Source organism: Aptenodytes forsteri, unplaced genomic scaffold (assembly GCF_000699145.1).
Source record: "Aptenodytes forsteri isolate BGI_AS27 unplaced genomic scaffold, ASM69914v1 Scaffold193, whole genome shotgun sequence".
Taxonomy (NCBI): domain Eukaryota; kingdom Metazoa; phylum Chordata; class Aves; order Sphenisciformes; family Spheniscidae; genus Aptenodytes; species Aptenodytes forsteri.
In genome coordinates, this window is record NW_008795405.1 from 17969657 (window position 1) to 18041745 (window position 72089).

A 72089-nucleotide genomic window follows, 5' to 3' on the forward strand; every position below is an offset into this window, starting at 1 on the left:
GTGCATTTAAGGCGAATGCCCCACAGCTAGAGAAGTGTCATTACAATTGTTTTTAAAGGAAATAGCTAAAAAGCAAAGACTATAACATATGATTGTGATGTGCTGTTTTAAGGCATGCAGGCAGTTGCTAAATAGAATAATCCAAGTTTGTAATAACATTACCAATTCTCTGGTGATTGCTGATATGTTAGAGAGATTCTCTGTCTTGTTCTGATGGGGGCCAAAGCCCATTTTTTGCAATGCTTGTAGGACTGTGGCTGTTCCAGGCATGGAAGTAAGGGCAGGTTATCGGTTTAGCTGGTTGGTACATAGCACTATAAGAAAAAAATGAACAACAGCTGAAGGCAAAAAATTCACAGGACCTTTTTAATCTTGTTTTGTGATAAAACTCAGTCTGAAAGGGAGTGTTCTTGTGGCTTTGCTTAATAAGGTTCGTGAGATGATATTTATCTGTCTGGTCATGTACATACTATACTCTTTGGAAGGTGTGCCAAGAAAGACTTAAGGTAATATATTGGCGGCATGATACAAACATACGGAGCAATACCTCTGAAGCATCATCCAGAATGATAGGCTGTTTCTCAGGTGTTAGCTGAGCAGTTTTATTAGTTGCTTTCATATGTTGTTATTCTGAAGCTGAATATGGATTCAGTTATTATTAATTGTAGTGTTCCCCGGTTGCTGATTTGACTTCTCTGCTGTGTCACCCATTAATAGTGGAACCTACTTGTACTGGGATAACTGAGTCATGACTAAGAAATATGTACAGGTGTAACAAGCCTTAAGTCAAACGTAATCTTGCAGAACACTTAAGACTATTCCAAATGTCATTGTGAAATACGTGAGCTAGAGAGCAGAGGCATTAAGCCAGATTAGATAGTGATGTCCGGATAAATTTAAGTGATCTCTAGCAGTTAAAAATGAAATGTGCCCACTGAAACTTCTGAAAAGATATTCCTAAATATGTTCTTATATTCTGTAACACAGCACTATACCAGGTACTAGGAAGAAAATTAACTCTCTCCCAGCTGAAACCAGGACAACAATAAATCCAACAAAATTATTCAAAATTCAGGGTTGCCAGATCCCTTTTTTTTTTCTATCTGTAAGGAGTTACATGTTAACTGATTGAACTCCTCTTTTCTGTTCATGAACAAGTGCCACAGGAGCCATAATTATTCAAGTATGATTTGACAGTACGTTTGTGTAAAACTGTTGCATATTTTTTTTCTGGAGTGTACTGCATTATTCCTTCTTTGGGTAGCAGAAAATGAATTCTTTTGATTAGGCAGATCAAATGTCTGCTGAGACCATGTGAACATAATGCTGACTGCAGGCAGGATTTACCTTGGGAGCTAAGAGGATGAAACACCCCTACTACTACTAATTGGCATAGCCTACTCACTCTGGGCTATACGAAATGATATTCACCACATGGCTCTGTAGTCCTTGTCCTTCAGATTGGGGCTGTTCCCAGCCTTGCGTACAGGAGGCTCTTGGGGCAAATGTGTGCATTTATAATTCTTGTTCTATGACTGCTCTGCAATAACCTGTGCTTTGGAGAACAGTCTTGTCAGTTAAGGTTGTAGAGGCAGAACACCTTAAGAAAGTGGACAAAGAAGCACTATGAGAATGGTCAAGCAAAATTAGCTGAGAAACACTAAAATCTCATCAGAAATGATTGGAGTTTGAAAGGCAGTGTGGAACATACATAGCAAAACCCTCTCCAAATGCTCGTTTTTTGTATCTTCAGTCTGCTGCTTCAGCATCAGGATATCTAATGACGAGGGTTGATTTCATATCAATCACCACAGCTTTCTCACAGTGGGGATAGTATGTGTCATTGTAGCTATAAGAAATTATTTCTAGCAGGACAGAACTAATGGTTTACAGTACATCAACTTGGTTTCAGGATCACACAAGACATAATTTACATGAGCTCTCATGACAGATAGAAAATGAACTGTAGGTGCTGCTGTACTCATGGAAGCTGAGACCAGACTGGAATAATTCTAGTGTGAAAAGGCTCTGTTAAAGGGTTTCCATGATTTCTAGGGTTTCTTTGGAGCTTAGAGCTGGCATTGTTTACTTCAAGAAGCATTTTATAACTGGCCCACTTGATTAATAAAAAAGGTGTCTCAGATCCTCCTGTAAAGATTTAACCTTTGGCCAGCTCCAAGGGTGATTATAGTACACAGTAAGTTAGAAAGGTCTTGGGCTGCCCCAGCACCTCAGCTACCATGCACCGAGATGCAATGGAATTAGATGCATGTACAAGTGTGAACTGACTTTTTATTTCTGGTTGTTTCAGGAAAAGCTATAGATCTGGTTGAGAAGTTTTCAGCAAGACTCTGTAACAAGTTAATGCTGGTTTTTAACTGAAAGTTATTACAAATTAACCTAGCCATGAAAGGAGATGGCAGTGAGAGACAAGCTTTTTATGAAAAATTTCTTCAAAAGGATCTATACAGTCCAGGGTTACATATGTTCAAAAGCACTGGATCTTAGAGTAAAGACAGAATTGGTAGTTGCACACCACGGGCCTCAACAGAAGCTTGTTGAAGTCAGTATTTTGTAAAATTCAGCTGGTTTTGACTAGGGATCTAGAATCACAGGAAACTGCACTTTTGGTGCTTCCTTCTGAAAATGGTGTGGAGAAACTGGGCTTAAAGAGCGCACAAGAAAGATTCTGGGATAGTCACTTAGGAGAGAAGATCTAAAGACCCAATATATTGATGTCTGATCAGGGGGGTTTGAGGTGCGAGGATCGTGTGGGGAAACATATACCTCTGTATGGAGACTTGAGTGTTTTCAGGAGGAAGAACCACCCTTCACCGCAGCACAGGAAAGTTTCCTGTAACTTGGAGTAATGGAAGAAAAAGAAAACTGGAGCAAGTAGCAAGAGAAAGGCTTCACAGTGAAAGAGATCAGAAACCGTCCCACAGTGTTTCAGGAGAAACACCAGTATCCTCATCCTAGGGGATATTTAAAACCCAGAAGCTGTTGGAATCCACAGTGGAGAAGGTTGCTGCTCTGACGCAGAGCAAGGAGCTGAATAAATCCCTTTTATTTATCCTGTTTGGAAAAAACAAGCTGGATTTCTGCATCCCAAGCTGATGGCACAAAGCCAGCAGACCTAGGAAAACACTGTGAATAAATTTGATTGGCACTTTGAGATTTGCCCAGTGTGAAAACTAAAGATATCACGTTTTAAAAGGAGATGTTTTAGAAAGGAACTGTTCCCATAGAAAAGCTCTTTAGATAAATACATGAATCTGTTTCGTTTTTGAAGAATGTTTCCAGGACTGACAACTTGGACATGTGTTGTGGCTCTGACTGCTGGAAATTTTACCTATTGTTGGAGTACCACAGCGCTGGACATAAGGTCACAGCAAAATCAGATTTGGTCTTAGCACTGTCACTTATTATAAACCTCAGCAACAAATGAGATTCAAATGCTATTTCAGTGAACCTAGAGCTATGGTTTCCAGTAAACTTATTATTTGAAGTCTATTAGCAGTTCAATGAGAGTGGAAGCGTAGCACAAAATGTGATATTTGAAAACCTTATTAGAGAACGAGTTTTGTAATTCATGGTGAGAAATGCATTTGTTCAAAAAGCGAGGAACTATTTTTAGCACCTGCACAAAATTCATAAGGAAGAGAGACTGATACAGCGTGTGCAATTAAACAATCAAATCTAATGCTTAATTAAATTGTTCAGTTATAAGATGCCACACTTACTAAAATCTCAGAAATAATTATTGATCATCAAATACTCTGCCACTTCTGGGTTTGTCATCAGCTGAAACTGGTGAATTATTCATGGATTTCAATTTAATACAGTAAATGCTCTTTCTGGTGATCAGTATCTGTGTCAAACGTCTAAATGTAAGTTGTTTTATTTCTTGTTGTCTCAGTACAAGCTCTTGCTTGCTCATGCTGCATGCTTGTCACTCCAGAGTAGGACAAGTCTTGCAGTCTTTTCCCAGACAAAATGCACAATAGCTTCTCTGGAAGGTGGTGCATGAGAAAAGATGGTTTTAGGGTATAGAAATTATGGGATAAAGGGTTTTTTTTGCTTTAATAAGCTCAACAAAAGGGAAAAATCCTTCACAATCAAGTTTCCTTGGAAGAGAAAAGCCAACAACAACTGCTTTAATTTACCACAATATTTGCACATTTTGCATTATAGTTGTGCAAACAGGAGAGATTTAATCCTGCCTGTAAGCTTATCTTCATAAATGCATTATAAAGCCTTCAGATAGAATAAAATCAGCTGAACGTATACAGCCCTTAGTAGGCATATCACATTTATTACTTCTACTCCATTCAGTGAATATTTATAATCAGCACACATTTGCACTTCTTGGTAAGAGTATTTTAGCAAATTTTACATTTAAAGACCTTTTTTCTTCCTTGTGTCAATTGGGAGTTTTATGTCTGAGCCAATACATGTGAGTATATTTGTGTCTATATACACAAGGAATGACCCACCAGTCAGAGAAAGAGCAAACAAAGAGCAGGTTATTGGGTCAAAAACTAACTTTATCAACTATTTTAAAATTTACTTGGAGGAGTTTCCTCTCAGTGCTTGGAATCGATGTTAAGGTGGGACCTGCTCATGTGCAATGACTGCAACAATAGTTTCCGCTGTGGTGTAAAGCACAGTATATTTTAGCTATATGATACTACTCCTTGTATTAAAAATGGCAAAGCAACTATGCTGAGACAGAGAAGGGTGTGTTTTTTTTTTCCTTTCACTGTTTTCCCTAGTGCTGCAATACCTCTGTGAATGATGTAACTCCTATAAAACTAAACTTCAGGGATAATATTCTTGTTAAGCAAGCCCTTTGATTTCTGGGAAGACAGATGAGGGTTTTGGCACATCCATGCAGCCTGCAGATACTTTACATGAATGTTGAATTTGCGAAATTCCATCCACCGAGGGACTGTAATTATCTCTGTTAGAAGCTCTTTCTCTTCTCCCTGTGAGGTTTGAATGGGTTCAGACATAGGTGGGATATGTGAACCTCTCTACAACTGTTGATTTTGAAGTGAAAGAGGGCTGTCAGGAAAACATGAAAGATGTTGTTATCTTCCCTGACTCCTCTGGGTCTGTATGGACTATTAGAGAACTGAAGTAAGGAGATGAAATGTAGGCATGAGGCTTACATCTCGGACTCCAGAACAAAGAATTAGGGTCTGGGCTGAGTGACAGATTGTTGCTTTATTTCTGTCAGGGAGATTTATGAGGAGGTATCTCTTTCCTTTGGTTGTACAGTCAGTATTCATAGTTACTCCCCACTGGCTTCTTCAGACAGTTGCCTGCCTGTTGTGTACCCAGCTGATGTATCTGTTGTCAGTCGAAAGGTTGGACAGAAGATCTGTGAGAGATCAAGTCGAAAACACCACTACTGAGAAACACCTTATTTTTGTCCAAATCTCTGAATGGCAATATTGCCCTTTGCACGATGGAGCCACTCTGATACTGCTGTCACAGACCTCCTGCAGCTGCTAGGATGGGGTACAGATGGCTTTCTTCACTGTAATCTCCACAGAAATTTTACTTGTTTGGTCTGCTGCATACGTGCTTGACGTCTTTCCAGATAAACCACATCTATGAGGGCTGAGGGGACGGGAAACTCACAACACTGTTGTATGAGGAAGCCAGAGCAGAAGGTAACAAAGCCAGCACTTGCTGCTACACCATTAATGTGGAGCATAAAATACAGCTTTGGGAGATCACATGCCTGTCATTATATCCTGGAATTTCTGCAATCTGCTGGCAAAGCAAGGTTTCTATGGGTATACCCTTCCTGCTGTTCTAACCTTCAATTACTATCAAGTTCTTGTGCAAATTTGTGTTTGAAATAGTGAGTGATAGAGCTTAACTCTTCTCAAAATAGAAAAATGTATCTTAAAAAAAAAAAGGCATCCAGTTGCTTTTTTGCTTTGAAAACCCTTGTTTTCTTTCTGTAAGTGGGAAGTGTGTTCACAAGTGAGAATGTGTCTAGGCCAAGTTACAGCACTTGACTTCAAAGTACCATTCCAAAATAGACAGCCACTTATAAGTCTCCCTGTAAACAAATAGGCAGAAAACCAAGATTTTCTAAGGATATTGTCACAAAAGAGAAATGGCTTAGACATTACAGTAATCCAGGGTGCTTTGTCTGCTCTTCCTGTGGAGAACTTTATAGCTTGTTTACTATGCTGAAATCTGTCTCTCACTTTACCAACTGCTTCCCAAGATGTTGACTTTGTCTAACCATGTCCCCTTCATTCTTCTCCATTTTATTTCTTTTCCTGCCAGGATTCCAGAGTTTTGTTTGCATGTTTGCAATATGCCTCCTTTGTAACTTTTTTCAGCACAGTTTTCTATTTCTGCCTTCTAGGCTCAGTGGTCATTGCCAAAGATGGTAGGCTGTGCAAAAATTTTGCCTCCCCTCCTTAAACAAGGAGACAGTAATTACGCCCACACATTGGTTCAGTGGAGAGTGATGGTGCAGATATACAAGTGGCCTCTTCTTTGTTGTAGTGTTTTATATTTAGTACCAAATATTTGAGGCCTAATAGGTGACTTAGGGTTGGTGGATCAGCAGCAGCGAGGAGTATTGTGACCAGTGGAGTCATGAGATAGACATATAAATATGCTGTACCCGAAAGAGAGAAAATAACATACGTTAGGGTTATAAACTGGCAACAAACCTTTGGCAAGGTCAGCAATGGCTTTTGCCATCTCCCAGTCATTGTTTTGCAGTTGTTTGTGGTGATGTTGCCTGGCTGCTCTAGAGAAAGGAGGCTATTCTTATGTTGAATGTATGGCTAGTGAATGGGTCCATGCAAAAACAGACTTTGAACAGATACGTGTTGTTTCTAAATACATCTGCCCTGAGATAATGGAGCTGTGCTGGTTTTCAAAGGGACCCCAGATTATTTTATGAAGTGTAATCTTCTGTTCCTTATGACGCTCAGGAAAGTTAACACATCTCACCTCCCTTATAATCATTCTTGCCAAGGTGAACTTTAAATTCTTGTGAATATTAAACACTAAATTGATTTCATTTTAGAAATTCTTTGCACAATGATTATAGTGAATTTCACTAATCTATTTAAGAATGTATTCAGACTGAGGTCCCAGTGTTGTTGGCTCATCTTCGCTTACAAACCTGGTGTGCAGCAATGACTGAGGTACTAGTTGCTGCTTTCTGGAAATGCAGGCATACTTCGATGTGATGTGTTGTACTGTTGATTAAGGAATGAAGACTGCTGATGACTACAGAAACTACAGATAACACATTTAAAAGATACAAAATACCTGTGGTTGAATGTGACCAATAGATATCCTGTCTCTTGTGAATATTGTCAGGAGTGCTTCATTTTAGGGGATCAAGGTTTGAAAAGTGCGCAACCTCACTGCTAACAGCAGAACAAGTCAGAGTTCAAGGGAGTATTTGAAATAAAATGTATACAGCTGTAAACTGCAGACCTGTGAGCTCAGATAGGTAAGAGGTTTTGTTTCTAAAGTCCGTTTTTCAGAGCAAATGTCATCTATAAAATAAAAAATGGGCTTGTTTCTACAGGAAATTCAGATTCCCTAGTGTTTTTTCATGCAAAACCCCCAGATATTCCAGAAACATGACAAACATAGTTGAGGGATATGAAATTTTCCAAACCAAATTGAGGCAAAAAGCTCTGAATTCAATTACAGGCAATCATAACCCGATGCCTGTCTGATCAAGGTAGCATGGCCAAGCCACGTGGCAGCTGCTGGCCCACATCTGGCTTCTGTTCTCCAGCCTGACAATGCAGATGCTCCTTTACAGCTGCTTCCACGAGAGCTTTCCTCTGGCATGGATCCAGAATGAAGTGCAAATGTGCATCTTTGGCTTTTCAGTGAGATGCCTCAAGTCTTCTGGCCCTGGAATACAAAAATTGCTATTGTGACTTTAGCCCAGTGATGGCTTCAGTTTACTGTTATTTTCTCTGTACGTCTGGGTTTGGGAGTCAACTGCTGTCGCTTCCTCTCCACACCTCAGCCTCCTTAACTACCAGGGATGAGCGTTATGAGCATGGGAATAATAAAGTTATATTTGCGGTACTCCTTTCCAAGTCTAGTGTGCGAGGGAATGGTGGGGGACAGACTGCCCATAACCTGACCCTGTGCATGGGAGCTGGCTGAACCCTCCAGCAGTCCATGCTGTTTTATTAAGGAAAAATCTGCTTCCTTTCCTGGAAAGTGGAGGTTCAGAGGTACTGCGTGCAGCACCCGGTTTTCTCAGTTCACCTCCTAGCATGGCACAAGTGAGTGCCGAGGCAGGGATGTAAGCAGTGCTCAGTCCTTAGCAATAGACTTAAAAAGCAGTGGTGCCAACCCTACCTCTTTTGAATTCTTCCTTCTTCTGAGTTCTTTTCCTGATTTAAACACTGCTAAGTCTAGTAGTGTGGTTTTTCCTTTCCTCCTGAAGCACCAAATCAAAGCAAAACCAAAACACTTTTCAGCAGGAATACTGTAAGATTGAAAGCAGAAAGCTATTGAATTTTCCCAGGTAAAATTGGAAAAAAAAAAAAATTCATTTTGGGTTTAGTAGAATTAAGATATTTTGCTTTTATTAAGATGGTCCCATCAGAATGTGCCATGTCAGTTCACTCTGCATTTGCATCCGCTCAGCTTCCATGGTCCCATGTAGGAGTTTGTTTTTTCACATCTCATTTTGCTGTTCTTTCCTGGGGTCCTTTCCTTAGCTGGATTATCTCTCCTGTGATGTAGCATGAAGAACTTCTGCCAACTGTGTTTTTGTAGGAATCCCATGATTGCTGTACAAGGTTGGAGGTGGAGATGGGCTGGGCACTGTCTTGTCAGAAGGATTAAAGCCTGAGGCTCTGACATTGCAATTCCCAGAAGGCATTTAGGAAGATATGGCTCACCATCCAGATAGACTTCCAAAAAATAAATACGTAGACACATTTAATTTATTTTGGGAGTGGAGGAAGTGTGCTATTTTAATTCTGTAAACTGTTTTATATTTTGGCTTTTTTGTCCCATTTTGGGGAGTCCACAAAATAGAAAAAATCATTTTTTAATCTGCTACCTACTAGTAATCCTGGTTAGCATGTAAAAATCTGAGATCACTACTTCAGGTCACAAGCTTGATTTTAATTAGCATTCCATTTATTAAAATATTTTTCCTAAGGTGTATCTTTCCATTTAGAGATTTTTGCAAGGAATGAGGGAGGGAATTCTCAAGGTACTGATTAGCAAGTAATGTCAAATCATAATTCTGGCACGACTTACTAGAACTTTGGAGTCAGGGGTCTATTTGGATTTTCCCTATGCATTTTTCCCATTTATTTCCTGGTGGTAAAACTTGGCATGTATAGTTGCAGCTTGGGAGCAATGATGTACCAAATATTGTTTAGATTTTTTTGTGATCCTTTACAGTTATATGACTAAACAGCATGACTGCTGCTGTCTTTGTGCTTTTATAAGCTGTCTGCAGTTCTATGGCAAAACATTTGTGGGTAAGTAATATTTATTTTTTTAAATCAGAGTATAGGATAGTGGTGTTACAACCTTGGTAAAGCCCCTGCTGCTGGGTCCAGACCACATTGCTGTATCTGGGCTCCACATACTCACTTCTCCGAGGCTTCCTGAGATGAAGCAGGCTCCAGGCAGCTGCATCTCACCTTTGTGGCTGCCATCCAGAGGTGCAGATCCTCTGTTTAGGACTTTCTCTTATGACTGAGACAGCGTCTTCCACAGCTTGGGTTAGTCTTAGTTCCTCTAGACTCTCCAACAGAGTAAGCACGTTTTCCAGAGGACTATTTGGTTGCACCTAGGACACTAGATATTGAAACAGGTCATCTACAAGCTTTACAAAGGCTCTGATACCAGTCCTTCTGTACAGCATAAGAAATAGCCTGTCTATATTTTGGATACCCAAATTGGCTCTCGCTGTGTTTACTCCCAGAAACACATGAGCAATATACTGGACATAGTTGAGCTGGCTGCCCTGCAGGGCAGGACTGGTCTGAGACGGTAAATCTACACTGTAGTGTGCTGTGATGTGTGGGCTTCAGGTTGGTTACTGGCTTTCAGAGGTCTTCATCCATTATGCAGTACAGATGCACTCGCAGAGAGCAGAGAAACAAGCTTGAGTACATTTTCCTGCCTCAGCTTTTTTTTGTTACTCTTCAGTGTATTGGGGTTTATGTCAGAGACTCTGGAACAGTCTGGGTTTTGACAAGGTTTCTTCAAGTTTTGGAGTCTGTGCCTGAACTGTGAATCTAAATCTACTAGCAGGCTTCCCTGTAACACGTTCGTTTTCCCTTTCTCGGTTTATATGATGAGGCTGATAAGCCATTGAAGATTCCCAGCAGACTTGTATGGTTACCTCTCCGTGGACCGCAGTCCGACAACCTGGTTTGCACTGGATGGTGGCTGCCTTTTTTCCTGTAAGGTTTCCAACTCAGCTCACCATCATCAAGAGCTAACAGACCTCCTTTGTTAGCCTTGCCTCAGATGCAAGAGTCTTGCTAGTCATCTCCTGGGTGTTTTATCTCAATATGGAAGCACAAAATGCATTTGAAATGGAAAAAGAAGTTTCCAAAGCAGTTGGTAGTCTAACACAAGGGGGGGGAGGGGGGGAGAGAGAGACAGTCCCTGTGAACAGCCGTAAGGCTTAGACATACAGACAGACGTAGACAGATTTACCACATTGGCACTAATACTTTCAATCTTTTTACAGAAAGAAAATATTGCCAAGATGCTAATGTATACACATGGTAGCAATATGTTCATGAGGAAGTGTAGTTAAGTTAATTACTGGAGCTGGGCTGTATGGACTGTGTGTTACACAGATGGACTGTACGATACACAGGCACTTTTTAAGTATGCAGATTCCTACTGAAGTGGCACAGCTTAATGACTCACTTGGATTAAAGCTGCTACAACCTATTGTCCCAATAATCCAGGATTTAAGCATGCTGTAATTGTGTGTATCATGCATGAAAGAGCAATTTGTAGCTGTGGAAAGTTTAACACTGCTCCTAGCAACTTGGCTTTCTGTTTTCTTTATGCCCAAGAGCCAAAGTTTGAGTCTCAGCTGTGTTTGTCACTCACAAAGGCTGATTCCTTCCCTTACTCTTACTATTGCTAACTAGAAGTAACTCTGCTGAAGTACGTGAAAGGGGACCCAGCTTGGGACTCTTCAGCAGTAAGATACTGCTTGTCAGTGGGGTCTGCTTAGTGTCTTGCACTGCAGGTTGCCACACATGAGCCTTGCTTGTTTTTATTCTCTGTCATACAATGATTTGGGATAATAGGCAGACCCCATCTGTTCCCATTTCAGGACGCTTTGATTTCTTTTTCAAAATCTGCCCATAAATAAACACACAGAGAAAAATACTGGGGTGTGAACCACACACCATGGGGTTAGCACAGAAGGTCCTGCTTCTTGTCTACCAGCATTGATATGCTCAGCTATTGCAGCATATATTGTACCTGACATCCAGCATCACCTATGTGGCTCCTTCAGGCCTAAATTTGAGTGTTACTGGAAAGGGCTGGGTGAATGGAAAATTAACCTTCCCCAGGAACTGCTCCCTTCCTCTCAGGTTAAGTCAGGGCATCTCCATAGCTGCACTATTTTGCTGTGCCAGGTTCATACTGAGAGTCTGTGTGGGTCGTGCACAGATTATGGAGGTGATGTGTGGGGTGAGAGGGTGTGGTATGTATCTTCTACTTTCACAGCCGTGTGTGTGCCAGAATTGCCTTCACAGCACTCAAGGGAAGACATCACTTCATCCTCATTTTTGGGTGGGGAAGGGACTTTCTGGGGTAAGGGGACAGTCCTCCATAGCGCAGCTGTCATTGAAAAGGGTTTTATCAAGGCAGGGGACAAGGCACAACTCAGGAGTAAGTATTTGCAGCTGCCTGCATGCCTGTAGCATTTCCTTTACTCCACTGTGAATTCTGCCCTGTGGCGTTTTAGAGTTTTCCTTATCCTGAGGTGCAGCTGATTATTGCAAAGAAGCCGCCTGACACCGTTTTGGTCGCGGCCAGACTTCTCCTATCAGATTAGCATTCCCTGTAAGCACCATGGAATGGGAGGCTGTGAACCCAGCCCGGTGTGAGTGATTGTACATCGGTATTACCTAATTCTTATAGTATTAAGGTAATTAGGAAACATGAGACTTCACAAAAATAGACAGCTCGTTGTACTGAGAGTATCAAAGGCATTTCTTCTCCCATGTCAATTTGAACAGTGCTCTTGGCTACTACATTACAGTAATCAGCTTAGCTAAATTTGTTTTGCATGTCTGATGTTAATGAATGACTGGTTGTTATTCTTTTAGGTTGAAATCCACTGCATCTGCATAAAACAGGGAAGTTAGCAGTCGGACTCCAGAAGTTGCAAGGCAGAGGGGGGCAAGAAGTCGAAATCCACACTCACAAGAAGTGTGGGGCTGCAGGAGAGCACCCCAGTGCATGTCACTTTGGGCTAGTGCAGCAGCCACATGTCTATTGCATCCAGGTGTGAAGACCTTTGGGATCTGCACAAACGTGGATTATGGCCCCATTAAACCTTTGAAATGGTTCCTTTCTGGTTATGGCAAACATTGGAGATGTAATGGTTGTATGTTGTGGTGCCTACATGAGTGTGCCATTCGTTCCTCTCCCCTTTCCCTCTGTTCCAGGGTGGGTCTTGCAGTATGTGGGGCTTCTGCTGTCATCACTTATGGGCATTTTCCAAATGTGGTAAAATGAAGAAATGATAGAAAAGTGAAGTCTCTGGTTAGAAACACTTCAGCTGGACTGAGACAGTTCACATAAGATGGAATTGTAGGCAGGCTTTTTTCAAATGCTCTTCTAGTTGATCCAATTTATAATCTGCCCCTGCAAACATGCCATTTCTAAGGGGTTCCATATGCCTCTAAGCCTTCCTGTTATTTCCCACTTTAAGGATTGCTCTGTTCAGCAAGATGTCTGCCACTCTGCAGCTTGTCAAAGGGGTGTTTTTTTTTTTTTAAAACCCAAACAAAAACTGGAAGAAGGCCTTAGATTGGACGCCACTTTTACAGTCATTCTTCACAGCTAACCTCGACCTCCATTCTGATGCTGCTCATGGCAACACAAAGAGTCTGTTTAAAACACGTATGCTAATGTAAACAAGGGAGGTTGAGGTGTTTTGGCAGCTGGATGCAGCCACAGTAATAGAGACTGTATGAGGAGCTCAAGGTGTCCACTTGCTGGTGCTACTATAGTGCTTATTGTTTTCCTCATCCATAATTTTTTTTTTTTTACACTGAGTCTCTAAACTGCTCTCATGCTGAATTATTTCATCCTGGTTCCAGAGAATGGTTCTGTAAATACTCCTCTCAGCCACTTTTTATGGTCTGTGAGTATGGAGGGGTTTTGAAAGCTCATTGCTACTTTTCTGCCCACATATTTCCCCATCTATTCCCTATTTTGCTGCCGTCTCCTCCTCTCTACAGTAATTCTCCATTAACATCGTAAGGCACTGATGAAGGATGCCAAGGTCACTCCTGTGCCAGCAAGCTTTTGCAGCTATGGTCAGTCATGTCTTAACACTGAGTATGCCAGTTTTGGTTTTCCTCAAGAGGAGATTACCAGGAAAAATATCACTGCCAGCTGAGCTCCTGAATCCCTATAATTTTCCTACTGAAATGAGGGAATTCTGCAAAGCCAAATACCCTGGCCAAGACTAAAGTCCTCTTCCTTCTGTGCCATTTTCAGTGTCTAACCAAAGACGGTTCCCTAGTTAATAATTTGCTAAATTCCAAATTAATGTAATTAGTGTTTGAGGTAGCTTGATAAGACTGAAGAAGCGGGGAGCTGAACTGCCTCTGGCAATGTCTTTCCATCTCATGTGACCTCTCTTCCTCAGTTCTCTCATCTGATATCGTTTAAAAGCAACACTTCTACTTAAGGCACCTACATAGGCTTATGATGGGAAAAATCAGTATGTTGACATATGAATTACTATTTTTAATTTGTATTAGACTAGCTGCTACAGCTTGTAAAGTGCCACACCAGGCATTTTACAAACAAATTGTGAGAGGGAGTCCCTGCCAACATAGAGTTTATGATCCAGACAGACAAGATAGACCAAACGCGAGAAAAGGCAAATGTCACCTTTATTTTGTGTCTGCAGAAATTGAAGCCCTGAGAGATAGTTTCTTCAAGGTCGTAGGCAGCCTCAGTGAGAGATGCAAGGATTGAATCCCCACCTCCCAAGTCCTGGGACAAGACCTTATTCATTAGCCAAGCATTTCTCCTAAAATACTCTATAAATTCCTCAAATTCCCCACACAAAGTAGAAATTTGAATAGGAGTTGGCTTTTTTAAGTGTCTTGCAAACTCAGAGCTAAACACTATTAAGGAGCCACTAAAAAAATCAAGTTAGTCTCCTGAGGAGGATAGTTTTTAATTAACATAGAGCAATCTTGATTGGATTCAGTGGGCCCAATTCTGTCTTTGCAGTTTGTATATTCTGAAATAACCAAGTTGTACAAGCTTATTACTGTCTAGAGCTGTGTGGGCTTGCTCTCTGTGAAAATTCAGTGTCTAGCAGCTGGGACATTAATGAGAAATGGAAGAAATGCACTTTTGCCCTTTAAAACCTGTAAACCCAAGAATATTAGCATGAGATGTGGCTTGGTTTGGCTGAAACATGATAAAGGGGAGTCTAAGCTTCCATGTGAAAGTACTCATCCCCAGGTGTGTAGAATACAAGCCTGTCACTTTTCTTTGATTTGTATTCAGAAGGGACAGTAAAGGAACATAATTGTCTATTTTGCCACATTAACAGCAGTTAGCTTGTCCAGACCACAGAACTATCCAACTGTTGTGAATTGGGTGGGAGGGGAATAATTCTTGTAAAAGGTCCCCAGAGATTCATATTTATAAATTCCATCTAATAGGTATTTAATGTCAACAAGAATATGTCAGTATCAACAAGTGACAAATTAGTACTGGAATATAATGTGTTAAATCTTGCATAGCCATCACTGACTAATGAGGACTGACCTTTGCAGCAATACATACAGTCAGTTTATTAAAGCAGGGACAGAGCAATCTCTAGGCCTTTGGTCAATCTAGGTTGCTCGGGGCTGAGGAATTTCCATTTAAAATACCTCTTCAGGTGATAAAGACTGATTCAATAGAGATCGGCTAATAAAGAAAGTGCTGGAAGCTACTATTAAATTCTAGCTTCTGTCAGCTTAACAGCAAAAACTTTTAATGAGGAAACCATTAAAGTTGACCTAATGAATCAGAAATGCTTTTCCTTGCTGGCTAATTATAGAGTGCCTAGAATATCTTTCAACATATGTAATTTAGAAAATACGGATCTATTGAGTCCCCCTGCTCTCGAAGGAAACCTGTTGCATAGCAGAAAACTGGAAGCTGTTTTCCTGGGAGGTGATGGTGTTGGGGTTAAGGCTTAAGATGGGTAAGTTCTTAAGAGCAACCACGTCTTCTGTAGGAGCGAGTGGTATTATACCATGCACTGGTTCCAGTACTCTATTGGTGCTGGAGTTGCCCTGGGGATGGGAGGTTCTGTGGCATGTCCCCCACAGGGGCTCATCATATCCCACAGGTGTCCCAAGGAGGTGGTCTTGCAGGGGAAGTGATGGCTGGAGGTGGAGACCTGAGAACCAGGTTCACTGCAGAGCCCTGGCTTGTAGTGTGGCAGGCTGCTGCCATGGCCAGTGCTGTAAGTGGAAGCAACTTTTGTGTAGGTCTAAAGTCAAATGGTTATACCGTAGGCTGGTTTGGTCATACCATACTGACCATGTTTATGTCAGCTGGGGGCTGTTAATGCCTAGTGCTGGCTGTAGTACAACTGATCTTGCAGCCCTATTGATTTAGCCATTGACATAGGTGCAAGTGTCCAGTCCTCTGCCCCATGATGACAGTGCTGTTGACTATGCTAGTTTCCCTGGGGGCCAGCCAGTTTCCAGGCAGTGAGTATTTGTCCATCTTTAGCCAGGTCTTGGTCTTGTTTGCAGGGCTGGCATTTGAAAACGAGATACTCCTTCATGTGCCCAGCCTGCAAACACTTGGACTTATTGCTGTTGATGCTAAACTGTGGCTGGGGAGCTGATATGCCTCATTAAGACGAAACCTTTTTAAAAGATATGCTTAATGCCTGCAGCACTTCAGCTTCTCTCCTGCTCCAGCAGATACTTAGATCCTAGGATCTCCAGCTGATGTTATTTGTTGATATCTGTGGCTACCAGACTAGGGGGACAGGCTGCTCTTCTGTGCTGGGCATGAATGAAATATGACCCTAGCTGTGGGAGGGATGGGAAGCGGAGCCAACTGTGTGTCTCACATCCCGTACGTGAGACTTGACAGGACAGGCTCCATGCCAGCCTTCGGGAGACCCCCTCGGCAAGTACAGTCAAAGGGAGCCATGATGGAGGGCGAAGAGGCTCCATCTTTACATTACGGTAGGAGACAGTGCCAAGTGACTAAGGTGGCAGTCCTGTGTCTTTTACTCAAGAGACTTGCCATTACAGTGGTAAAGATCCAGGTGGACTTAATTTCTTAATATTTTCTTCATGCTTGCAAATGCCGCATATCCAATACAAATAAATTTCCTTTATCCTCCTCTCTTAAGAATTTGAATGATCCAAACTTGGGGCGCTCTTCCTTTGTTCTCTGCATTTTGAGCCTTGAGGATTGTGTGTCCCAGGCTTCTCTGTCAGGAACTTTCTTTCCTAATTGCATAATTCTCTATTATTAGCTCTAAATGTCACAAGGATTCACAATAGTATCCCAGATTTTTTCATGTGGGGTTCAACTCTGAGACAAATCTGCAGTGCGCTATTTTGGAAGCAACTTCTATCTAGTCTTTCTGTGTGTTATTTGAATTTTGAGTGAATACATAATTGCACGTAGAACTATTAAGAAGATTTATGGTTCTGTGTATTTTCTGTGTATTTAACATCCCAGAATTTTGCACTGGGCCTTCTGGTACTGTTTATTTACTTAGGGTTGGTTTTAGGCTATAGGCATTAATAATTTTATGACTGAATGTTCCTAACAGATGGCTTTATGGGCTGTAACAGCCACCAAAGAGCAGTGCCAGGGAACAAAATGAAACCATATATAATACAAACAGTTGTGTGCAGGCTTGCTGTAGGTCACAGAAATACCTCATTTATTGAATATCTTTCTGTAAAGGAGGGTTAGAAACACCAGCTAAGAATGGAGCCAAAGGGACTCCCTCTGGATAATACTGGTGGTATATTACTGTGACTTGGAGAAGTGCGTAATTGGTACCAGTCAAAGGGACCCTCCTCCCTCACCCTCCTCCCTTTTTGAGTGTCTCACTAGAAAAGGCCTATAGATTCATGGCTTGTTATAAGTTAGCATGTGTGTTTGCAGACAGTATATGGTCTGTTACCCCTGAAAATAGAGTAGCTTATTGACTTTCGGGGGACTGTGCAAAGAAGAATGGAGCACGTGCGATAGAAAGTGGTCTGACCTATTTATTGTGGAAGTCAATGGGGAGAGTGGTACTAGACTGTTCTTCTGTACCCTGTAAATTTGGAGGCAGTACATTGTGGTACCTGGTAGGTAGTTTTTTCTTGTATCGTTCTGTGTTAATCTTCTTCTAGTTCGGGGGAAGAATCCAAGTCTGTAGGCCAGTGAAAGCTGTGTGACACACAGATCCACCAACCTTTTTTGATAATTATTTTAAAAGAAAGCTTATGCATGTTGACATGAAAGAAGTTTATGTATACCAGCATGAAAGAAGCACATTATAGGCTTGTAATCTAGAAACCCTTTTGGGCGTATGCCCAACTCTTCTGGTGGAACTCATAGGTCTTGTGACTCACTGGCTGGCAGCCTCTGATACTCCAAATTGGGGACTTATCATTGAATCCACAGAAGTAGTGCCAAGGCTTACCTTATCTTGACAAGGCTGGATTACATTCAGCTGCATCTCAGTAACTTACAGAAATTACAGATATCTCCTGCATAAACGGAGATGTAACAACTTGTAGCATGATTAGGGGATCTCAGACGATTGCCCACCCTTTTAACGACTGCAGAGACCACAGGAAGCAGGAAAAAAGAAACCACTCGGTCTCCTAGATAACTTGACTGGCTTAGTAATCTTGGTATGAATTTATCATCTGTTTGTGTTTTTCAAAATACCACAGGCAAAGAGAGATGAAGAGAGAGAAGGGGAAGAAATAAAGTGCTATGTGATTTCTTAAGGTTTAATTTTGCTGAGCTGGTCTATAAACAATGCAATGAGGATGACTTGTAGTAAAGATGCTGTGCAGCATGTCTAGGAAAAAAAATGAAGACACATTATGATAATCTTTTAGGAAAAAGGATTCCTGTACTAAAGCCAGTGGTAATCTTTACAGATTTCAAATTGTACAGCCTTTGAAAAATGCATGGTTCTTGTTTAATCATTTGGGAACACCTTGGGCCAAAGGAGCATCAATTCACTGAGTAGTTCTTATTGACCAGAACACCTGTGTAAATTCAGTGTAAGGGAGCAGAACATTAACTTCCTCTTCTTTCATATAAGTGACCTGATGAGAGGGATAGAGAAGTCTGATGGTGTAGTTCAAGTTGCTATACGTTTGAAATAGCCTGAGTTCTGCTTATGCTGTATGAAAAAATATTTGAAGAATAAAGGAAAAATTATTTCTTTTTTCATTTAAGTGGAGTAAAATAAATCTCAGCACTGAGATTAAGCCTTAGTAGTAGATGTTATTATGTATAGGAATGCACGTGTAAGAAAGTGCTTAATAATCTGCCATCAATGCAGGGGCTAAATTTAGCTATTCATATTTCATTGTAAGCTGTACTGTCACCAGGCTCTGGTAGTTCCTCCTTTATCTGATGGCTTGGCCTCTTCTGAACCATTAAAAAAGGTATCTTTTCCCTGCAATAGCCTGGTTTTAAAATGTCACTCATTATGAAGCGGATTCAAATCAGATTCCTGGATAGTGCGTCTTCAGTGCTGTCTCTGAAACTTTAAGTGATGATTATGTCAGAAGACTGGAAGCTGATTTCTATGCAGATGTCAACAGAAGCCTAATCATAGCCCTACAGTAGGATTTGAAAGACTGGTACACTCTACATCATGTGCTTTTATACCTGCTCAGGAGCAGAAGAATTAGTAGTTTCGTTTTGTCTATAATGAAGTCACGCTGTGTCCAAGTGTGCTACTAGAGAAACAAATCCTCAAAATACTTGCCTAGAGATCATGAGTGCAGCAACTGTGTGGAGAAACTGATGATCATGGGTAGGTGCATGCAAACTTGCAATGTGTAGAGTCATTCTGTGGTGGTGAAGACCTGGAGGTGGGAGTGTCATTTAGCAGTTTCGTTTTGTCTATAATGAAGTCACGCTGTGTCCAAGTGTGCTACTAGAGAAACAAATCCTCAAAATACTTGCCTAGAGATCATGAGTGCAGCAACTGTGTGGAGAAACTGATGATCATGGGTAGGTGCATGCAAACTTGCAATGTGTAGAGTCATTCTGTGGTGGTGAAGACCTGGAGGTGGGAGTGTCATTGATCTCTTGAACTGGCAAGAGAAGCTGGTTAGTGGCAATGCTATGGAGCAGTTTCTTCTAAAAACCATTCTCTGATTGTCCTGGTAAACATGACATGACCTTTGTTCAAAGAGGGGTACTGCACAATCTGCTACCAGATGACTCGCTGCATGAAGTAGACAATCCTTTGTCCTTCCTTTAATGTCAAATGAGCTGATGGGAGGACAGCAGACTCAGGTTTGCACTTTACTGTTGCTGGGAGCACTTACTAGGTATTTCTACCTGGTGCCCCCCAGTACTTTGGGGTGTCTTAAAGGTGGCTAGCTATTTCATGAGAGGTTCCAGCTTGCCATGAAAGCAAGCCATGGAAGTTTTAAGCTTTTAGTTGCTTTCCTTAAAAGTTTTTGGTGCCCTTCAGGGAAAACATCCAGCACTTATAAATTAGCTACTCGCTAATTTATAGATGCTAATTTATAGTTGAACGCTACTTGCTTTTGAATCCTCCCTGTTTTTTCTCTTGATAGCAAGCGATAAAAGAGTTGCCAGATAAAGAACATTAGCAATCCTGATGTGTCAGCTCTGGTAGATGTTTCTATCAAATAATGCTGTGATCATTTGGGATAAAATCTAATACGACCGCTTTCTCTGGGGGTCATTTCCACGTTACATGTTAGTTTCTGTAGATTATGATGGACTTTTCTGAGGTATCTAGATGGGTATATTATTTAACCTCCTTCCCCCCACCCCCACTCCCCTCCATCCGCATCCAGCAAGGGCCTTTTCCAGCAGTTATTAGAGGTAGGTAACTTGCTGCGTGCTGTGGGTGTTGGATTATAAGGTCCTGTTTGCCTCCTCCCTAGGTTGGATACCCAGAAGCCACGTTTATCTTTCTTTTTTCAACTTGCTGCTGTGTGGTCCTTTTGCATAACCTTATGTCTGAATTAAAAAGAGAGAGGGAGGGAGGGGGGATGCTTACAAGAAGGAAATGTTTTGCTGATGTTTGCAGGGTAAATGTAAACATGAATAGTAGTGCTATGTGTATGCCTTTCTAGTACAAACAGCTCAACTTGCAGTATGACAGTTAGCACGAATACAAAATATTCATACCCTGTTCCAATATGCAATGATGAGCTCAAAGAACATCGCTCTTTCACAAGCTTGTCAGTTCATGCTCTGTACAGTTGACATCTTCAGACAGTATTTTTAATGTGCACATTATATACTCAGAAATATGTCTTATTTACACTTAATTTTTGTGACACTTGCATGAAAAATGGTGCTGATCCTCACCTTGTATGCTGTGCATGAGAATTAAAAAGTCCAGCCCTCTCTTTTGGGATACTTGTATCTCAATTTAGATTAGGCTTTTTTTAAGCTTATTCCTGCTAGGGTGTTCTTGAGTGACTTTAGTCACTCAACTCTTAATGAGATGGCAACGTTGTAATGTGATGGGCATTACTAATATTGTTTATTGCTTTTGTTACCATTTTCACAAAATTACCTGGGATTTTTCATGTGCAAAGCAGACCATAACCTGAGCTAGGGTAAGTCTGCACAGTTCCAGTGATTCAGTATTGCTCTAACAACTTCCATTTGGCCACTTGGGGCAAGTAAACCAATTTTTATCCAGTTTAACTATGGAAATGAGGTGTCTGAAATCACCCTGTGAATATAAATGTGTATTCCCCAATTCTCCCATAAATGTTTGAACCTGTTGTATAACTTCAACAAAACACAACAGGATAATAGGAGGCTGCAAAATACTGAATTCTTATGAAAATCAAGTACAATTTTTAACCTCCAAAATCATTAGTTCAGCCTGCCACCAACTAAGAGATGGTAAATCATTTGCTCTGTCCAGTCACTAACTGCTGGTGTCCAGCTGACCACTTGGGAGGCACAGGATGCTTAGACTCCTGGTCAGGGAGTGTATGTGTCGTTTGGGGCAGACTGCAGCTCAAACCATCTCTTGCCCAAGGGGGAAGTTAAATAAAAATAAGCTTCTGGTGGTAAAATGGAAGTGATGGGTTCTCAGGCTGTTACCTTAGTTAAATTAATTTTAAAAAAATCAGTCAGCCATGAGGAACAAATGAATTGAAAATAAAGCATCATTCATTTCAGTGCTCACGGGACTGTTGTTGTCACACTTTTTGCCTTTTCCACATTCTGGCTTTATCTTTTAATGACTTCTTACATCGTGGTCAGGAATGAGTGTAATCCTAAAAAGCCTGATCCAGGTCAAATCAAACGCAGGCCCCACAATGAGTTCTAAAACGCCATGATTCCATCACTTGTCTTTCAGTATGTTTGCACAAGGCTTCACTCAATGGGACTCTGATTTTTGACTCAGGCTTGTGCATACATGATTAATGCACGTTATTTTTCACTACTGTCATATGAAAAAGAATTTCAAAGAGGAGGATTTAAAGTTAGTTGCCTCTGTCTAAATAGACATAATTACAAAGAACAGCTTCACTTTCAGAGATGATCAGTACCCTCATGTTCTAGTGGTGTCAGAGCTATAAAAACAGAACACTACTTAGGGGCTGAAATAGAGATTTTTTTTTTTTTCCCCTGAGCTGAGTTTCCTTCAAGATGGGAGTCAAATTTTATCCATGTTTTTTTCTCCAAATACTTACTATTTACATGCCCATTTGAGTTTGCATAATAATCAGACAGAAATCAATGTCTAACTTTCACTGTTTTCCAAGATACATTTTTATGCATAGTCATTCTTTTGTAATCTTTATTCAATGTTAAATCCTCTTTGCAGTTTGGATCCAACAATAAGCAATATTTATTAATGAACTTTCACATATGAACTGGAATAGGATGTTACTGTGATAAAGAAATTGTAATGTGCAACTGTGCAATTTAAACTACTCTCTTGCAGTATTACAGATCAAACTTCTGTGTAAGGCAAGTTTATTTAACAAATTGATTCCTTTGTTTTGGCTGTCAGATGAAAACACTATGTGAAATACTGGATGCCAAAGCAACCTTATGCCCTCAAAAAACCCCCTGATATATCAAATGGCTCTGAAACTAGGTTAGTTGTCTGCTAGTGACATTTCACAACCTTACGCCTGGATTTCTTAGCATTGGAGAAGTACAAGGTCTAGTCTTCAAGGCATCTGGGTAATGAGAAAGGAAGCTATCTACATTTATGGAACAAAACTTCGTGACTTCTGACTCGCAGAGGACACTAAGTGGAGGTAGAGGATTATTCCATCAAGAGAAATCTAGGAGCCTTCTAAACAAAAAAGAATAAGGAAAGGCAGAAGGCTTCTATGCAGTGAGAATGCTAGAGTGAAAAGATTTAGAGATGGCCCTAGAATTAAATGTATACTTGGCATCATTATTTCAGGAAGGATGACAGTACTGACCATGGACTCAAAGGTAAGTGATCAAGAAAGTGGAAATGATATCTGCATTGAAGGCAGTTATAGGGTTTAATATACTCAAGTCCGAGGACCCAGATAATCTCCACCTCAGCCTTTGGGAGAGATGATTGCTTTATAAATTGGAAATTTTGGCAGGAAAGATTTCTACTGAAGTCGTCTGAGAGTGAGAAGATAATACCAAATCTGATACATATACTGAAGTAATGGTGGAAGATTATACTATACTACAAGTTGAAGGCAAAAATATTTGAATACCTGAGGGTAAATAGGAAATGGCATAAAATGTATCATTGCTTTATCAAAGGTAGATTTTTACCAGACTAACATAACGGTGTTTTTTGGCTAAACAGACAATTTCTAGATAAAGACAATGCAATATTTTTCAATGTAACATTCAGTACAATGCCACATGGGGACCACTAGTTAGACTGGAGAAGATAACATTAAGAACAAAAACAAGGGCAAAGGAGATGAATTCAATCTGGAACAGCTGCTAGGAAGGGCCACTAGGTTGTTCAAGGGGGATGAAGCGTTTATTTTACTGGAGGAGCACTGCTTAGCCTACCAGCAGGAATCTGGGTTAGTAGATCTTTGCTATCTATGATAACATCAGGATACAGCACCTGGAAGGGAGAAGAACATTTTAGGGTGGAAAGTAGGTCTCTAACAAGCAATATAGTGTGGTTCTGGATCATTCTGCTGAACAGAGCGGCAAGGGGAAGGAAAGCCTTTTATTCTTTTAAAGCAGAGGAGAATGAGATTATTTCCATATTATAATCTATTTTCCCTCAGTGAAGTTGTACTCTCCTGCTTGCAGCTAGGAAGAAGCTGAGGGTATGTCCCAGGGCACTTGCTCAGTTAGGTAAGCAGCTTCATAAGGCATTTCTTCTGAACTGGGGGAGAACTTGTTGGGTCCTGGGAAGAACCTGAGATCTGCATGAGCTCTGGGTGGACATGTTTGATGGTTGTTATCTTCTTTTGGCAGGTAATGGTACTGTGAAATGTCTTGTTTCTGCAAAACTTTCATTGGGATAGTTTCTTGAGTCTAGACTGGCTCTTAGGTCAAACAGAAATGGAAAAATCTTGCAAGCAAATAACACGCATGAGGATTTTTCATGATCTACGTGACTGTCTTGGTCCTGGGCCGGTGGTTCTACATTTCTTTTTCTCTCATGGCATGCGATATTTTTAAAATAATAAAGCAACGGCAGTTTAATTATTGTTTCTCACTGCATGAAGCTACACTTGCAAATATTAACATTTTTGTGTTTATTTTTTCAACCTTTTATTTTTAAAATAAATATGTAAATGTTAAATGGTGTTATGTTTAGCTCAGTACTTTTACACTTACATTAGTACAGTGTTATATACCATGGTGAATGATACTTCGTAAGCTTATTCTCTTGTTGGCACTTTTATTGACTGGTTTTATGAGATTTTTTCTTTTTTTTTTTTTGTCTTGTGTTCTAAGAACTGTCTATTCCAGTGAAATTTTCAGTTAGTGCTTTTCTTTGTGATCTGGAAATAAATTCAGCAAAAGTTGGTCAAACCACCTCAAATGAAGTACATGATATAGTTGATAGCAACTGAATCACCCTTATTTACTCACCTGCTTAAGTCACTGAAAATGTTCAAACTACTGGAAACTGCCTGTGATTATCCAGCAGGGAATCTCGTGTAGGATGGGACTCCCACAGGTACAGATGTGCTAACTCAATATACTATGTTTGTAATATCTATCTTTCAGCTAAAAATGCATGTATGAGTGGGAGATGATGTCCTGAGAGAAGAGGTGTAGCACAGTAAAGCAGCCTTGGATTCTCAGCTGTGCCATTTCAAAGTTTCCCATCAGTAGCTTTAAAGTAGTTTTGGGGTAGAAGTTGACTTGGGGTGCAGCCATTTTCAGAGGTCCGTGCTTTATCCAGACAGATCTCTAGCGTTATGCCACTTAGCAGACTTCAAAATGGTTGTAAATCCTCTGGTGGAGCTTTCTTTTTGGAGGCAGATACTCGTGTGCATTTTTGACAATGTTTCCTTAGTGTTCGCAAAGCACCTCCATTCATTCCTGCAGAGTCCACCGATTAATTTGACTGACTGTGGTCCAATAATTTCTATCAGTCTGTTCATCTGGAAGAAGTTTGCCAGATGCAGTGCTGTTGGGACGGTCACACGCTGCAGGTACTATCATGTTGGATAGCGGACAGCACAACAGCTGTCCAAAACACTGAGAGAAAAGAAAAAAGGTATTTCCCAGAATAACATGGGATTCATGCAGTATTTGAAAAGTTCTAGACAAAATGATCAGATTTTGGACCACATCTGTGTAGACTATCATTTAAGTAGGCTTGGATGATGGTAGAAACTTCAGTATTAGCTTCATTTCATCTTAAAGACCTCTCATGCTTGTCACCATTCAGGACTTTCCTGTGGGTTTACGTGAGCTTCTCACTGTAATATCCAATATCTTGCTGCATTCCAAGAAATAATCCTGCACTAAATCAAAGTTGAGGAGTTGGTATGCAATACAGATCTCTGTCCAGGTCTGGTAGGATGTATGACAGGTGTGACATATATTCTGCATCTAAGCCTGTTTACCAATAATTAAAATAAGAGAATATACGTTATTGATGCTATACTCTATATGATTTACTCTAATTTACTTAAAAAGCAGTAAATCTTATTTTTCCTCGTAGTCTATGATATATCTCTACAAATGAGATCCTTGACATACACTGAAGTTTGTGGCATTCCCTCAATCAGACGGGAACGTTAGAATTATGATAAATCTGTGAAGCATTGTTATAATTTTGATTTCTCGTTTATGTTACCTGTGAAAGTGGGTAGCAGAATAGAAAAATGAACAGGCAATCCTAAATGAGATCAAAATCTGATTTCAAGTGATTTTCCTTCTTTTATTTTCATATATTAGTTTTCCCATGTCCTCCTAGTTCTTTTGTCCTTGTGCGCTAGTGTGATAGCGCTGGTGTCCCTGTGGAGCTGCCCTTCCATTTCTGGTTATTGCTCCTGTGTTTCGCTGCTTCACCCGCTGAAGAAGGTCATTCCTACTTGCCCCGCAAGGGCTGAGTTAGGAACAGGGAAAACAGGTTTTGTCATTTGCTGCCAGATTTGCTTTTATGGTTCCAAGTTTTTCTGCATCGGATTATTAACCGCAAATGCCAGCCTTTCAAGAGCTTCTTGTCATCCGTTTCACAGTGGTGTTGTGCCTTGTGTCAAACCTGCTTCTCTTTCCCCTTCCTTGAGAGTGCTTATTGCATTCCTCTCTATTTCTGAGGCCTTGGGGAATGACACAAGTGGTGTGCATATGGTATAGACTTGCCAGCGATGTTTCGGTTGTGTGAGGCTGCTGATGAGGGGTTGCTCCTCCTTGCTATGTGGCAGCGGTGCAGCCCTGCCTCCATCTGGGAGCGTGCACACCATGGGAGGTCGATGCAGTCTTCTCCCAGTAAATCCACACATGGATGCTGTGCACCATCAAACCTTCTCACAGCAGATTCGGCAGGAGAGCAGCTGGACTGAAGTAGCTTCAGGAGGTAGCAACTCCACAGCAGCTCACTGGATGTATTTTTTCCCTGGCTCTTGCACACCTCCTTACTTTGTGCTCTGTCACTAAACCAAGTTCTGGGATGACAAGTTTTTGCCCAAAGGGATAAAATCGTTAAAGCTAGCCCCTATGAGAGGGGCACAGAAAATAACTTATCCCCTTTTTCCTTCTGTTAGTGATAAGGATTTAGAAAAAAATTTTTTTTTTGCATCAGGAGTACTAATTCTGCCACTGGCAAGCCAGTGAGAAGATAAAATCCTAGGATTTTAGGGATTGAATGCTGAATCCATGAAGGGGAATTCCGACGACAAACCTTGGGGCTTAATCAGTAATCTCCAAAGTAGATTTGCTGAAGAGCTGGAGTGCTTCCTTCCTCAGCCTGCTCCTCATTAGAGGAAGGCTCCTTGATGATTAGGGCACTGTCTTTGCAAGGCCACTTTTAACTCTGCATCACTGGGTCTTGGGGGACCCTGGGCAAGGCATGAGAAAATAGTGGGAACTCATTGCCTGGTATGACCTAAGGGGGTGGTATGTTTCTCTACCATGTTACAGGAGTCGTGTCCTGATGTGACATGCCTCAATCTTGGCAAGATAGAGCTCTCATTGTGTATCCAGCAGGTCTTTTGGGGAACATCAAACTTCATGTTTAGACAAAATCCGAGTATTCTTCATGTTTCTTTTAATAAAACCGTTAGCATGTTTTCCGTCAATGAAAAGGGTGTATAGCCGCAATTTATGTAGCCTCTTAATATCATCTTTAGAAGGAATTTTACCTCCACTAAATCTTTCATGTTCCAAGATAATTAAATTATTAAGTAGCTTTAGTCATCCTTGAAATATACGTTGGGTTTCAGGAACAAATTCCCCTTTGGGGGAAGATTTGTGCATCAGAGACATTGGAAGGAGCCCATGATTTGCATTTGATTGCTGAGAAATGACTTTCTTAATTTGAGACAATATCTGTGCAGGAGCTGAGGCCAAGAAGCCTACGAAGAATGGAGCACAGAAAAGGTGCAGGAGGACTGCTTAATCTCCTGAGAGCCCTGGAAAGATGCTAGCCTGCATTGCATCCCCCATCTTGCTGATGCCCGGTAAAGCTGTCCAGCTGATGGAGGACGTTTTGATGGGGCTGAGGTGAAGTCTGAGAAGCAGAGGCGCAAGACCCTATGTCCTTAATTTCTGTGCTCCAAGACTGTCGCACAGGGAAATGCTTTGTATTCAGAGGTAAAGAGCACATTTCCTACAGCCAGAACACATAATGCTTTCTCTGTATTGTGCTATTAAAACAATTCTTAATGTTGCTGCTTAAGAGGCAAATCTCCCTTGTACGCACAAAATCCAGATCACTCAGTGAGATATGGCAGCCCTAAATCTCACAGAGCTGGACAGACAGGTCTTTCTGAAGTGCTCCCTCAAAGTGAAATAAATAAGGACAATACAGCATTGAAAACCTCCTACAGTTTCAGAAAATAGATACCCGTATTCTATTTGGTAAAATACTACAGATAAGCATTACAAAGTATAGCAAAGCCAACCTAATTATATTACCTTCCAGTTCTAGTCTGATCTATTTCACTAATATTGATTTCACTTTGTATCCCATTTGAGCTCACAATGGCAACTGAATTAAGCCAATGTACTTAATTTTGATGTCTATCTGTGCGGAGAAAGAAGACTCTATGCCTGGTGGAGATCGTTACAGGGAACAAATCCTCCTGTAGATTTTTCTCGTGCTATGGTGCAGCATTAGTCAACCAATGTATGTGTCTATGCAATTTAGGAAAAGAAAAATCAGAGATGATTCACAATTAAAAAAAAATCTCAAAACAGCCTATTGAAGAGCTCATTAATTTTACAGCAACATCCATGTATTGATTTCACACTCTGTAGGTAGAATTTTGATAAAGATGGCATTTTGAAATTGGTCAGAAATTACACTCTGTTTCTTAGTATTATCTATTACTATTATTATTTTTTTAAACAACAACATGTACATGGGTATAATCCATAAACATCTACTGTAATTTCTTTAACAATCTTGTCTCCTGGCAGCAGTGTTCACTATGTCGTAAGCAGAACAGAATAATGAGAAGTCAATCTGGTAGGCAGACAGAAAAATATTAGTTTAGTAGGTAGTGGGAACTTTAAAAAGGAGATGATTTTGCTGAAACAGCAAAAAAAAAAATTGCTTATACTTACCACATGAACTTGGAAGATTAAATATCATGGAATTGAGAATCTTGTAGGATTAGAGATAGGCAAAAAAACTTTGGAGAGTAAATTCTCTGAGAAGAGCAGTTTGGCAGCTCAAACGGGCCAAATTTAAACAGATTGCTTCAGTTACAAGAAAAAAGCAGGAGAATGAAAATGTTTAGTTTCAACACTTTTAAAAAGAAACATTTTGGGTCTGTTTTGAAGGTGTGCCTACATAGGATTCTTCAGGGCTAATAAGCCAAATTTGGGACTATATAGATTTTTTGGAAATAAACCAGGAGGAAAAAAAATGGTTTAAGGTCACCTTGAAGCATTGGGTTTTTTTCCTTTAAGTTCTTGTGCTGAACAAAAATCCATTATTCACACAGTGGCAGCCAGACTTTCAACTGATTGGATATTTATGGGCAACAAGAACATCCAGTGTTTTAACCCTCGGGCTCCAGGACACCTTCTGTAACTTCTAGCCGTGGAGCCATTAAAGGTAGTTACTCCGGGGAGTAGAGTACGTGACTTCTGACTCCAAAGCTTTGAATCTTGGTCTGAGGTAGAGACTAGATTTTGTACGACAAAGCAGGGGCTGCAGCTCAGTCACACAACTCTGGTTTTCACAGGAATGTTAGGCTCTGGTCTAGAGCCCTAGACATGACTTTGCTGCAGGTAAACTGTGAAGGATGATAATGAAGGCAGGATGCTGACAGGCACAAACTGCACCCCCTTGCAGCCAGATCAGTGCTATGTGGGCATTATTCATCATCCTAAAATACAGAGGCATTGTACCTTTTACTTATGCAGATGCAGGTCTATTAGTGCAGTGCTCAACTGAAAGGGAAGTCAAAGAATCCGCCGCAATGTTTATAATTTACATATTCATGAAACTTAATTAACTAGTCACAGGACAACTAGAGAATGGGTATGCACAGCTTTTGCACGGGCTTTTTTTTTTTGTTTGAAGGGAATGAATGGCAACACCTCAAGGCTTCATATTTCACACTCACTTTTTTATAAAGTAATAAAATTTTGTGCATTGCAGTACAGGTGGGTGACTAATTGATAGGAATCTGTGAGGGGCGGGCAGCCAACCTAGAGACCACACAGAGTTGTTTGAGTTTGCTTCCATTGTTGACAGCCGTAGCTATGACTAATTAGGGTTACTGTCAAATGCTCAGCTTTTGCAGCATAGGTGGAGCCATGAACATCTGTATACATAGAGTATACGTATTGCAACCTCAGTTCTATAGCTTTAATCCTAGCCTTTTTTTCTTTTTTTCTTTTTTTTTTTAAATTTTAAGACAGATCAGGAACACTTTGGATATTATTGTCCTTATTATGAATTGAGTTTGTTCTTCAATCTTAATAGATTTTATTCTCTACCTTATATCTCACAGGCTGTGGATACACAACTTTTTTAATAGGAGCCTTATCCTTTTGTGTTAATTTGATATCTGACATTCAGAAAATGACCCTACTGCAACAAAGATGATGATTGCTTTTTACCAATTAAAATATACCCCGACATGGAGTATTTGGCCAGCTATTTATGTTAGCATTCTAAAAGTATCTGTCAGTCAATGCAAATTGTATGACTGGAAAAGGCAGGAGTTGAATAAACTGGTATGTGAATTCAGGCAATTAATTTTCAATTTTTCAGAGAGAAAATAGGCAGGGAGTCTTTGATCTTTGTCGTTTTCCTAGAGGGAGACCCCAAGCAGTGTGCACTCATTTATTTTATGGTATCCTTAGTCTCTGAAAGTATTAACTTGTGCAAATTAAACAATTCATCTGGATTTCCTGAAAAATCTCTAGATTAAAGTGTTTTCTTCCTCTGCTCATCGAGTTCCTTACTTTCCTAATTTCACACTGCTCGTCCTTCTCTGGAAGTCCTTCTCCTCATGCAACAACTGCCCTGGGTTCTTTACCACTTGTGAGCGGCGGGCTCCGACATGCGCTGCTGGTCATTCTGCGCAGCTGTTGCTTGGGATGTTGAGCGGTACCTCGGGTGATGAATATGTAAGATGAGACACACAGCCTCGCAGTCTGGAGCTGTCAGCTTTCTCTCTGACAGGTTTCCTATGTGGTGGTCTCGAGCTAATTTAGGCCAGTCAAGGATTACCATTTCTGTTCACCCCAACAAGTGATTCGAGGCTGTTATTTAGGAATTTCTGAGCACGGTGATTATATTTGGAGAGGAGCAAGTGCCTCTGCGTTCTTGCCCTTTCTTATCATTACCATGACAGATAGAGACAGACACACACAATATGTTGTCCTAGAATTCACGCTGTTCCAAAGTCTCTCATGTCACCTTGAAACCCAAATCCTTCACATGACATCTGGTATGTAATAAACACTTCAAAATCGTTGAGAGATGGCAATGACAAGACCACATTTATTATAATTTTTATAGGTTTACTGAAGAGGGCAAAGCTTGATAGCTAAGTTTTCATGTGAACCAGTGCTCAGTTTCATGTTCTCAAGTGTCTTACCATGGTCGGTAGGACAAAACTTCTAGCTGGAAGCACTGGGACTGCCCCTTTTCCTTTTTTTCTTTTTTTTAAATGCCTCATCAGAGGATCAAGATGCAAACACAGAAGAAGGTCCAGCTTTGCCTTCTGGCTCAGTGTCACCCACCAGCACTTTTTCTTTTTGGAGAGAATGTGCACTGAGTTTGTGTGTTAGCTGAGCTTCCATGAATCAGCCTCCTCTTCTTCCCATTGCTGGATCTCAGACTATTCCTTCTTTGTGCACAGACACAAGACTCTGTGGGCTTGCTGCCAGAACCAGCTTTGCTTCTTTTTACATACAGTTGTCTGTTTAAGAAGACAAAAGCTTTTGTAATAACTTTCTACTGTGTTATTTTACCCTATGGCTTCTAGGCATAAATGAATTTCAAATGCTTGTTTTCCAGTGTTTCTTTTAATGATATATTTCATGAAAAAAGAATATCTTTATGATCGTCACTGTGAGTAAACACAGACAGCGCGATGGGTTTAATGTAATACAAAACTGGAGCAGAGTGTGTGATTAGCTGGTAATATAGTCAAAGGATTTTAAATGATGGTGTATTTATCCAAGATGGCAATGTTATTTTGTGGTGCTGGATTGCAATACACGTTTTAAAACCGACAACCTGTTTCCTCGGGACTGCTTTCACTGGATGTTCTTCTTGCACGGACCTGTGAGAGACTCAGCTCAGCCCATTCATAAACAGAATTTGCTGCAGGTTTCGGTGCTGGGTGGCAACATGGTGTTAAAGGCAAAGATCTGGGAAAATACGCATAGGTTTGTGTGCACCATCCTATAAATGCAAAGAAGATAAATATAAACAAGGCTCAGTTAATGGCCTGCCAAACAGTGCCATCAACATGAGAGAATTTGTGCAATGAGAGAAAGATGTGTAGCACTTTGCTGGCTGAATGCTAGAAACACATAACTAAGTGGCATTTTGCAGTGAAATACACATGTGCCACTGAGTTTCCAAAGCAGGTGAGCAGACTTGCGTACTTATTAGCATTACAGGATTTTAACCTTTTTTTTTTTTTTTTTAAAGCAGGGTAGGCTAGACCGTAGGATCTACCATCGTTATTAAAGAAATCTAACCACTCGGTTACTGTCTTTCAGAAGAGAAGGAGAGGGGAAGGACCTTGCTCCCTGAATTTATTAACTCAGCATAACTTGGTTCAAGAGGGAGATTTCCTCACTACAGCAAATGCTTAAATGGGAGATATGCATATTCAAATTCATTCATTGCACAGTCATTATTTTAAAAACAAGTTTATGTCTGTTTTATGCTTAAAACTTTGTTGCCGTTCAGGCATTCTAGCTTTTTTACTTCTCTGCACAAGCCTCCTTGTGTTTATAGCCTGCAGAACCCCCTTCAAAAGAGAAAATATATCTGGGAGAATAATTTTGTAGTAAGTTGTAATCTTTTATCAATTCCTTCAAGAAAGTATAGAGAACAAATGCAAAAGCAGAGAGTCAGAATGGGAACTTACGCACTCTATCAGATTCATATTTTGCTGATGGAAGTTTTTTCTTGGATCAGTCAGCTTATGTGTTCCTCCACCAACAATGTCCTGACTTGTTTTTTTGATAAATGGCAGGGATATTGCTGGAATCATTTTGTGTTATCACCATTTCGTGAGGTGATAATATTTTTAGCCTTGATGATTAATAGTAGATGATTTATCATATTTATATGGGTGGCAGAGGAGAACAGACACCCTAATAGAGTTTTGTCCTTGTTACAGTGGTTACTGTAGAATTATGCAGTGAAAGCCCCCCCCCCCCCCCCCAACACCCCCTGAATTCTGAGTAGATGAATCAGACAAAGGATATGATAAAAATATCATTAATCTCATTTTACATTCAGGGAGCTGAGTCAAAGAGGAAAGAAATGATTTCCCTAAGGTCTGTGGCAGAGGTGTGAACTGAAATCGAAGTTCCCAAGCCCTCGACTCCGTTTATTACTTATTTGTATTGCAGCAAACCAGCATGTCTGTCTCAAGGACCAAGGACGTTCTCTGCTTGATGAACCGTATGCTTGCGCAGTAAAATCTTACCAGGTCCTGTCCAGAGACCCTGTGGTCCAAGTACAGAAAAGTCTCCGCCACAAGGGCATGCCTTTCTTTTATTTGACTGTCTCATCAGGCCTGCCTTGGGAGATGCTGCCATCGCGGTTTTATAATAAGAATGTGTGAACTCTCCTAATCAGAAGGAACGCTTTTATTTTGTGTATTAGAGCAAATGACAGGATATGTTCTCCTCTAGGTTGAGAAAACCTGCGTTCACAAATCAATGGTTTATGTACATAAAGGCAGGCATCTGCTTCTCTCTAATGGTAAAAGAAAAGGTATCTCCTGAAAAGAGAGTAAGTCAGAGTTTTCTGGGAATTAACTTTTCTTTTGAACACTGCATATTCCATTGAAATAGAGAGGAACAGGGAAGATATTTAACATTCAGCAATAGTGTTGTATTAGAGTCGCTTGCTTAGCAATCACCTTTCTATTTGCAAAAGGTAATGTGCTTCCATACATGGGTGTGTAAATTTGAAAAAGTTGTGAGGCGGCTATTCTATAATTCATTTTCTTCCTCAGGCAATTAGATAATTTTCTTGATATTTACATAGCTCTTTTTGTTCATTATCTTGGCTTTAAAGAGGGTGGACTCCCTAGTATTGGCCATTGGTCAGATAGACCCAATGAATGTTCAAGGTCAAGAGTATATTACATTAAGAATAGCCCTGGTTGGATAGAAACATGCATTCCTCATTAAGGCAGCCATCGTAGAAAATGAAATTATAGTCCTATAAATCTGATTGTGTCTGTGCTTGAGTGAGGTAGTGTCTCACTGTTCAATTTCCCAATGTACAAACTGCCATATGCTGCAGGAATTCAGGAACTTTTTCTGTGGCAAAGAGAAGGGAAAAGCCTAGGGCAGTAGACATGACACTGAATGAGAAAACTGTGAATATGTTGAAGGATGACAGAGGAATTTCTTTTGGTGACAAATCTACTTTTCTAGCCCATTTCTTTAAAAGAAATTGAACAGGGAGCGTCTGCCACCTTTTGCTGTCTATCAGCCTGAGTGTAACATTAATTTAGGAGAAGTCATCTCAGGAGCAGGTTTGGCTAGGAAAGGAAATGAAAGACTAGATCCTCTGAAAAATACCTCTTTATCTGCCCATGGTATCTGAGCAGTTAAAGAATTTCAGTGATGTTTCATCATCTCTCCCTTCGTTAATGCATTTTCCAGAGAGACAAGAAGAAGGATAGTTTAGAAAGATAAATACAATTGATGATGTAATGAAAAAAATCAGGAAACAATTATAAAAGCTTTTTTATGAAATGTTTTATGAGGCTGTATTTGCATCTGGGGAATATTAGAGTAAATATTGTGCAGGGAAATTAGTTTTAATTTCATGCTAACGGAAAAATCAATTCGGTTCTAGTTAGGTTATGATTTTTAAAATACAATCAGGCAGTCATTTCAATGTTTTGATTAGATTGTTCTATCATTTGTTTGGGTTTTGATAAATACTACTTCAGAAAATCCCTTTCAACACAAAAGCCTATCTGCAGCAGAACAGGTTTGATTTGGGAGAACTATTCTAAAAGCAATAGTGTAAAAATGCTTTAAGTGGGTCATTGGCTGCAAGCAATTTGAATGTAGTGAGTAGAGCTATAGTGCTTTAGTCTATAGTACAATGTATTGCAGGTGTAGAGGGGATGAGTGAGAACTGTTATTGCTTCTTTAATTTCTATCCGTTCAATAAGGTTTTGCAACTTCTCTGGCAGAAACAAAAAAAAAATCCCTTTATTAATTAATATTTGAAGAGAAATGAGCTGAGGGCATTATTGCTTCCTGCACTTGCATACTTAAGTGTTTCTTGACCTTGCAACATATGAGCCAGTAAGGCTTTCCACTACTTTTTATATAAAATATACCCTGAGGAGAACCAGAAAGTAAATTACGGCAGCATATTAAGACTGTGATCTTCAAGCTGCCTTTGAAAATCTCAGCCAAGATCATTACGTAAAGCTATCTCAAAACATAAAATTGTCAAATATGTGACTAGTGTGTGAGTGTGTGTGTTCAGTCTATACAGTCTATACTACATAAAATACAGGCTAGACAATGTGAAATGTACTTCATAGAACATTACAGCCTGTTTAAATTGCCATTAGTTGAAAAAAGGGCTGTGTACCATTGTCAGCACTACATTCCTGCATAATTCTCTTCTTGTGTCTTTGGTTTTTATTTGAACAAATAGGCATTGTTGTTCTCTGAGTGGCACTGTGTTTGTTTTGCCGGCTCAGTTCCACAGCTTGGCCTCTGTGGTGATCCGTACTGGGAGATGAAATGTTGGTACCAATGCTTTTCACTTCTCTGTATTCTCGGTATACCTACTCCATCTTTTTTGTGTGTTTTTCTGTCCTTTTGAGTGACAAGTGCCTTTACTGAACAGTATATTATAATCAAAATGTCTTGTGCAAGAGCTAAAACTGCAAATACTGGCATTAAAAATTAATATGGTTGTCAATCAGATGTCCACTTTTGCATGTGGTATTGCTTGAGGTAAAGTATGGCATTACTCTTAAGAGCTCTGTGATTTAGATTATTTCTTGGGATATGCCCAGACTTTTTTCTAGGTTAGTTGTAAGGAACATTATATGAACTTGATAAGAGGGGGAAAAAAAAAAAGAAAAAAAAAAGGCAATGTACCCTTATATCATCAATAAGGAATATAAATCCATTTAAAAATTCACTATGAAGAAAAACAGAAATAGGGAAAGCGTGAGGTTATGCTGTTTCCTCAGAAAATTTCTTGGTAGGAAATCTGTGCAAACTTTAATGTAAAAATTAGAAATCGTGCACCGATTAAGGTTTGATATTTAGTAGAAAACCAGGAGTGATTTGCAAGAGTTTTATTTGCACAATAAACTATCTCCTGAGGCTTTTTCTGAGGGATTATTATTTTTTTTATATTTGAATCTTTTAAAGCTATTTATGATGTATTTTTCATGTTATATGATTTATACTACGGCCAGTGATGGGAATGAGTGCTTGAATAATATATTCAGTTTGTATCATATGCTCAGAATTTTTAATTGTACTTCCTGCAACTTCTGGATTAATGGGCATAAATTCATCATGGGTTATTAATAAGATTATTAAAATCATGGCAGTTAAATCCTTCTGAGACTTGAAGTTTGTGGACTTAGGCAGATCAGAATTTGTAGCCCCATTTCAGATTGCTTGGAGGGCTTCCAAACAGGGTGGTAAGTTAATTAATAATGGCACACCAAGCCAATGCACTAAAAATGTGTGTTGGACAACAGGTTGAGAAAATGTTTTTTGGACATATTTCTAAAGCTATATGGGCACTAATGGGAATTTCAAAAGTCCTGTCTCCATGGAATTGGTAATGTATTCATAAAAGACAATGTTGTCCGGGAGAACTTTCTGTCTTAGGCTCCCTTCTATAGTCAATAGAGAAACAGAAATGCTTTCTGGAGACCCTTCCAAGAGGAAACTGAATCACAGTCTGCAAGAGTCCTCCTTGGCTTGAATTAGCATTTTTGAATATCTGCCTTGAGGTCTAATTTTTCTGGTAACAAAAGGGAATTCTGACTTCAGTATGAATTAGGAACCACTTTCTCTCTTCAATCTCCTGGAAGGTTGCAGTGGATATGGTGGAGTACACCTTCCAATAGAGGAAGCTTAAGATGAAGGCCTGCTCATGAAACTGCTTTATAATACGTGACCTCCCGTTAAAATGCTGAACGTTTTGTGATCAGCATTGTAGTCATGCAACAAAACACAGGAGAGTCCTATTCTTTGACTCCCTTGCAGGAAAAGCTATCTTTTGCGCTAACTGTGGCTATATGGTCCTTGTCTCTCAGTTGTTAAGAAAAAGATGAACTGAACAAACATTTTGTTTTCTAGTCCTATTCTCAAAGTAAAAATAGATATAGATTTAGTCTTTCCACCTTTTAGAAAGAAGTGACAGTTTATAATATATTTTTTGTTAGCTAAGAAACCGGTTAATATTTGTGTGATTGACACACGTACTGGGGTGATTGGCACAGATGAAATGTCTAACATGCTCAGAGTGAGAGGACTATGCCTGTGCGAGAGCGATTAGAGGTGTTTAATGTCATAAGGAGGTTTTTCAACTGGGATTCAAGCTCCACTCGTTTCTCTAACAATAAATTCAGGCTCAAACCTGTTCACAGCTTTCTGACTTGTGTCATGCTGGTCCAAAACGTTGAGAAACAATCCTTTTTTTCCAAGTCTGGCTTACAATTTGGGCTTCGCAAGCCAGTCCAAGGCAGCACATTCAGCAGTTGCATGCTCTGCTCTGGCTGACCTGTGCTTGACTCAGGGCTGGTGATAAGTGGGTTACATAGCCCTCAGACGTCCTAGATCTGAAAATGGCCCCTGGTATGAGTTAGGGTTTACTTCAGGTGCTTGTTTTAGAGCCTATATCTAAAACTTGCAGTGCTGTAGCACTACGTGATTAAACTCTGGAAAAGTTATCCGTCTCAAGTCTTGATGAGAAAGCACATTGCTCTGTGGGCTTGTTTACCCTTCTGCTCATGGCTGCACCCAACGCTGGGTATTTCAGACAGCCTGAACATTTCCAGGACAGAGTGGTGACTGCATTTTATGCTTTGAACACAGTGTATCCTTCTCTCTGCTTGTGCCACTCAGAGGTGAAGCGTTACAAGTCTGTGGGGTCGATATTCTGCTGCCTTGGGATTCCTCTGGTGCAGGGCTTCTTGCTGTTATTTTTGCCACAGAAAGCCTGCAAATGTTTGGGACTTGGAGGAAAACTGGTCAAGAAAGACTTATTTTCTACTCTGTTACAGTGGGGTTACAACTAGTGTTACTGTCTTTAAGGATCAAAAAGTTACAGAGAGTGTAAAATCATGAAGGAGCAAGGAAACTTCCTAGATAGGTTTCCTCAGGCCATTCTGTACAACTGATTTCCTCAATATTTTTGGCAAGAAAACAAAGTAGAAGTGCCATATGAGTCAAGGCACACCTGTATTCCTGCTTCCCCGCAGACTCAGAGCTGCAGAAGAAAAGCTCCAGCATGCCAGATTGGCAGGCCGCTAGAAAGGATGCACCTAGGGGCACGGCAGCAGATGAGAGGGGAGGTGGAGGACCTCCTGAACTTGCTGAGCTTTGCTCTTTCCGAAATAAGCATAGATACTAGAATGTTTTTAGTTCCAAAATACACTTCTTCCCTCCACACACTCAGGAGTATTCTGCGTTGTTTAGATGATGCTACCAGCCAGCTTTAGATAAGATAGAGAATAAACTTTGTGATGTCCCAGCTGATTCGCAGTAACTGAATTCTTGAGCTAAATCTGGCAAATGTTAGTGCATCTGTAGCCTACCCCTTCCAAAACTTTTCTATCCGATGTCACTAAAAAGAAATGGACATATTTCTAGGAAACTTGGCTTTGGACCTGGCCTGAATCAATAGAAGTATAAATTCAGGGATGAATTTTAGCTTTGGTTTCCCATCACTTTAATTTTGTCACTTCTTGATGCAACTCTATGGCAAGTAACAGAGGTGTGAATTGATTTCCGTGGAGTGACTTAGAGCGTAATCTCATGTACATGACTGCATGCTTTGGCTGATAGAATTACCTTGCCTGGAGTTTGCACCCTTCCTCAACCAGTGGCCTGCAGAGCTCTGCTTACAGGGTAAGAAACCATTCAGCAGAAGAAAACGGTGCTTTAAATGGAGTGACAGTACTCACAGCCAGGAGAATGCTGGGAATAAACAAAGAAAATTAGCTGAAGACATAAGATAGGGTTTACTAAAGTTATTGTCTGTGTCATATCACCTGCATAGCAAGACCTGTGTTTAATTGATTTATACTTCCAAATATCGTGGTACCTGCATTAATCTCATATTGGATCTTGCTACAGATGGCAAGGAAGTTTGAGCTGAGAAATGAATGTTAAAAGGGATTGCATGTTAAAAGTAAATGTTAAAAGTAGATGATAACCATAAAGCTCAAAGCGTGGAACAGGAGATTCACGAGCCTTGCAGGAAGCTGCTTTATTATTCTAACCTATAATCCCCGCTGCGAGGAACGCTTCCTTTCAAGCCCACGTATAGGATGTTTCTCTGTGATAAGAGGAAACTTTAACAGGTTGACTGTAAACATTTCCAAAGTACATTAAATAGCAGTCTCTTACATAAATTCTGGAGCAAAGACAGCAGTATGCCTCCCAACCTCGTTTCTAGAGTGTAGGGTTTCCATCTTTTATTATCTTTCAGTGTCTTTATGTTCTGTAATCTGTTGCACAAATTAATGTTGATATGACATTTTGAAAACTGCAGTCAGTGTTTTCAGCCTGAACCAAAGATTTAATGGAAAAAAATCAGTGACCTGTTGAATCCTTAGGTCAAGTAAATTGTTACTTTGCTGGAATGCCAGCAAAGGACATCAGTTTTCTTCATGACAGTCTCTAGCCCTGGATCCAATGGAAGGTACAATGAGTCTAATGAATATCGGTGGTGTGTGACCCATGAAATTACACGTGCATGTAAGTAGAGATCTGTCAAGCGGTGTTGTCTACTGTAGTTTAAAAAAAAAAAAGCAACCTCTGTCTAACTCAGTTAAACCACGTGGGAATTTGAATCTACTTGAACCTGGTGCTCCCTTCTTAGAGGTCTTCTTTCCACCAGCTGTCGTTCTGCATCGTTGTTTTTCTTCACTGTTTCATGAGTGTAGAGGTGTACATTGCTTGTGGTACCACCTGAGAGGCCCTAACCACTTCAGGCACAATTTGGGTGTGCAGTTTCTGCCCTGTGCCTCTGTCTCTATAAAAAAGAAATTGAAGAGCCTTGCATTGTTATAGGGACTAATTTGACATTCTTCTCCTTTACGATGGTACATGTATGCTTGCTTGCCATGATGAGCCATTTTATTCACGTGAGCTAATGGTGTAAGGGAATCCACGTAGGTGCAGAAGTGCTGTGCGGTGTCAGTGGGAGAGGAGGTTTCCCAGTATACTGGGGAGAAGGGGACCAAGATGCGATCCCAGGCCATCTTTTCTTGGACACTCCAGTGATAAAAAGTGTTCATTAGAAAGGTCTGAGATGTTTTTTTGGTTTCTGGTTGAGGGGGGAAATATTTTACATAGCAAAAATAAAGATATACACTACATTCACACCAACTCAGTCATGCTTTCTTTTAAAAAAACCACAAATACATAATTTTGCATGGCTAGTGTTTCACAGTAAAATTGCTCTTTAAATAGATTTTACAGGTTGCTTTTATAGCACAGCTCTGACAGCTGCAAGTCTATGTACAAGGTTGTATACAGATTTAATTTACAATTTTATTTTTTCATGAACTGTGTAATTTTTTTTCATTTGTTCCATCTCTAGCCATCATAGCTGTTGATGGCAAAGTGGAAAATATTCTTCTAGTGTAAGGAGAAACAGAAAAATGAGAAATGTGTTAATTGACTACAGAAAAATGAGAAATGTGTTACTTCACTCAGAAAATTAAGATGTTTGTATTTTTTAGCCTTCTGTTGCCTGTAAAAAACTTTTATTAAATATATTGCAAGAGTCCTTTAAGGATCATTTGTCAATTTAAAAAAAGAATTTTAAAATCCAAACACTCATTACTAAATTATCTTTTATGAGAACAGAAGGATCTCTGGATAATAGACATTTGTTCCAAAACAAAACAGTTATTTGTTCAGGGATATGGAAGTTATTAATTATTTACACCTATTCCTACCTCAGTTCTACCTCTAGTTAAAATTCATGGCCTAGGCACTCATCAAATATTGATTTTTACCAAAGTTGATGCTTTCCCTTTAACATTATTATAATGAGGGATAAAAATCAAATTGCCTTCACTGAAACTCAATCATTCTCACAAGCCATCTGCATTGATCTTTTTTCTAGGTTTTACCATAAATTATTCTATTCAATTAAGTAAACCCCACACATAATGACATTTTGTGAACTAAATAATTTATTGACTATTTTCAGCTAAACTTACCAGGCTCTGATGCACAGTTATTTTCATAACATTAATATATATAACCCCCTTGCAACTGAATGTGTGTCAGATTCTTTGTTTGGAAAGATGAATCACCTGGGAGGTAGAAATCTTCCCATTTACAAAAGAAACAAATTCTGTCATTGTCATATATGGAGTGACTCAGTGCCTTCTCATTAGCAAAACAAGGGGGCTTGCATGCAGCGCTTTCTGGTGATAAAATAATTGCAAAATAATTTTCAGCTGTAAATGGTGCTATTAGCAACAAGGATTGTAATTAAATTGGTAACAATTGCTCTGTTTTACAGTTGACTGGAAAGATCTGATGAGTATAGTAGTTTCTTAGTGGGATTCGGGGAGTTTTCCTCTCTGCAGTGTGATGGCTGCACTTCTGTCTGTGTGACACACGTTCTTGTCACCTCCTGACAGTTCCTCTGGAAATCTACCCATTTCCTAAATGAGTTTTGTTTCACATTTGAAAAGTCATTCAGCTCCTGTAGACTGAGGTTTTCAAGTGGAAAGGACAGTTTGTAACTCGGAACTCTACTCCTTCAAGCAAGGAGAAGGATTGTTCCCCCAACATGATAAGTTTGTGTTTTGTGTGTGGTTACTTTGGGCAGTAACTGGGTCACAAAGTTTAGATACTGATCACAAAACAGGTTGTTTGAAATGCATGGGTTTTAGGAGAACCTTGTCTTAGCTGTGAAGGCATAGTTGGGTTACATTTAATCATATGTGGAAAGTTTCTGTTGGGCGTATCTAGGGAATGCCTGCTGTGTGGTGTACTTAGCAAACAGACTAGATGCAAATAAATTTTCTTTTGAAAACAAAACAACAAAACACACTTAGGCACTGTGGAGTATATATATAGATCCAGGTCTTCACTGAAGACTCCACTGAATACAGACGTGCTTGTAAATAAGTAGTGCCAACACTGTGGCCTAAGGAAAGGTTGGAATATGTGATGTCACTTTGATTTTAGCATTTGTGCATTATAAGTCCTTGTCTCCTTTGCAAACCATGCTGATCATTTTGAGAAGTAAGGTTCTAACCGGTATGTTCTGCTAAAATGAGAGAAATTCAATATATGGTAACAGTATAGCTCAAAAGCTAGAAAAACCCTAAAAAAAAAAGCTGTGCAAAATAGCATGGAACTGTAAGCTCACCTTAGAGAGCTTTAGTAGTTTTATTTTATTTTGGTTTGGGTTTTTTTGTTTTTTTTTGTTTTTTTTTTAAATTTTGGTTTGTTTTTTATTTTATTTTATTTGGGGAAGATCAGTGGTTCCAAAACACAAATCAGACTGTGGACCGGGAATAAGCACCCGGCAAATTGTGTTGTTTTTAAGTATTTGGGTGCCAGCATAGGAAAGGGTAATTGTTCTTCATTCCTTCTTTTAGCATGATCCATTTTATATGATGGAACAAGGAGTCGAGCATTTAATTCCATCTGGGAAGAGAGTTCCTGTTTATTTCTTTCACTGCTTTTCAGCCTCTTAAAAACTAAATGCTTTGGTGTCGTCATTTTGAAGGGTTGCTTCTGCTGCTCACACTGTGTCTTGCGAGGTCTGAGTAAATAATGGATCTGCAGGTAATAGTAAACTTAAAAGTTTAAATGCAAAAGCTTGTATTGATTTAATTCCCCATTAAATCGGGTCATTTTGTGGTTCAGTACCCATGCATTAGAACATGTAGCCCAAACACAAAATATCACTTTGCCTTGCGTGGTGCTTGGAGTTATTCTTAGAAGAAAATAAAGTTCACTGTTGCTCTGATTATGTGCACTTATCTGTGCTATTGTCTTTATGTTTGGATACTGCTTAGGAGTAGAAAGCATCCAAATCTGCTGCCCTGACTACTTGCAAATTCAGGCTTTTCCTGCCGCGTTTTGCTGGTGAGCTGCTGTTCATGAAATCGGACCCTGATTTGTTCTACTCTCTTCAGGCTGCCGGATGAGAATCTTGCTTTTAGTGTCCTGTGTTACTCTGTATTGTGCTTGTTGAGCAATAATGTCACACTTTTCACAAAGAAAAACATGAATACAGTGCAGGACAGGTTCTCTCTCCCACGTCCATCCCATGCTTTCATTTGTGAGAGTAAGAGTCAAAGGTTTTGCAGGAATCCTCCTCTGTCTTTTGAGTAGCATGGTACGCTCTTTGTAGAGACTTGAGCTAAGGGGAATTAACTTGAGCATGAACTGATACATGAAATAAGCATCTGAGATTCTGCTGCTGTCCAGTCCTTATTTAGCTGTGAAGTTAAGCAAACGTCCAGTTTGACACTTGTGAAGAGGAATATATAGCATTTTGATCAAGCCCTTGCTACTTTAACTTTTTTAGCTCCCTGATGGTGGTTGGCCATATAGGTAATGCAGGGTTTGCTTCCTTGTGCTTTGGCTTTATTAGCATCAGTGGGATTTTAGGCTTTTTAGTTTTCATTGCACTTGCGATACTTTCCTCTGAATTAATGGATATTTTGAATAAATCATTGTAAGGCAGGGCAAAGCATGCTGTAGGAAAAAAAAAAATTGCGCCAGCATATCTGAACAGGTTTCATGTCTATTACTCACGTACCTTGTGAGGCCATTACACACGTAACTTAATGAGGATTTTTCTTCTTTGAATCACAGAAGGCATATGCGCCTGACTCACATGCCCAAGTGCTCTATGAAGAGAAAGCAACCCAAGCACACTAAGTTTTTCTTTATAGATATGTTATCCATAAAGCACACAATAGTAGTGCTGCCAGTGTTGCACTGAAATTGTCTGGACCAATGTCCTCTTGTGTTGGGAAAAATTATCAGCAAAGAAAATTGATGTCATTGCTGCCCGTATCCTAGCTAATATGAAGTGTGTTATAGTTAACACTGAACAAGAATTCATGCTGGGACATATTGTGAAATGTTAATTATAAGAAAAAACACTGTTGGATTGGCTCCCACTGCTCCTGATACATGATAAGGAAATTCCTAGAAGGAAAAGAACAAAAATATCAATTGTGCTCTCCCTTTGCAATTTTTCTGGGGAATCACTGCAAAGGTAATGTAGTGTTGGATTTTTCTACATGCTGATACACACTTACCCATCTTACCTAACTGGCAAGATGAAGGCATCACTAGAGGATGTCTTATTCCCTCTGTCTTAGGCCCTGCCTATACTGTCTCATGTGGAAGCATTTCCCAAGTCCTAAGGAACCTCAGCCACATCTTGACCCACACTGGGGTAGGACCTAGGCAAGCACCAGCCCTTTCCTGGTTCCACCTAAGGGATGGCAAGCACATGTACCTGGCAGGAGCCTTTGCGTGCTCTGAGCACACACAGATCTAGATCTGAGTGGATAGATGGGTGAGGAATGAGTGCGCAAGATATCAAAGCCTTAAACTTTTTTCAGGGTGAGATGAATCACTGTAGGAATAGACTCTTACCTCTTACAGAGGCAACTGCCTTTCAGATGTCTAAATTAGAGCAGATGAGTTCTTTCCTTCTAGGTGAATCTTGTTTTGTATTGAGCAGTGACTGAAGAGAGGACATTAAAAGGATTGCCATATGCCAGGTGAGCAGGATAAGTGTAGCTCTGCCCCTTCTATGTCAAGGCATGGGGAGTTGCTGGAAGGGATCTTCCTTTTCACATAACTAGGGTACACTGTTGTGGCCATGGCTAGTCAATTCAAGTGCCTCCGGCACTGTCCTGTTTCCAACCTAACTTGAGAGTACTTGAGACCAGCCTGGGAGGAGACACTGCCTAGGTGTGAACAGCTGTGATGTGGGAAGGCTTCAGCCGTGCTAGTTGTGCAGATTCAAATTTGCATAGGTGCTGACACACCAAAGCATATGTGGCTGGGTCATTTTTATCTTCCCACAGATCATGTACAGATATGACTGATATCCTACAAGCCACATGCTTTGATTTCATTAATCAGTGTTTAGACTCAGCTGACTGTTGTTACTGTAAAGACTAGAATTGAGCGGGAAATGAGAAACAGTCCCTGTGAACTTGCAGCTACTGGAAAGACAGTTGATTATTACAGGAGGACGGCAGCTAATTCTGTAAATAACACAGTGTAGCTGGTTTTGATTTGCTCCATCTTTAGTCACTCATGTTAGTTTGAAGTAGTGTGGATAAAGGCTAAATCCGTAGGCTCATTGGCACTAACGCCAGTAAGTTATTGGTGTATATTCCCTGGAGAAGAAAAACTGATATAATTCATTGCCTAGATTTTCAAGTGGGAAGAGTCTGATGAAAGTCTAGCCATCAGCTGAGAAGTCCTACCTAGTAAATTCCATGTTGGGCTTTAGTAACCAATGTAGTGGCTTGCTTGTTGGGTTTTGATTTTAGAAGTCACACCTATCTTCTGCTTGGACTTACTTTTAAGTTTACTGTGTACATTAGAATTTATCTCTTCCTTTTCAAAGAATGGCATGAATTATTTCTGGTTTAAAAAAAAAGAGAGTTGCCTAATGCCTCTCTATTTAAAAAAGAAGTCTGCTGTGTACTCTAACTGTTCTTTAAATGTCCTCAAGCAGACAGCTGAGCTAAAACTAAAACTATTTAAGTGGAAGACATGTGCCAGGGAGTTAGTGAGAATGGTCTGGAACAAGGCTAGGCTCATTACTTTCTGGTGTTCATAGCAAATCTATGAGCAGTAAACTTGCATTCCCAGCAAATTTCCATTGGTGACAAGACTTGTTGAGAAAGACAGAGTTTGACTGATGTGCCCTACTCCTCTCTTCTTAATTTCCAGAAAAGTCTTCTGATTTTTCATAAGTGGGAAGAAATGTGCAAGGATTCAAATACTGAGCTTGTCTCTGTCCCATGGGGAGAAGGAAGGGAAACGACCTGCGGCTCCAAGCAGAAAACTGAAACTCTCATACACGTGTGGAGGGGACAGTTTTTGTAAAAAAGGGACTTACTCTTTGATGACATTGTTACCCATTAAGTTCTTTGCAGAAAATAAAAGCAGCATGCTTGGTGTGTGTAACTTATTTTACACGTTTTTTTAACTCAGAAATCTCTTGCCTTAACCAAATACTAGTAATAAAAGTGAAGGAGTTCTGACTGATAAAAAGGTGACCTGCTTGCTGCTAGTAACTAAAGATTTAGCACTTGAGCTACACAATTCACTTCAAAGCAGCCATTTCCCATTTACAGCCCTGAGGTCTCAAAAAGTTGTTTATGGGCACCTATATACTTTCACAGAGATATAACAGTATCACACACACATGCTTATATACGTTGCACTGAGATAGGTTACATTACATGACATACTATTTGAGAGCTGTCAAAGAGTCGGATTCTGCTGTCCTTTATAATTTTGTTTACATCTGAGTGTCTGCAGGTGACTGGAGGTGTCAGTCCACTGAAAATCAGACAGCTGAGCCAGGAGTAAAATCTTACTCCTAGAGAATAAGATTGCTGTAACCTTCTAGACAGGGGCATACAGTTGTCTTCAGTCTTTGAAAGCCACCTCGCTGCAGGTTAACCTGCTGGTTGCTACGCTTCAGGTGGCTCTGCACGTACCACTGCTTGGGACTGGCAGTCACACAGCAAAAGAAAAAGTTCTGTCAAACCATTGACCGCAGTGAGAACTATGGGTGAGTCACTCCACGCTGGTGCCGATAGCATCCTTTATTTTTTCCCCCATGCTGTAACGTTATGTGCTGTAGATGTCACAGGAAATGCTAAAATCACATCTTTTCATGTGGGCCTTTCTTCAGTCCTTCCTATATGAAAAGCCATATGTCTCTGTTTGCGGAAGTGTCACATTTCACCCTGCTGATCCAATTTATTCGGTCTGAACATTTGGCCTAATGCTTTTATACAAATACATTTTCTCTGCCCAGATTCTTATTTGTGTCATGGTCTGTTCCTGTTGAAGATGAATGAAGACTTGTCAACAAATAATCTATCCAATAAATTAGAATCTGATCCAAAACCTCATTGACGTCAACAGAAAGACTCTTACTGACTTCAGTGGTCCTACACTGTCCTTTTCATGCTTCCTTAATGCCTGTAAATACATCCATTTTAGAATGAAAATATTTTTCCCCATGGTATTTTTTTTTTAAAGTCTGTGTAATCATGGGGAAATTCTGCGCAAATGAAATTAGAATTGTGCAGTTTAGACGTAATTTGGCAGATGGGTGCTGTCCTGGAAAAGCAACTGTGTGCCTATTATTGTGAATACCTATGGATTTAACTTTAAATATCCTGAAATCAGACCAGTGGCACTTTGAAAACTCCCTTGCTCTTCCTGCACGGTTGTGCTGGTGAGGCTCCAGCGCTGCACTTTGTACTACGTGCCTGGAGCCACGCGCCGCAGAGCTGCGCTCCTTGCCTGCAGGCAGAGAGGTCCACCCAGGATCCCAGCTGGGAACTCCAGAGCTGGAGAGCCAGAGGAGGGCGAGTGTGGGGGCGAATGTTTAAAAACAGTTGAGCCCTTTTTTCTTTCCCAGAACGTAGCTATCTCTGGTGGCTCTTGTGGATCTGTGTTAGCAAAGTGAAGTTTATAGTACTTCCGGAAGAGAAAGTTTATCTTACAGAATATTAAATAACAAAGGGAGCGAAAAAAGGTTACAAGTCATATGGTTCAGCAAAATAAGCAAGCAGGCAGATTCTGGCATGTAATTTCAGGACTTAGTCTGATCACATCTAAACAAATTAAAAATAAGTGCTCTGCCTTGAAATGGAGAGAAAGGCTCGGACAATGAGTGCTCAGCTGATTTCTAATAGGGAAAACGTTTGATTCAGAGCAGAATCTACACAAACCAAGTGATCGAGCAATGGGAGAAGCGCTGCCTCTCCTCCCCTCAGTGCAAGTGTAAAATTAATGCTCTGGGAGGGGATAGCTGCCACAGAAAGAGCTAAGGAAATCTTGCTGCCAGAACTGCACAGATGGTGAGGGGAAAACAAATCTTTTTGAGGAAGGCAGAGAGGGAGTTTTAAAAATCCACACAAACCTGATGAGCCTGGAACTGCTTGGGTTGATGCTCCCTGTCTTTCCTGTATTTTCACGTGGTGAAAGGGAGAAAGGATGAATGAACATCCCCTCTCCTCAGATGATGTATTGCACTTGAAGTAATGTACTTCTTTTTAGAAAGATTCAAGTGGCACAGGGAAACCTTGTGTCCTGAAAGCCTGACGTTATTTAATAAAGGATGGAAGGAGGTTATCATAACAGTTTGAGGCTGTAGGGTTTCAAAACCCAGTACAAAGCAATTCATTCACTGCTCCAAGATCTCTTACATATTTTTGTCAGCCTCCTTTCTGAATGATCATTGCACATTATTGTCTCACAAGATGAGACTCAGTGTAAATATCATGTTTGGGACAGACCTTCAACTGCTGTAGGGAGAGCATGGTTCTTTAGATCTGTATGGAGTTAAGGTCAGTTATAACAGGTAGGGATGAGGCCATGCACTTATTTTTCTGTACATACATATGTTACAAGCAATTAATAGAAATGAGAGCTGTGATTCTGCTAAGCTTTCAGTTTCTTGGTTTTGTGGGTTTTTTTTTTTAGTGCATAACTGCTTCCTCACCCTGGGCTGAAATGCTGAAACCTTTTCTCACACACTGCCCACTGTATTTTTAGAAGGTGAGGTTTTTTATTAATAGGTAGGCAGACAGCCTGCTATGAGACAATGACTTTAAATTAGGAGTGTTAGGAAAGGAATGTGAGGAAAAGCTCAATGAAGGGTCAGGAAAAAAAAAAAAGGAAGAAAGAAGAAATGATCAAATTAGACTTTCCCTCTGGTAGGGAAAGCAATAGATCCATCCCATCAAGCAAATAACAGTTAAGCAAATGATGAGACTGATATTTGCTTTTCCTACCAGTGTTTTAAATGTCACTGTTCTTTATTCTTTTTTTTTCTCTCATATTAACCCAGAAATGCTGATGCATCAGCATGTCTCATTATGACAGTGAAAGATATTTCTCTTTGCTAAAGTGAATTCAGAAAAAAAAAAGTCCTGAGGGCAGCGCACATCGACTATAGAGAAAACATGGTCTGAGGTGGCTGTTGGAGGCTGCCCGTGGCAATTTGTGGGTTTCTGGGCAGACAGGCAGAGCTGATGAGAGCACCTGAGCTGCTGGTAGGAACTTGCAGTGACAGCTAAATCTGGTTGTTCTCAGGGAAGAAAAGAGAAGAAATTAAGGAAGCGAAAATACAAGGAAGCATGCTATTACTATTTGGAACAAATACCCTATGGCCACAGCATGAAGCATGCCACTGCTGACCAGTATATTAATGCAAAATAATAATGACTGAGACTAAAGGTAGAGGTAACCCAGACAAGATGCAACAGTAAATACAAGCTTCAGAAAACTCAGATTTTGTCATTTAGCAAAGGCAGCTTTCCTCCTCTTCCCTGCTTGGAAGAGGGTGGATCAATCCCTTTAATTCAGGAGAAACTATTTCCCTGGCACCCTAGAAGTCAAGTCTCGTTGGCCTCAACTGATAAAACAGGTTTCATTTTAGGTTAAAACATATATTGCACGTCTACTGTATAATACCATTCACTCAGGTGAATTCATACTCTGGCTCATTAATATGCAGTGAAAATACTGGGAGGAGAGGGAGTACGTAGGTAAAGAGAGGTTTGCAAATACTGTCACATTTCTGACACTTCTCTCGGGTCTACTCTTTCTCTAACAGAAGGCAAGATGAACTGGCTAGAAAGATGTCCCTAAAACAACATGAAAATCATCCCTGGAAAAATGTCTGAACTAATTAAAAGGTAGGAATGAAATGAGCTCGAGGCCACAGAGCATCTTCTGTTATGGAGAAGATGCAGAGGTGGCTGCAGCAGCAGCAGTGATATTACTGCACACTCCTTGACGAGGAATTTAATGCGTCCCACACAGCCTCAGTAATTGCCCCGGTGCGGAGCCGTGCCACAAAGGCAGCAGTCGAGAATGAGCAGGAACGGAGCCTGAAATCTCACAGTGCGAGGGGAATTTATTGGCACTGCCAAAACTGAAAACTCAAAGCGAGCTCCTGTCAGGTTGATTGAGGAGTTGAAAGGAAAACAAGTCACAGCCCCCCAAGGTGTCAGGCATTTCGCAAGTCTCCACTGCACAGGTGTCAGCTCGGGGGTGGCATTTTCTCATCACCCGCCTGTGATTTTGCAAGCCACTGAGGGCTCTGCAGTGCTCAGAGGGTTGCTCAAGCATACCGAGGGCTGCAAATCCACCTGTGCGGAGATGGTGCCTCTTGCTTGAGCTGGCACGAGGGGCAGGCTGCTTGGAAATGAGGCATCTTGCAGAGAGAGATGAGCACAGGGGGTGATGACCCCACAGCTTGGTGTATCTGCTTTTGGTAGCCCTGGGATATTCTTGGTTACTATCATTTAAAATGATGCAGCACATAGCTTCACACCTGGGAGTGGAGCCATGTGTACAAATGCAAGGCAAAGGAGGGATTGTCATCCAAAGGTGGTCTCAACCCTGAAAACTTTCTAGTTACAACAGTATCTGTAGGGTAATGAGGAGCTGTGGATTATAAGAATGCCATGGGCTGGCTTGGTTGTGCATTTTGGACAATGGGCTCAACTTTGGTAAAGAATATCAAGGACAGATGTGGAAGCTCTTACTGGGAGACATTTTGTGGGTAGGCATAGAAAGAGTTCATTCTGGTTACAGATGGACAACCTTATTCGGGTCAGGGACATCCAGCTGGTGCTCCAGGGGCTGGATCGAGCTGGAGAACATTTGTCTCTGGTCCCGAAGTACTCTGATGGTGGTATACAGTCTTTATGCACGTGGAGTTGTCTAGATTCACATATGGCTATCAAGCCATACCATATCCAAATGGCTCTAGACAATGCCCAGCAAGTCCATGCATATGGCCTGTTTGACTGATAGGGAGTTATGTGTGCATAGTGACCATGACACTGGGAATTGTCTCTCACCTTGTGTTCTAGGTAGTATTGAAATACCACAAAAAAATAAGAGTTCATGTATAGGTGCTAGTGATGCAGAAACTTTTATTGCTTGTGCTTGAAGTGTAAATGCAGTTGGTGTTTGGTTTTAAAACACTGATATTTTAATAGGTTCTTATCCTTTAAGAAAAATGTTATTTCTGATAGAGACTTCGATTAATATTTATGATTCATTTCCAGAGTTTAGAAGCCAGATTTTTAAATATAAGCCTCGTAAGGTTTCCACGTGATTGTTGCTTGGTCATTGCCAGGGGATTGGGATTTGGGGAAGGAAGCAAAGTCTGATGCCTGTGTGCTGGATTTGCATCATCAAATGAAACCAATACAGTTCATAGTTTGAGTATAAGTGACACACTGTCTGCCCTTCAACAGAGATAAATAACAGGTAAACAAAGAAGGAATCCTAATTCTAAAACAAAATGATACAGCTGGTATTAGAGAGGCAGTCAACAGTCCTTAGCATTTGAATGGTTGTAGCTCACCTCAGGAGGTATAAATTAAGGAGCTCTCTTTGGTGTGAAGTAGCAAGCCTACACAAAGCCTTAAGGATAAGTTAATTTTCTTCACTATGAGCCAAAAAAAAGGGTTGTAAGCACAAGAGCTGGGAGAGTCTGCCTCCAGTAAGCTTTCTGATGCTTGAGATTGCAGAATCTGCAGTTGCTAGAGGGAAGCGGCTGGGAGTTTCATAAATAATCAATTCCTGTAATCCCATGAGGTCATCATAAAAATATGCATAAGAATCATGGAAAGAATATAATGGGTCACAACCTCAATAGATTCTAGAGCTGATAACAAACAGTGAGCTTGATAAAAATGTATTACAGCCAGAAACCTCAGTCAGAGGTATCTTCAAAATTATATTAGACAAAATTATTACTTTGGGAAAGAGACAAATGTTATTACCAAAAAGCCAAAAATAAGTACACGTGGGAAACTGTAATTCATGTGGAAAAGGACTAAATCAACATCAGTTAGCCTTTTCAATTTAGAAAGAGCCAGGGCCTCCAAAATTTGTGTCTCACATGGAAACGTTCTTGTAGACTAAACATTGTTACTGATGTTCTTCAGGCAACAGTGACTAGGTTTAGTTATTATATTTCCCCTTAAAAAAAAAGCTAGATTTGAGTTATAAAAAAATCTGATAGATGCAACACCTAGAGGCAAAGTATGAAGATCCAGAATAACACCTGGCTTGCCAGAAAAATAAGAAGATGGATTATTTTGAGTATTCCATTGATCTAAAGAAGCACCATCAATAATATAAAGATCATTTGAACGCATGATACAGACTAAAGGAAAATGGGTTGACATACACCTGCAGGGGTATATACGGCATCTGAATGCCAAAACCTAATATGAAGCTTGATTGAAATGTACCACGTAAGCTGTAAACTGGAAATATCATATACAGTGTGACAATTTCTTTCCAATTACTTTTGGTAAAAGTGGAAATCGAGGTCTTTAAAAGAACAAAAGTATCTCCACTGTCAGAAAGCTGCTTTGAGAAAAAGAGAAGTTAATGATGCTGTTGATAGCTAGAAGTAGCACACGTTAAGCAGCTTCATAGGCTGGCAGTTTAAGCTCCAATTCAGAAAAATGCCTCTTTCATTTAAGGCTTACAGATATTCCCACTGGAAGTAATGGGGCTGTTCATGCTGGATCAGGGACCTAGCGCATAGCAGGTTTGAAGCAAAGCCACTTGGTGGTTACTAAGGGAAATCTGAGAGACCATCTGACAGTCCAACATACTATGTGGTTGTCAAAACAACATCTTGTAATACAATAGGAATCTCCAATATAGAGGGAATAGTGCAAATATGGTGCTATTACCACATCAGGGTGCAAATGCTTTGCTTTGGAGAGGGACCCTATGGTGCCAGGCTTGATATAAGTATATATGGCTAATTCCTGTTTCTACATCAGCTGAGCTTTAGACAGGCTAGCTGGGATCCCCTGAGCAGTCCAGCTGCCACGGCTTGGAGCACCCAACATGTTAATGGAGCTGAAATTGAGAAGCTTCCCTGTGCTCTGGCTAGAAGGCTGCTGGCCTTGGGTTCAGGTGTGTCTGCTTTGTCCTGGAGCTTGGTGTGTAAATCACCTGGCTTCAGACGACAGGCGAGCCCCTGGTCCGCCTGCTCATGCTTGTCAGACAAATGCTACAGAACAGCAAGAAAAACATGTTGCAAAGAGCTTAACTCCCTTTAGTCTTGCCTCTGAGAGATTTTTGGTTGAACCCCTGCCTCTTTGGGAGCCCTGCTGAAATCAAGGTGGTTTTGCCTCTTCTTGGCTGTTTCTCCTGTGGGATTGAAGGTCAGTTTAAAGGTGATATGAAACTGTGTGGTGGAAGGAGGGAGGTCTAACAAATACATCGTTGTGTAGAGTGCCTAGGTAGTTTTAAGTTGATGGATTTGATCTTTTAAAACAAATTACAGAGAATAAATAAGCAACAAAATACACTTGGTTAACTGCAGTTTCTAGCAGCATGCTACCTAGCTGTTTTCAGCAATACCCCCTAGGCAACATGGTAGAAATGGGTCAGTGTGTAAGTGTTTTCTCTCCTCTATTAGCATTGCAGCAAATTCTGTACTTCATATGCCCCCAATTTCAAGAGCTACTTTGCTGACTACTCCAGCCTTTCTGCTCTGCCTCCAGTAGCTTGGGATCTATTGTTCAGCAAAGATAGCTTGAGGTGAATGGAGACCATCACTGGAGAAAACAAAACTGCAGGCTGGGGAAAAGAGGATGTCAGATGGGAAACATTGGGGGTGGGGAGGGGGGACAGAAGAAAAGGGGAGTTTCTGCTTCTGTTGGCACGTGGCACGCAGCTTGCATGCTTGTGTGATATTAACTTCCTTCTCGTTACAGCATGGAAGCCTCTGGCATCCTGACCCTCGCAAATACAAACAGATGTCCCCAGGCAGACCAGCCCACTGCTGCTCCCTACAGCATCAACATCTTTTACACACAGGGTTCTTTATCACAAATGGCTTTTTTACCATTTACGTGTTTCAATTATCTTAAACTCTCTTTTTTTTTTCTTCCCCCCGCCTCTTCAACTCAGTCTCAGAGGAAGGGACAGAATGCATTTAATGCACTTACCAGTTGAGCTTGGTGCTATAGATAATCACCTAAAGGCCAAGTTTTGCAGGTTTTGTTTACAGCTTTGGAGTAGTTGGAGTGATATGCCAAAGCACTGGGCATCCAGCAGCTGCCTTGGAAAAGAATGGTAGCTGTTCTGGTGCTTCTGGCTTTTGGAAAGCACAGCACTTACTCAGGTAGTCACATATGGATTTAGGAAGTGTAATTGTTGGCTCCAGTTTCCGAAATGGTTGGCCCAAATTCCCCAAACCAATACAAATATGACAGTGTACAGCCATACTAACAGCATTGAGGAAAAATAGTCAATTATAGCATCAGTAGCGGAAAGGGAGTTTAAAAGCCCTGAGCTATTTAGAAGCCTTAGTCAAAAATGAAAATGGAATTTTAGTGCCTAAATCAAATAGGAAACTCATAAGAATCAGGCTCTTTTGAAAATGTTACCCAGTAATCTCTGTGTTAGTAAAAAGTCTTACCACTTTTCCACCACTGTATGTCAAGAAGAATATTAAAATGCTTGTCAAGTTCCTTCAACAAATAGTTTGCTAACCTACAGATGTATTTGACTGAGGGCTACCAGCTCTAACTTGGAAAACAGGAGCCAAATCACAGAGAATTTCTTTTGGCAAGTGGTAGAGTCACCTGAAAATGTTGTTTGAAAGAATCCCAAACGATGATCTAAATTTGGCTCAAATTCACAAACCCTTCTGGCTGTTAGAAAAGATCCTTGTTTTTCTAGAAAAATCTATTTTTTTCTCCAAGAACCATAAATAAATAAAATACACCTAAAACAAATAAAAACCAGGTATCTCTGTTCTACCCTCTTGTCAAGAGAAAGAGGAAGAGAGTAATGAGGAACTGAGTTGCCTTATGAGGTCTCTCGAGGACTGTGAGAGCACACTTCTTCAGGTTCCAGGAACGGTCTTTGGAAGCTGCAATGGTCTGAAAATAAGACATTCCTCTTTCCAAGTATTTGAAGGGAAAAGAGCAGGCATTGACTGAAGGGGAAATGGGAGAGGTGGTAATCCTGTTGAGCAATCCAGCGATACACCCTTTCCTCACAGTTCCTTCCTACTTGGGTGAGATAACTGACATTGGAAGTTAGTGACTAAGACCAACAAAATAGGGTGGTGCCTTTAAGAGAGGTGGGTGTCCCCATCTTGAGATTAATTAATGTTTAATCTATTTGGAACATTTGTATATTTTGTCTCAGCATGTTCCCAAGCATATTCGTGGACCTTTTGGAGCTTAGAAACAAAGTCATTTCCATAGCCAGTTGGCTGGCAGTCTCCTCTGGAGAGGAGCAGACGGACAGGCACCCGTGGCATTCCCATGGGGCTTTTTCTAGTAAGCAGAGAACTGGAGCAGAGAACTGGAGATATTTTAAGTGCCTTCCTAAACAGTAGCATACTGCTTTGTAAATCCTTCTTTTCTATGTGGTATAGTAGCTTTTCTGTTTTGACAGTAGAGATTTCATTTGCATAGACTTTAAACACAATTATGGTGTTTGGTACCTATTGTTTAATACATGCAAAGATCAATTTTCTTGCTGTTGGTGATATCACAGTATTTCTGCTTCCCTTTTGCTTTGGTGGTTAAGTACGAGGAGAAAGGGGAACTGTTCCAGCCTGACTGTGCATCTTTGTACTACGAAAGGTAAAAGTGCCCTTTTCCCCTGATAATCTATTACTTTGGATTGTTTTCCAAGTTGACATAATCAGGTCTTTGTCATTTATTCTCTTCTACACGTATGACCTAGTGGATAATCTAAAAATCTCCATGTAGCACTCGATTTTGCTATGCTGCCTTTTGTTGAGTAATACTTTTAAGCAAATATTTTTTCCAACTGGTTTTGATTTGTGGGTACCTAGCTTTCTTCCAGGGAAGGTTTAGTATTTTCCTGTGTATGGATTATTCTAGCACAAGCTTGAACTCGCTTTCTCTGGGCACCTTTCACAAGACTTCTTAGAAATAGCCCACAGGCTAGTTCCCAAAGGCCCACAGAGGAGAGGTTGAAAATCACTTTATTAACAGTACCTCATTTTGTGTGAAGCACAATGTGAGTGCAGAGAGAAGGGGCTGGTCATTAATATACATTAGTATCCAAGAAAACTAGTATTTTATAGTTTCTGTACACTGGAAAAGACTTAATTCAGCTCATATTGCTTACATAATTAGAATGAATAAAATAGGGGGACCACTCAGGAATAAGAAAAGCTGGTTTTAGTCTAGTCAAGGTTAGTCAGTGTTCTTATATATGGAAATGAAAGGATTTTTACTCTTCTGTTAAACAGCTTTGAAAAATTAAGATTTAACTTGCTGCAGGCTGCAAGGAGGTAACAGTAATAGTGATAGAAAATAGCAGATTTTTAATCTTTCCATTAGTATTTTTCAATAGAAGAGGAAAATTTTGTGCTGGACATAAGTAATTTTCCTAAAAACTTAGTGTCATTCCTGATAAACAGAGATACTCACTGAAAAGTTGTTTTATTATACGTGCTATTAACTCCTGTAAAGAGTCATTAAGAAAATTCTCATTACTACGGCTTGCTCTGCTTTTGCTTCAAGAGAATTGCTGTTAGAGCTGACTGGAAACCAGGAAAAGTGGCTCTCTCATATTGCAAGAACATTCACAAAATATGTATTTCTCTTTTGGCCTAGGTTTGGGAAATTCCCTAGGGACTCTCATGAAATCTGTGAGTAATAAGTAGTCCACCAGTGGTAAATGTGGTAGGGTGAATAATAAAGGGTCAGTTTTCCATCATCTGCCAGATCTTTGAAAGACCAGATTTATTCAGTCACCATGATTATGTTGTGATTGTACATGTCATGAAATCCCACTTAGGACTGTGAAATTTCATGAGAACTAAGCCAGCGCTGAGTCCGGCCTCTTCTTGTAGAACGGCTGTTGCGAAATCGCTCTCTCCCAAGCAGTTTTTGAACTTCAAGTGATAATGCAGTTGATGGTTAATGTTGCATACCTCCATAAGCAGATGGACTGAAAGAATTTTAATAACTCTCTGGATCTAAATGATCATTCCTTCCACATTCTTTGTGGCTTCATAGTGTTTATGATAATTCTTGCTCGGGATCCAATCTACACGGTTTATCCAGCTGTGCCTTTGATGTCTGTACTGTGGTCTCAAGAGAGAGAAGTTGTGAACGAGCGGTTAGTGAGCGACACCCAAGGGGTTATGACATCTTTAACATAAACTCATCAGCATAAGGTTTTTCCTCTGAAATAGATTAAGCAATTTATTTAGCTATAAAACCCAGAAAACTAGTTAAGTGAATTTTACTGGGGAATCAATAAAGTAATAATTGTGTGGTAATATAACTGGGGCTGAGGTAACCAGCTTTGGTTGTCTTTTCTTTGTTAATCCATTCCCCCTATCCTTTTTATCCCAGTATTTTTTGAATAGCCACAAGTTATTCTGATGAGAGAACTGAAAAAGCATATTGAGAAATCTTTGAGCACATTAACTTTTGTACTGTGAAATCTTTCTTTCTTGCCTTTGCAATAGATGCAAAAAAGAACCCATCCAGAATTCATTAACTAAAATTTTATCTCAAACTCGTATTTTTGTATTCTGTTAAATTTTCTCCATTTATATTTCATAGAATGGCTTCCTAATCCTATCTGAGACATGCCTGTAAGCTAAAGATAAATATGTAAAACTTACCTTTGAATTGAATAGTGTCTAACTATTGCTGCTTTTAAAAAAATAATAGCAAGCCCCTTGACATTATCCTCTGCAGTGCTTCAGAATTTGCACTTAGGCTGCAATTATTACAGTTATGTAGGAAGTTTTTCCTTCTGATAATTACAAACAAATTACTTTAAAAGAATCTTCATTTGTTAGGCTGTTATAAATATTAAGACATGATAAATTGTTAGAAGAAAACAGAGCTTCATACACTATTTATTTCACACTTGCATTTTAGAGTAGATTAGCTAGGTTTAGCAATGTGCACATTTAAGGGCTTAAATGATTTTCAAAGGTCTTTTTCTCTAAAAATTTATGAAAAAAACCCCTCATCAGTTGTGTGCTGTGAGTTGTTTTTCACAGAAGTGTCCTCTCTGCAGCATTAAAAAAATGCCAGATCAATGGTATTATCAATGTATGTGCATTTAGGTATTCTGTTCACGTGTGTGAACAGAACACGCATCTGAACTACAGGAAAGTTAAAAAGGGTAGGACTGACAGTCTTTTTAAAGATAAATTTCCTTCCTTTTTCTGCAGTCTTAAAGTCTCCAGGAATCAAATCTGTAGTCAGCAGGAATGAGACTGAAATTATATGTTGAATGATAAAAATGACCACAGTAGTAGTAACATGAATTGGAGTGAGTCCATGCCCTTTGTGAAAAGTAAGCTAGCTGGCAGTATCCAGGAGGAGCGAGTAAATGGTGATAAACATGAATACTGGGCTAGTATCTGGATCTGCTTATTTTGAGAGTGGTCTGTCCTCACACCAAGGTAGTTTTGGACCATAGAAATTTAATAAGGGGAAAACAAAAGGCTGTGGGCATCCTGAAGAAACTGGTCATATGGGAAAAATTAGAGCTGGCTGGAGAAAGTGGATGTATTTTTCCATCAAAAACATCGACGATAATGAAATATAACTTTAACTTTTTCTATGGAGAATTTCAATTTACTGTCAGAAAGTTTAAAAAACAACCAAACAACCAAAAAAAAAACCCCAAACCCAAGCACAACCACCCTCAAACCTCTGAAACTTTTTTGAAACAGAAGTATTTCAGCTAAAACAGAAGATCTGTCTTCAGAAAAGTTGTTTTACTGTTTTGTGGTGGCTGTAGCTTTCAGTTCCTTGTACTTTTCTCCATTACTGGTGTCCGTGGACTACATCTGGGTGGCTCTTGGGAGCTGAGGAGGCAGTTGCTTGGCGGGGTCATTTCAGGATCTCAGGAGTCCCTATCAGAGCTTGCTTAGCTCTTGGCTGGAGGTGGACGGGTACTTATGGTACAGCAAATCAGTGGGGGACCCAGACTGAATGAACTTATTAGAAAGGATCAAGAAACACGCAGCTCTGAGATGTTATTTTGTTATGTATTATGAGACATTTTTCATTTTCAGCACTCAGGTAAGTCCTTGCCCCTGGAAGGTTGCCTGGCATATCTCTGTGATAGGTAAGACAGGGACTTTGGATAGTATCCTTGACTATTTAGCTTTCTGCATGTGAAAGAGAACCTTATTTACACAGGGCCAAACAGCAGCATAACAACCTATACACCAGCTAAAGTAGTAGAAGATACAACCTGGCTCTTGTATTTCTTTCTTCCCCAAAAGTGTAAGACACTGCCTAGGGCCAAATCGCCATCTATCTATTTATTTATTTATTTATATATTGTTTTCCTTTGGAGAAATGCAGAGAGGAGGCAGAAGCAGTTTTGCGGGGCTCAAAGCAAGGAAGCGAACCGCAGGCCCAGCAAATTATAGCACCAGTATTAGCAAGTTGCCAGCTGGAGCCTTTCAATGGAACGTGCTCCCAGGGGAAATGCTGGCCACCTAATGTGCCAAGAGCCCCCATGTATGTAAATACTTCAGGGCTTGGTTCTGCATGCGTTTATCCTTGAAAAGGGGAGCAGCTTGTGCATAGCTTCATCAGCTCTGAAAGCCATGGCTGGATCCAAGGGTCTAACGTGTCTGTTGTTCAGATAGCCTGAAAGGACTTGATTTCCCTCAAGGTGGAAGCTTTCTGTCCTGCGTGTCAGTAGCGTGTAGAAGTGCCACCACAGACAAGTGTTGCTGTGACCTGTTTTATGAGTGCAAGATGCTCCACATCCTTGTTGGAATAAACAAGGCAGAGGAGCCTCCTCAGAGGTATGGTCCCTTGGGAGCTGGCTGCCTAGCTGTGACAGCCAGCCAGCTTGTACATCTGAATGTAAAATTCCACACTCGGGGACGTCATGTGGATTTCGTGCTCTTCTCTGGGGAATTCCAGGTCTATAAAACAATGAATGGATTATACAGTACTCATCCATATATGTAGTTTTTCATCTGTGACAGATGTGATATTGATAATATCCTCCATTCAATAAGTCCTCCAACTATAATTTAGTGCCAAGTTACTAATCTCTGATTTAACTGTTTCAGAGCCCACTATATGAAAGGCTGGCAGTAGAGAGCAATGGGGAGGAAGACCATGCTCATGGATCAGGCGCAAGGCTGGGAGTTAAGAAGCTGGGTCTGTACGTAGCTCTGCTGCAGACTTTGGGACTAATTGTTCCCAAGCTCCTTTAATTTGAGTGTAAATCTGCTAGTTCTCATTTCCCGGCCGATTCCTTGTATTTTTGATGTGGCTGGTTAGCTCAGAAACCTCACATCCTGTTCCCCCGCAGGGATACTGCATGGATTTTGTGCTGTTATCTGAGTCTGAAAAATGATGAGCTGAAAGGCAGCTTAAACTCTTTGTGTATAACTGTGGAAGATTTGTCTGAACCTCCCATTTCTCTTGTGTACTGTGCAAGCTGTGCTTTCCCACTGCTTTGAACGTTCATTGGTCTGAGAAGCCCATCCTAGATTGGACTTTTACCTCAAAGCTCTATACAGATAGAAAAAAAATTAAAATGCTGTGAGGGCACTTGATATGAATGATCTCAGGCATAGCCTTGTGACTAAGGGAAACGTGTAGCCCTGACATGGCTGATCATGGGGAAAGGATGGTTGTGCAGTTAGGAGAGAGGCCTGTGACACTGAGCAAACAAAAGTCCCATTTCTCACTCACTGGTGCACATGTTTTTGATGCTTAGTGTGTAATAACCAAATACACAGTAGGAAAACAGAGGGGAGCATTACATTTGCAAATGCCGGTTTCTGTTTCATCTCCTCACGTGACTTAACCGAAGAGTAGGTAAAGAGTGGCCCAAAGAGGGGAGAGTCTAAACTGATGAGAAAATGTTACTGCTCCATGGGCATTTGCTTGTGCGATTTCACTGATGTCAGCAGAAAGGTGCTAATGGAGCATCTGCGCTGTACCAGTTGAGGATTTGGCACAAGGTATCCAAGTGAACTCATTCACAGGGGCACTCTTTCATGCAGCACTTCTAGGGGTTGATAGCAAACTGCCTGAGACATTTAAGATTGTCCTGTTTTGCCTTATTTCCACAGAAAATGCTCCGTGTCAAAAATGGGGTTTGTAATGTGAGACTGTATGATTTAAGCTGTACAAGAGGCCTGAATGGAAACAGCCTTGCCCGAACCATTCATTTTGCTGTTTTTCCTTTTTTGTCCTTATGATTTAAGATTTTTTAAAATCTCTTAGTATAATTTCAGTATTTTAAAAGTGCCTGAAACTTTAAGTCATGTCTTTATAAATTATGTACCTAATTTGGGGAAGGAGAGCAGGTGAGAAATGCTCATTCCTTTATTGGCTGGAGGATGCTCAAATGAGATGGCAGCAGAATCAAGACTGTCAAAACAATAAAAGGAAGTGTTAACACTGATAATTTTATTATTCAAACAATTTGAAATCCTTGGAGGGTGCATTTTTAATGATGCATTGTAAAACAAATTGTGTTTCATAGCTTGGGAGAGTTGTAAAACAATAAACTAATTAAGACACCTTTTGTCTGTCTGCTCCTGTCTGCCTACATGTGTGGTCTAAGGGAGTTTTGTGAGTATAAACGGGGTATGCTTACATCCTATTTCTGGTAATTATTGCCACTGTCAGTGTGTTTTAAAGACTTGACTATTCCCAATCCAATTAAAAAAACCCAATCTGAACCACAGCGTAGTTGTGCTGCTGCCCCAACGGCTTGGTAGACCTCATCCCTTCAGATTTGCTCTCCCGTCCCCAAAATGAGGCTACAACACCGTCTTAAATGGGCGCTGGATTTGAGACTTTTGGTGAGGGAGAGTCCCAGCCAGTGTTAGTTGGCTCGAAGTTGAGATGTGTTTTGTCTCTGTGCATAGAAAGTAATTGAATACAAGAGCTGCAGGTTGTAACTAGTTCGATGATTGTCTCTTCCAGTGTCCTACTAAATGTGGCTACAGTGTAAAATATTAGACTGGGCTAAGAGGTGATAACTTTGTGCACAAGAAGCATTAAAAGTGCATGCCTCTTTACAGGGAGGCTTTTGGACTAGTTCTGAGATGTTTTGCTTTGCCAAAAAGTGAATTGGATTTTGGTGGTTCTCTCAATTTTTATGCCAAATAAGGTTTTGGTTCCGAGGACTGGATTCTGTTCTCTTTCCCACTGCAGGCTTTTCCCTCTCCTTGCTGTGCCTCTGTTTCTTTCAATGGGATTGCTCCCATGTAAGCGCAGCATAAAAGTGAGCTCTGTGTTAGAGTTGCCCAATGCTGCAAGGAAGAAGGCGGCTGTGTTTCTAGAATTACTGGAAATAGGACAGGCAGGTAACATCAGGGAATAAATCCTGGCAACCATCCTCATGTACAGTGGATCTATTTAAGAGAATACATAGCAAGTAGAATATGGTCCCAAATTATAGCAGTATGTGGCTGCTGATACTGAGAGAGTATCATTTCAGCCTTCAGACAAATCCCATTTTCTGAAATTAACCTTACAGCTACTCTTTGAGCCAAATAACCTCTATCTTTTTCCCACTGGAAAAGTGGGAAAGAGGTCATTTTTCTGCTATGTTGCTGTGTTTGTCTGCAGTCTGTCTGGGTCTTCTCAATTAAAGCTTCTTTAAAAAGATGGGGACCTTCACTTTTTATGAACACCTGTGTACCCGCTAGGGATGGAACTGTATGGATTAGGGTTATGGGAATCTCTAGGAAAGTATCTTTGTTCTGGGATCAACCAGTAATAGGGTTTTATGTAGAAGGAACAGCAAAATTCCTAGGGGATTTATTCCAATTATATCCCCAATTAGGACAAAAGAGTTTTAGTTTAGTTTGGTAGGGTTTCTGCATCCTTAGCAGTTATAAACATTTGTTCCTTTATATGAAGGTGTTAATTAACATTGTTAAAATTGACTACAGGCTCTTGCATTCCCAGACAAAGAGAGATCATTACCCACTTGCAATTAATAAAGGGAAAAAAGTATTTTTCAAAAGATATTTGAGCTTTTAAAGAATCAGTCTTAATATCAGAATTGGATAAGAAATGTGGGTCGATGCCTAACCATTTACTTTTTACAGAATTAGTTATCATTTACAGAGATCCATTTTGAGTTTACACTAAATATTGTGTGTCCCTTCTGTCTTTATATTGAGCTAAAACACGCTGCTGAGTTAGCTATGGGGATATTGTATTGGTCTTCATTAACTCTTCACTGAAGAAGAGCCTGATATTGCTGCTCAGAGCTAAGAAATTCTCTCATAAGACCTCAACATCATTTTTATCACTGTTCAAAATAATACAGTGCTCTGTTGCCCTTGTAACTTTGACAGATGATTAATTATAAATTTAAGGTACTGTGGTTCCGATAGAAACCTAATTGGGTATTTGTGATTTGTGAACGAAAGTGTTGAATGCAGGTCCATGCTTCGGTGCCACTTCGATATCTCTTTTCTCTTTTCAAATCCTCTGTTTTGAAATATATGAATACACACCGTCTGTTTCTCTCTAGTGGATGTATATATTTCCAGGCAAAAACATAATTCACTGTTCAAAATAATACAGTGCTCTGTTGCCCTTGTAACTTTGACAGATGATTAATTATAAATTTAAGGTACTGTGGTTCCGATAGAAACCTAATTGGGTATTTGTGAACCAAATGTGAAAGTGTTGAATGCAGGTCCATGCTTCGGTGCCACTTCGATATCTCTTTTCGGAGGTTAAATCCTCTGTTTTGAAATATATGAATACACACCGTCTGTTTCTCTCTAGTGGATGTATATATTTCCAGGCAAAAACATAATTCAGCTTCGCATGAGTTGATAAAGCTTTACCAGTAACTGTGGGGTAAAGAATATTTAAAAGAACATATGCACTCTCTTTAAAAAAGCTGCGTATTAAAAATCCTGGATTCTTAGGGAAGACCTTTCTTAAGGTCTTAAGAAAGGTCTTTCTTAAACTTTAGAAAAAAAGGAAATTCACAGGTAGAATGTTCTGAACAACGGCAGGTCTGCTTTGCATCTCTGAGCTTCCCTTCTGTGTTGCTGTGAATAACGCATTGATAGAAGAGAGGGTGTCTGAAGCACTTTGGGGCTGATAAGTGCCTTGAGAATCTTACAGCCTGGTACCAGCTCTTTGTTTGCAGATTGCTTGAGCTAGCCTCTGGTCCTCATTTCATTGTATGGGTGAATCTGGTAGCTTAGTTGTATTAATTTAATTTTATTTGTAGAGTTTGCCCACAGACCAAAAATTAAGCAGATGCTTAAAGGTTTTGTTAAGGTAGACCCTGACTTGTGAAGCTGTGGAGGTGTTCTTGTAAATCTCACTGTGGGTTCTGACACCAAATTGTTCACTTCAAACCATGTCTTAGTGATAGTGACTGCTGTGAAAGATGAATGTTGAAATTCCTACCGAGGTGGGATTGAAACCAAAGTGATATTAAATCCATCATCCAAGAGAAACATGGAGTTGAAAATAATTCCACGTAGAGGAAATACAGAACTTCATTTTTAGATGAAGAATTGTGGGATATTGAAAGCCAAGAAACTACTGGACTTTTAGAGGATGAGATCAAACAATTAAGGTCTTTTCCTGCTTTTATTGCTATGTGCAGGTTTGTGTGAAGCACATCCCTGACTCAAGGTCTGATGAGTGTGGTTGATCAGAGCACTGAGGTGGGTATTTTGTTTAAGATTCCTGTACATCTGACTAAGGACCAAGTCTGTAGAAACTATTTAATGCCACTGAATTAAGTAAAATGTGGGCCTTTGTGCTTCCATGCAGAGAAATGGATAATCTGATCCCAATCAGTTATTCCCTGCTTCAGTCATATCTTTCCCCTTTTTTTTCTTTGTACATAGCTCAGAGGATCATGAGTTACAAGTGGGGCAATGAACATGAATCTCTGCCACAGCCATATTTATTTCTATCGTCTCATCCTCATGCCCAAAGTCCATCTTCCCCTTGCTTTTGGTGGTGGGGAAAGTCTCAGGAGTCAGATGCCTTTGTCCTTAAAGGAGTATCATGGCCTAAAGAATAATACAGAACACGTAATGCTGTTTTCAGTTCATTATATTCATACTATTCCTGTATTTAGAGGACAATGGGGTGAAGATTTCTGTGACTTCACAAATACATTGCCAAATGGTGTACCACAATTCACTCGCTGAAGAAAAACAGCCAGGACCCAAACTCTACAAAACCTGCACCTCCATTTTGTTCATTAGGTGTTCTTGATTTATTTCTTTCCCCTGAGGGAAAGCAGTAAAACAATTGTTATGTAGGGTTATTTTGAAAACGTGTTTCTAGTTTTCTAGAAGAAATCCCAACTCTCTCCTTTGTAGTGAAGTATTTAAATATTCAAAGGAGAGGAAAAAGAAAACGCAGTTCTGAGATGTCATTCCTTCAGAGATCTTTCACCATGTCAGTGTTTAGCTTGCATTTTTTGAAGTTCCAGTGTAAGGAGAGAATATCAGAGCCAAATCTGAGGCAAGCTACCTTCAGCCATCGATGCCTCTGAGCATGTCAGTCATGCACTGAAGCTGCTGGCACAGCTGGTACTCTGTACACAACAGGGAGTATTTTTAACACTAAAAATACGAGCGTGACAGGTGCACATTTTATTAGAACTTTTTTTTGTTGTGCATTAGTGGAGAGAAGAAAGCTAGCAGCACTTTTTAACAAGTCTTCAAGTAAGTGGGAAAACAAATGAAGGTCTACGGTATATATTGACTTTTGTTAGCCAAATATGGGTAGTTCACAGCAGCCTAGTCTTTTCTCTGTTTCAAAAAAAACCTAGATGAATTTTGAGCAGCTTGCTCAGCCAGAACCACTCATTCTTTTTTATGAGCTTCATTTGCATTTATACTCTTCCCTGCTGTTGTTGAGTACGTCCCTTTCACTTGTCCTAAATCTACAACTGCACTGGGTGCACTTAAGTAGCTGTTTCCTACTGATATATTGATTATCACACTAATTACATCCGGGGTCTGTATATGGGCTAAAAGAACCAATTTATTTGAATTTTTTATAGGGGGAAAACTCTCAACAACTAGTTAATTCTACAGGGATGGGTCTAACTCTTATCTTTTCTCTCTTTTTTCTTCCTTCATCGAAGTTTTTGATAGGTAAAGCTTGTGCTAAAACCACAAAATGCGTGGGGACAAAATGCGTGATGATTTTGTCTAGTAAATTTTCATATCCTTCTCTTTTGATAGGATTTTTTTTTTTTTTAAATCTGCTTTCTGCCTGACAGGATGCTTCTTTTTTTCTGATGCGGTGTCATACAGTGGGCCCTGGTTCTGCAATCAACTCCGTGTGTGCAGCCTGCTGTGCCTATTGAGGTCAGAGAGGTTGGCTACTTACCTGGAGCACACTGCAGAAATGGGCCATGGATATTAACTCATCAATTTATAGCTGGAGCAAGAATCTTTTTTTACAGCCTTCTCTGCAGGATTATAGGTCTGTGTTTCATTCAATTTGACATAGAATTGGATACCTTCAATAATTTTAAGTATGTAACGTGGATGAACCTTTCAATCGGGCTTTCTTTAAATTGTGAAAAGTTCCAGATGCCTTTCTGACTAACTTTATCTGCAATTACCTAGTCTCAAATCTCAGGCATCTGTATGATGCAACTCCTTTGACAGGTACTTCACAGACTTTTTTGCAGTGGATTAAAAGATGTTTTAAAATGGCAATGAAATGGAGATTCGAGTACAAGCTATCATGGGAAACGGGATAGTGCCTGGTGATAGATTTGCAGTGTAATGAGACTCCTGGCCTTTTACATCTAGACCTTCTCTTCGAATCCAGGGTGTGTAGAGTTGGAAAGCTATTACCACTGGTTGGTGACTCTTTTGTGGTTTCTCTAAATTGATCTATTGGTCTCAGCTCTTGTGAAAATGTCCATTGCCAATGGATTTCGATAACATCTGCAATGGTAACTGTAGTACAGAAGTCAAAGGACTGCGTATTACCATCATAGCCTTAATGAGGACCATACCTCTCACACTATGATAGGTCCTAGGAGAGGTATTGATCTGGGGAATGTCCATTTTCTTTTTGGGGTGTTATTAATCCTAAGCCAGGATGCTAGCATTCCCATTTGTTAAGACTGTTGCTTCCATGAATGCAGAATTTGACTTAGAAAAAAAAGTCAGGTGCGACTCTACTCACTTACCTTGAAATTTTTTTCAGTGGTGTCTTGGAACAAGCAAACCTGCTTGAAAAAGCATTTGAGAGCACAGGGCAAGCCCAGAGGTTTTCTTTTCCTGATCAAATTTGTCAGGAAAATGAAAGTTATAAAGATGTTTAAATATCACAAAGAGAATTTAAAAATGGACATAAAAATTAAGGCAATTTAATGAGTGCAACACAGGAAAAAGAGTTCAGTGAGCATGAGCCAAGCTCAGTGAGAGGTTTTGCAGCAGCATTCTGGACACTGTGATCCATAATTTAAACTTGAGCATTTTAGAAAGAATTACGTTAGTTTAGACTGGAAGGCATTAGAGTATAAATCAGAGAGTCTCCATTTTAGGGAAGCTTAAACAGCTCCAAAGGTTAAGTGGGAGATATAAAACTGTTATGATATGTTTGTTATAAGCCTTCAAAGAAAGTGGTGAAGCAAGCAGGATGGCAAGGTTACTTCAATACTGGGGGAAAAGATCCCAGGCAGACTGGGCTCAACTCATGGGACGTGGGGCTGGGCAGCATGGGTGGGAGTATCCCAGAAGCATTTAGAAAATTATCCTGAGATCTATACATGAAAGTAAAGCAGTTTTAAAGCTCTCTGTTCGGCATATACTTATTGCTGATATAGAGAACAAAAACAGATGTCTGCAGGAATCTTGAAAAACTACCTAAAGTAAAAAAATTGTGAAACTGATTTCAGTTATACGGGTGGTTGGCTGCAGTGCCAGAAAAGGACAGACATGGTGGCTTTTGGCTTTTGTAAGGGAAAATCTAGTAAGAGTAGAACAGACAGACCGGGAAGGCTGTTTTTCTGAGGAGACTGCTGCAGATGTGAATCTCGACTCCTTCCCATGGGGAGCAAGAATTCACAAAAACTGGAATTTAATATCTGGCCTTACTGTATAATTCCTGTGTAACTTTGAGCAAGGCATTTAGTCTTTGATTTTTGAAGGCAGCTAGTGAAGGGAGGAGTTCATATGGACTCCTTTGAAAATCCCACCTTTAATTTCTGTGCACCTCACTTCTCATGGCAGTCAGAGTACATCTGTCCTCTGCTCCTGTCCATCTGCCGGCTGTGAGCTCCTCGGAGCAGGACCCACCTCACTTCGTGGGTGTGGAAAATGTATTGTGTAGGGGTCCAGGAACAAGCTGGAGCCAATAACAAACGTGGTGATGGTTAGGTAACAAGTGTTACTGATTAAGGGCTCCTTTGCTTTTTAATGATGACACTTCAAGATGTGACCATATCCCTGTCCATCCAGAATACACACTGCTCCATCTACACCTGAAGCAAATTGGAGGCATCCAGAATTATGGAGCAGTGTGTATTCTGGATGGACAGGGATGTGGTCGCACAATTTTCACTGAGGTCTTGGGAATCATGGTCAAATCTTGAGGTGTCATCCTTGAAAATTAATCAATCCATGCAAGCTCTTCCTTTAGGGACAGATTCTGCCATCTCACACTAAATTAAGGTTTAACATTTACAGCAGCCCTCCTCCATCTATGTTTCTTTCTTCGTGCATAGTTTTAGAGTTTCTCAGTTTAGAAGAACTGAGAGTTCTTCACAAATATCTCTCCCAGCACTATTTTCCTTTCACTCTTGGGGTTGAAACAGGCTGTTTGAAAACATTCATCTCCTTTTGGAGTAAGAAATTACACTCTGAGGAGCAATCCTATGAGGAAGGAGAGAAGCAGGAATAGTCAGCAAATACATGGTCAGAAAAGTCAAAGCTGTGTGTGGGATGGTGTGATTTATGATGTTACCAAAGTAGAACTGGAGACAGAGAAAAAGCCAAGAAAGATGTTGAAGTATAGAGAAAAAAGAGAATGTGGGATAGATGGAGGGATAGAAGCAAAGGAAGAAGCTATAAAACCTATTTTTTAAAAAATAAAGAAGGTGAAAATTGTTTATTCTTGTGTACTTAGATAGTGATTCTTGTGGTTCCTTGAGGGCAGTTTGAGGATTCTGTTATGTTGAGTGTCCAGTACAAACAGCAAGAATATTCTTGTTGGCTGATGGACCTTGCAACTGGAGATGATACTCCTAAATCTTGAATTACATTTCTCTAGTTAAAGGAACTGTCGTGACCGCTCATAGCTGCAAAATGGGAAGTCAGTTTGCAATGGACTTCAAAACGATGAAACCTGCTTTTGTGATCAATTGTAGTGAAGGCTGAAAAACGAAATTAATCAACATTTTCCACAGAAGAACATTCGGCCAGAAAAAAATGCCTCTCTTTCATTCAGATAGGTAGAAAACTTTCCTTCCACAGACACAATACTTCATTTCATTTTCACTATATATAAAGATGCAAATTTTTAAAGTGTAAGTAATAATATATAATGCATCCTTCCATAGACAATGACATGAAAACCTTAAATGTGTCTTTCCAATACATTGTGTCTTTTCTTTTACCTGGGTTGCAATCTTACTTCCGTCCTTCTTTCAAAGCAAAACTCTAGTATTTAATTTTTGCTGGAATTGCATAGTCTGAGTAACACGCAGTTCTCTGACCAGCTCCGTCTGGGATGATGTGATCACTGCAGTTCATAGAGAATAAAAAGAGCTTCCATCATAAAATCAGAGGGACAGAGAAAAAGCTTTGATGATTTATGTTGGCTGAGATTTTGACCCAGAAGCTTTGAACATGCAGTAGCTGTTATTTACTCTATGTCACCATCAATCCTAGGCATGGAGCCTTCTCTTTGCAGGGCTGGCGTTCTTTCACACAGTTCCCACCGCCCCATCTTTATTCCCTGCCTTAGCTGCTTTAAACAAAAATGCTCTCCTGTGCTGAAATGGATGTCCTGTGTAGCAGGGCTTTTTAAATTATCTTGAGTGCATAAGGAATCTGGGAAATTTCTATTTTATGAGTTAGGTCCTACTGCAGTTTTATGACAAGATGAGTTAAACAGTAAAATATTCTTTGGATCATCTGTACACATCACTATTTTTTACTGTAACGGCTTAACAGCTTTCTGGTATGTATTGCTTTTTCTACGGCCTGAGAAATTGGTGTTCAATAGCTGTCTGTGCGGGCTGGTCTATAAGACAGGCTGCTTTGACAAACTCCAAGCTCAGGGAGTCATGCTGGCATCTGATTTTTGAGAGAAGGAAAGGCTAAAGCAAAAATACATTTGACTTTGTGGGGCTGTTACCGTGCAAAGTGTGCTGGTCTTGCTTGTGTTACACATTTGCACCAGGAGAGTGACTGGTGGCTGCTGTAGGTGAGGGCTTTTTCTATGGGGAAGGGTGGGTGCACGCAGCTGCCTGAAAGAGGTCCTGGGTAGAGGTGGAGGTAGTTAGATGTCCAGAAATCCCAGGCAGTTGTGCTGTAGTGAGTGGATGGAGCCAAGGGGAGTGTTAAAGCTTTCTTGCCTCCCACCCTCTCCTAGGAAATACCTGCCTGGTGATACCAGATGTAATAGGGAATGAGAAGTGATAGGAGGTGAGATTTGGATAGCAAGGCAGCATGAGCCATAGCTGGTTTTTGAAGGTTCAGCGTGATTTGTGCATTTTATGGTGAAACCCTAGGCTTTCACACCTTGACATTTGCTGAAGTGGAGTGGCTCCTGCCCAATTAAAGAGAATGGAAACTGCTTGTTATCCCAGTCAAATTCCTCCCTGTTAAACCTGGCAGGTTAAGGAAATAAAGCCTCTGCATTTTAGGGAAACACTGTTTGTATTTGGTTTTATGGTGATTGAGGGTCCCTTCTGCAGAGCAAATTGATTTCTGAAACATTTGTTACAATGAAAAATGAATAATGCTTCAACTAACAAAGACAGAAATCTTATGAAAGGAGCATTCCCAGATTACAGGAAAGAAACAAACACAGGACTTTTATTTCCGCTATATTTTGCTTGTCATTTCTGCTAATTCTTGAAGGAATTTTATGTTTAAACAAGGACCTTCTCCCTCAAACTACCTCTCCTGTTGTAGACGGCTGAATCCCAGTTCAGGGAGCATCAGCACTGAAATCAAGGGCTGCGCTTAGCCATTCAATAAAGGGAAAGAAATGTTCCTTTTCCTTTTGCAAATGACAGTAAAAATGAATAACACTTAGGTTTCCTGCACCAACCACTTATTTTTTTTAATTTTGGCAACACAAGTGATGTCTCATCACCGAAGGCTACTGAAGGACAAAGACATCTGCCTGCTCTTAAAACCTAGGTACAGCTGTTGCTGTAAAATTAGTACTGTAACTTCTTAGGGATTCAGTGAACTCTGGAGATTCCTTTCCTGATCAGAGAGAAAGAAGATCCAGGGTGGCATTATTAGCTCTTGAACTATCATTCATCATTAAGGTTCTTTTGATTTCATAAAAGGGATTTGCTGCCTGTGGAGATCATCCAATAAAAGTAGGACTTAGTGGGAAAGAGATCAACTGTGGTTTGCTACCAAGGGGTTGTTGAAGAATTAGCAATGAACTGAAAGTGGGAATAGGTTTTACGACCTTAAGTGTATCCCTTAAGGGTTTTTTTTTATCCCTTAAGACCAGGTGTTTTTTTGATCTTGGATGCCTAAGCTGGCAGGAACACCA